Source organism: Carex rostrata, chromosome 11, assembly GCF_964058835.1.
Source record: "Carex rostrata chromosome 11, lpCarRost1.2, whole genome shotgun sequence".
NCBI classification, from domain to species: domain Eukaryota; kingdom Viridiplantae; phylum Streptophyta; class Magnoliopsida; order Poales; family Cyperaceae; genus Carex; species Carex rostrata.
The window spans coordinates 8162405-8234493 of NC_135928.1; the positions used below are offsets into that span (position 1 = coordinate 8162405).

At 34.4% G+C, this 72089-nt stretch overlaps 3 protein-coding genes across 3 annotated transcripts; 2 read left to right on the forward strand and 1 right to left on the reverse strand.

The window, feature by feature from the left end:
• Positions 1-23739: 23739 nt before the first annotated feature.
• Positions 23740-25629, reverse strand: LAP3 (Calcium-dependent phosphotriesterase superfamily protein). Its single transcript, XM_078311185.1, has 4 exons — positions 25166-25629; positions 24597-24881; positions 24345-24512; positions 23740-24231 (listed from the first exon to the last, which is right to left on the reverse strand). The coding sequence occupies exons 1-4, from the start codon at positions 25543-25545 to the stop codon at positions 23832-23834; spliced, it is 1233 nt and encodes a 410-aa protein (XP_078167311.1). The 5' UTR covers positions 25546-25629; the 3' UTR covers positions 23740-23831.
• A 14041-nt stretch (positions 25630-39670) lies between these two features.
• On the forward strand, positions 39671-51554 carry LOC144561552 (uncharacterized). The gene is made up of 18 exons (XM_078310527.1): positions 39671-40038; positions 41044-41410; positions 41564-41635; positions 41721-41783; positions 41894-42082; positions 42442-42882; positions 42974-43708; positions 43787-44074; positions 44575-44727; positions 45647-45843; positions 46222-46407; positions 47221-47416; positions 47828-48160; positions 48605-49352; positions 49677-49738; positions 49838-50251; positions 50568-50606; positions 51204-51554. Exons 1-18 carry the CDS (start codon positions 39671-39673, stop codon positions 51387-51389), a joined length of 5037 nt encoding a protein of 1678 aa, XP_078166653.1. The 3' UTR covers positions 51390-51554.
• Positions 51555-53798: 2244 nt separating this feature from the next.
• On the forward strand, positions 53799-56042 carry LOC144561553 (homeobox prospero protein). Its single transcript, XM_078310529.1, has 3 exons — positions 53799-53979; positions 54073-54217; positions 55617-56042. The coding sequence occupies exons 1-3, from the start codon at positions 53939-53941 to the stop codon at positions 55881-55883; spliced, it is 453 nt and encodes a 150-aa protein (XP_078166655.1). The 5' UTR covers positions 53799-53938; the 3' UTR covers positions 55884-56042.
• The last annotated feature ends 16047 nt before the right edge of the window (positions 56043-72089 follow it).

Consider the following 72089-nt stretch of genomic DNA (forward strand, 5'->3'; position numbering starts at 1 on the left):
GTTTTTAAATTTGAGTTTTTTTTATAAAATGTTGAGTATGTATTGTAGGCCAGCGTTTCAAATTCTACTCTATAGTAATTTGAGTTTAAATTCCACCCATCATATATTATGCATTTTATATTTGAATTTTTTTTATAAAATATTTTTCTTTCAAAAACTATAAAAAAAAAAAAAAAACATCTCCTCAATAATGTCATTGTGACTCCAATTTTCTCCTCTCCTCCTCCCTCCCAATTACTCTTTTCCCTATTATTTTTCCTCTACCATTGAGTTGTACATTGTTACATTGTTAGACATTATTATGGAAACTATAAATACATTTTTTTTATTAAATTGAACATGAATTTTATCAAGAAATATTCATATATTTCATTTAAAGCTTTAAAAATCAATTATTTCAAGAGTATGCAATGTGCAAAAAAATAAAATAATGAAGTCCAATTTTTTAAACAATGTAAACATTAGTTTTATCTTCAGAGGTGCGGAGAGGAAAAAATTGGAGCCTGTGCATTTTTTCAATAATTTTAGAGTAGATGTATTTTGTTTTATTGTTTTTGAGATAATGATATTTTATTTTCCCTTTTATATTTTATGTCTCCTAATCAAAATTTTGTAATTCTATCCTTTATAGACTGATTACCTTATTCAGTAATTGTTTTCTTTAAGAACAAGTTGGTTTAAAATAAATATGGCTACATTTTTCATTATCAAGATTGGCATCTTGTTAAGCTAGATATGTTTGAATAATTTGTAGTTATTAATTTGACATATTAGAATTGTTAGCTTTCACATTATTTTTTTATCAAAAAAGTAGGATTGCAAAGGTTTTTTCTCTCGGCGCCTACCAATCAGAAGTTGCCACATGTACATATTTCATTTTTTTAAAAAATAAAACAAAATACATCTATTTTAAACTATTGACAAAATGCACAAGCTCCAATAAGAAGTTGCCACATGTACATAATTCATTTTTGTAAAAACAATAAAACAAAATACATCTACTCTAAAATTATTGACAAAATGCACAAGTTCCAATCTTTTTTTTACATCTACTATAAAATTCAGAATCTTTTTTTAAAAATTTGTGTCCGCAAAACAAAATATTGAGGACACAAATATTTTTTTCTCAAATGACACAGAATTTGGTTTAAAAAGTTTGTTCTTTGGAAATGAAACAGAATTGATTGGTTGATCACCCGAAAAAATGACACAGACTTTCAAAACAGAATTTGGTCAAAGGACACAAAAATGTTGAGTATGTATTGTAAAATAATTTTTTTTTTTTTATAAAATGTTGATTATGTATTGTGAACCAGCGTTTAAAATTCTACTCTGTAATTGTAGTAATTTGAGTTTAAATCCACCCATCACATATTATGTATTTTATATTTGAAAAAAATTGTAAAATATTATTCTTTCAAAAACTATAAAAAAAAATACCCCTCCTCAATAATGTCATTGTGGACTCCAATTTTCTCCTCTCCTCCTCCCTCCCAATTATTCTTTTTCCTCTACTATTGAGTTGTACATTGTTACTTTGTTAGACATTATTATGGAAACTATAAATACATTTTTTTTTATTAAATTGAACATGGATTTGATCAAGAAATATTCATATATTTCATTTAAAGCTTTAAAAATCAATTATTTCAAGAGTATGCAATGTGAAAAAAATAAAATAATGAAGTCCAATTTTTGAAATATAAGAAGTTCAAAACTTTGGATGAAATATCAAATTATTTTTTTTAATAATGTAAAATATTAGTTTTATCTTCAGATTGGAGCTTGTGTATTTTGTCAATAAGTTTAGAGGAGATGTATTTTGTTTTATTGTTTTTGAGATAATGATATTTTATTTTCCCTTTTATATTTTATGCCTCCCAATAAAAATTTTGTAATTCTATCCCGAATAGAGTGATTACCTTATTTTAGTAATTGGTTTTTTCAAGAACAAGTTGGTTTAAAATAAATATGGCTACATTATTCATTATCAAGATTGGCATCTTGTTAAGCTAAATATGTTTGAATAATTTTTAGTTATTTGTTTTGTTTTGTTTTTTATAAAGTAGGGGAAAAAACCCACCTGTTTCCATTGAAACGAATAAAAGTTATGTTGGTACCAACTCCAAAAAGAAAACTAATAACAGCTTACAAAAAGGAATATACAAATATCATGAAAAACAACATGCAGGTACTAAAATAATAAGTATGTTCACAGAGCAAGAAATACCACATAAAAGTTCTAACAACAATGACATGCTCGCAGAGCATCAAAAGGAACAACACTTAGCTAAACAAAGAATACTAATCAACTCATGCCAGAGCCATTATTAGATCGATACCAAGCATTCCATCTTCCTATATGTCCTCCTCTGCCTCTGTAAGGTTGAAACCAACCCCTGTAGGGCTCAAATCTGTGCCTAAAATAATCAAAGCCTGCACCGTTTTTTCTCACCCTGACTCGCCTACCGATCAAAAGTTGCCACATGTACACATTTCATTTTTTTTTTAGAAAAAAGAAAATTATAAACCTCGACAAAACTTTCTGAATTTTCTTTTTTACGCGGAATCTGATGCGTGGTACTTCGCAATTGTTGAGGGAAATATTTTCGGTAGAAATTAATAAGAAAGAAGAGAGAGAAATAAAAATAGTATAAGAGATTTTTTATTGGTAAAAAGATCGGTATGAACTGTATCAATCTTAAATGTTTCAAAGTTTTGATCGGTAAGATTATCATTGATCTATTATCATTGATTTATTATGATCTTTGAATTTTAATTTTGACAAACATCCTCTTATCTTTCTAATTCACGGAAGCAAAACGCCCATAAATGATGTTAGTTTTCCTAGGCCTAATTAACTATTTATTACAGAATTCAATAATATCGTCACAACTTCACAAGTTTTATAATTTATCCTTTTTATTTTCTTACTGTGAGACAAAATATGATTATTTCATGCAATGAATAATTTGGTATATTTATCTAATTTTAGAGACATCTTTAATTTTATTTTGTATGTTTTTTTCTCTCCAGCATGAAGAATATTAATTTTAAATTTGGGAGAATCGGCAAAAAGCACTATTGTTGTAAAAAAAATTCACCTTTTAAAAAGGTAGAAATGGTAAGTATTTATTACTCTTTTCTGTATGGCTCTAATTTCAAAGTTGATTGCATCATTTTAAATAACAAAATAAAGATTCGAGGTTTTTTCTTATTTTATATTAAATGGCTCGAAAGTTAATGAATAATTTGTCTGCAGATCATATATCATGAAATTACATGCTTGGGTGGATATTTTTTCACCGAAATGTTTACTTTTATCCTTCAAAAATATATGATAAATTGAATAATTACAATTAAATCAAAATTTTCATTTTTAATACGGTCGTAATATGTACTTGCAGATACAATTTGTGTCCGCAAAATCACATATTGCGGACACATAAATATTTTTTTTTCTCAAATGAAACAGGATTTGGTTTAAAAAGTTTGTTCTTTGGAAATGAAACAGAATTGATTGGTTGATCACCCAAAAAAATTGACACAGAATTTCAAAACAGAATTTGGTCCAAGGACACATAAATGCTCAAGCTTTGATTGGTTAAAAATTATGGGGCCCACACAAAATTAAGGTAACAAATTGCTCACCAAAAGGAATTCGTATCCTCTGCGTTAACTAAAATAGAATCTTTTGTGTTAATGTATCTGCATCATCCGATCTGCTTTAAGATCTGTATAGATTAGATCTACATTGATATTAAAGAGTTCCTACATCATTCGATCTGCTTTAAGATCTGTATAGATTAGATCTACATTGATATTAAAGAATTCCTGAATTATAAGTTGTTATTAGAATTTCGTTTAAAATATGACTGAAATACGTTAACTAACTCAAAATATGCTCCTTTGAATTAATAATTTAATACAGACGATATGGACTCCACCAAAAGAACACAAATTGCAGCCATCTACGGTTGATCAGTGATCACCCAAAAAAAAAAAACTTTTTGTGTCCGCCATCTCTGACTGTACAGATTGCAGTCGCGCAAAAAATGAAATTCGGTTTTATCACAACTACAAGTTTGGGTGACTTTTTCACAAGTACAGAATTTCGGAGGGTATGAAAGCAATTTTTTTCTATTAAGTACATTAATTTCAAATTTAAATGTACTAGACCAGTGAATTCGTATCTGATCAGCTTTAAGATTCATACGAACTAAATCCGCACTAATATTAAAGAGCCCCTATGTTTTAAGCAGAAACCGGATGAACTTCGTTTACAATCGGACGGCCGATATGTATTAACTCAAAATATGCTCTTTTGAATTAATGCAGACGATGCAGACTCCTAGACCAGTGGCATTAATTAGTCAGTCTTAAAGTATGGGGAGTGCTAAATTAAGTGCATAAATTGAATTTTTGAGAGCTGGGAGAAAACTTTGTCATTGAATTCCAATTTTGTCCTTGCTCTCTCTTTCCAATTTAATTAGGAAACAGAGTGGGCCCCGAGGGAAATCTTCTTTCCGAATTTAACTAAGAGAAATTACTCTTTAGTTTTGTATGCAAAAATAGAAATGAGTTGATTAATTAGAAAGAAATTTTAAACAAAATAAATTTGTATTTTATTAATTCTAAGTCTTTTCTCGATCCGTAGCAGAAAATCAAATCTGAAAGCACTTTATGGCTATGGCAGATGCATATGACAAAAGGCCGCCTTGGTTCGCTTGTATTGTTTTGAAAGTTTTCTCCCAGCGCGTCAGTTCTTCGTCTCGCTGCACAAACAATACAAGCAAACCAACAAATCACCTTTAGCTGAAATATTAGTAAGATAAAGACAATATTTTATATAATTTCAGTGTACGTGTGAAATATTTCACAGGCACCATTGCAAATTAATCAGTATTGCTTGTAGATGAGTGACGGGTGATTGGTATTTTGATTTGTTAATTCTGTAAAATCTTGGAAGAAATCTGTTAGTGGGTTAAAGACAAATAAATGGTTAAATCAGGGTAAAATTGGGTTTCGACATTTCAGCTTGGGGTTATTTTGTGTCTCAAAACAAATGGGTTTCGATAAGGTATACTGAGGTTTTTTAATATTCTGGAGTCAGGTTCAAATTCAGGCTGGACAGGTGTAACTATATGGAGTTCAATTTTGTCAGCTCTATTAATAAATTTTATTTATCTGTTTTTCAAACTTGCAAGGTGACCAGCTAAGGCCAATCATTTTTTTAGAATATTATCATGTCAGGCGGAGTCTGTGTTGTTTGAATTTCAATAATCCCAACCAAATCAGAGTCCTATATACTCGTCCCTCAAGTTACTTTTTCCAGTTTCCAGCTATAAATTATGATTATTGCTTTAGTTTATAGTTCCTTCTGGTTGTCCCTGTACCACTTTCATTTTCTCTGTTGCAAGCCAGTCACGCCCTATAATGAAAATAAGCACAAGATCATTTACATGTACAGGTGCAGGATCAATATTTATCCAATACTTAACAATCTCCTATGGTCAAGTATTTTATAACCGCCCCTTTCCAGAATTTTCATATTTTGTATTATTTACCAGAAAATTTTACTTAATACAATAACATATTTGTATTAGAAGTATTAGTTAATGCGAAGGGCCCACTTGATTTCTTAATTTAGTCAGAACTGAAAATTTTAGTTAATTTCTCATAGGGCCCACTCCGTTTCTTAATTAAGTGGAAAGAGAGAGTGAGGACAAAACTGGAATTAATAACAAAGTTTTCTCTTAGCTCTCAAAAGTTTAATTTATGCGCTTAATTTAGCACTCCCCTTAAAGTATATATCATTGGTCTTTAGTTTTTTTTTTTTTTTTAGTGGAAACATCGGTCTTTAGTATATCTTTTTTTTTTTTGCAAGCTGGTTTTTAAATAATAATTTACTTTCTTTGTTATTAAATTTTTTCTTTAAAGTTGACTAAATAATATAATTTTTCACGTAATGCAAAAGGCTAACCAGGCGATACAAATCAAAGTTTCTTATTGTTCTAGATAAATTATATTACAATTTATGTTGCTTTCAAAGACAAGTTTCTTAATTCATTTTAGATCATGCTTCTGTACTTTTATAAAATTTCATAACGGGTGCATTTAAAAGATTATTATTTTAAAATAGCATTGTTTCTATCGTTTATGTTATATATTGAGACATAAATTAATGGAGAAATCTCAGAGCAATAGATTAATAATGATTCTAATATCTCATCTTTTTCATACTTTATTATGCCTCGTATTTTATATTTTTGTTTTTAAAGTCCAAATTGTTGATCCGAGCCGCTCAACATAATATTTATACTAAAATATGCATGTAGATGAAATTTTATATTTTTCAGAATTTTTTTACTATTTTTTAAGATAGATATAAAATCACTGTTTTTGGACTGTTCAAAAAACAATGATTTTCTATCCATCTTAAAAATTAATAAAAAAAATTTCAAAAATTATAAAATTTTATCTCTAACTATATTTTAGTATGGATAACATGTTGGATAGTTCGGATCGACAATTTAAATTTTAAAAACAAAAATATAAAATATGAAGTATGATGATGTATGAAAAGCAGGCATTCGAACCCTCTTATTTTTTATATTCAAATAATATATCTCTTTTCTTCGAAGTACATTGTTAATAAATAATATAAAAACATTAGTTTATGGCTGATAGTGTGGGGCTGTGGGCCCAGGAAGCGTAGACTTGGATAATAGATATATTTCTGACTTCTGACTGATGCTAATTAATTATATATTCAACACAATTTCTTAGAGTGGGGCTCTGATCATATGCATATTACGGATTCATCTATCTCTAGTCACAATGTTTAAATAATTGATTCAACTGTTAAATATGATTTTTATTTTAAAATGTATTTGAAAATCAAATTTTTATATTTTTAAATCAAGTGATTTTTTATTATATAAAAATAATAAAAAAAATTTAAAAATAATAATATGAATTTTAGTTTGCAAGTACAATTTATATAGAGATCACGAGGAGCAGTTTATATTTGACTTTTTGAACTTTAATAACATAGATATAAGTTCATAATACGAGTCGCTTTGTATTATGCATATTACAATAGTCTAACTTTATTTTCTATTAATGGCCAAAAAACAAAAATTGATAAGGGCACCAAAACATGGAATTGTGATTATCCACAGTTCTTCGATCATTTTACGGTGCGAATCAATCAAATGAAATACTGTTTTGGAATTTAGGTTGTGCTTCAGAAGCCGGTACGCAGAGGGAGGCGAGGAGAGAATTACTGTGCGGAAGTAGGATTTTACCGAACCGTATCTGACCAGTATTGTTCACTCGCTCCAGAAAAGGAGAAATCAGAGAGAAACAGGAGAAGAGCGATACTGTGCGGAGGGGAAGCTACGCGTTATTTTGGTGAAATCCTTCACCTTCCAAATTGGAGTGGAAACAAGATGAAATGGCCAGCTTTTCTTCCCTTTCCTTTTCTTTAACGGCGATTTCACTCCATTGATTGAAGCACAGCCTTAAGCTAGTCTGCACCCATACCTTATTCCTAAGAGAGCCTAGAAGATTCAAAAGCAAAATCTTTGAAAAGCCTAATAGATTCAATGGCAGAATCTATGGAAGATTCGAAATGTCTACAGTGAATTTGGTTAACGATTTCTAATATATGAAGAATCAGCCTTCCTAAGCAGGACCGGCAAAAAAGTTGATAGATTAATTGCTGCTTGTTCCAGATCGGCTTGAAAAAAATTACGTAATTAGTTTGCTTGATTTTGGTTTAGTTCGTTATTAGAAAGTTTAAACTTGATATAATTCGACTTACACTGAATTGGCTCGTTTCTCAACTCGTTGTAATAAGAAAATAAAATTAATTTTGGACTCTTTCACTATCTCTCTTTTTCTCCATTAGAAGAAAAAATGAAGCACGTCTTATTCTTAAGACGATGGAATTTTTTTACTTTCCGACTTATAGTCGCACGATTCACATGATCAAATTGATGATTTTTTTGTCTATACATAGCTCACGGCATGAACAAGTTGGGCTCAGATAAAATCAAACTTAGCTTGACTGACTCGGCTCGTTTACAGCTTAGACTCTAAGGCTGTGCTTTACAAAATTTACGCGAGAGGAACGGAAAGAAAGAAGGCGCTATTCTCGTTACAATAGCGCCTTTCCTCCTTTCCCTCTCCAATTTTGTTTTTCTGGAGTGGATAAATGGCGTGAACAGTCTGTGTTCCTCTTCTAGTCTCCTTTGTTCTCATTGCTTCCCTTTAATGAAGAGATTTCTATCCCTTATGAAACACATAATACCTGACAAAGGATTTCTACTGATTTTCCAATTCAATTTCAAAGATTCCTCAAATTGAATTCAATTAAAAACAGAGAAATTTTCAACGCTTTGCTGAAATATTAAAAAAATTGGATCAACTAGTGGAGCCTTTTTATATTAGATTGAGTGAAAATAATCTGTAAACTATTACAAACGTGATCTTTGATGCATTCGATGATGAAGGATTCCAAATTGACCTGTAAATTTTACAAATGCCAAAAAGAAAGGAAGAAAGAAGAAACCTGAAATTTTATTTATACCATATTTTAAAAAAAAAAAATCATGTTTTCTAGAAAATTTCATAAATACCAGGACCGCTAATTCAATCTGCGGCTCTATTCTTGAGGAACCACAGATTGAATTAGAGGCCCCTAAAAAACCTAAAAATGCACTGTAATATACAAACATTTAGGTTTTTGGAGAAGGCCTCCAATTCAATCTGCAATCCTCAAAGAACGGGGCCGCATATTAAATTAACAGCTCTAGTATTTTTGAAAATTTTCAATTTCAGAGGTGTTTTGTTTTTATTTATTTTTAATTGGTATTAATAAAAAATTCTGAGAGAAGAAACAGAAGAAAAGGGAAACTCACGTGGGAATGATTTGAAGAAAAAGTTGCTAGTTGCAAGTTGCAACTTGGAAGGAATTAATTATAAAAAATTGTCATATAACTCGAACAAATATTTTACAATAATCTAAATTTTCTGACGTATCAGGATTCAGGATAATGCTTCTAGAACAACATTACAAATTATTTTTTTTGATACGCATCAAGAGAACGCTTACAGGGCAACCTTACGAATTTATCAAAAAAAAAAAAAATGAGCGCAAAAAAAATTGATACTCTTTATTTTTTAAGAGAAGTCAATGTAAAAGAAATTATCATTTCTGTAATGTGTAATGGACTAATGGCCATCAATTTTTTGAACTTCTAATTATTTTCATGACGTGGTAATTGAATTCAACACAGCCTTTTGAGACTTCAAATGGTTTTTTTTTTTTTTGCATTCGTCATGTCTTTACTTTTTAAATTTCTAATAACAATAATTTTAAATTTATATGTCATAATAACACCATTAAATATAATCAATATATTTAAAAAATTATTGATTTTGTTTTTATATGAATTAAAAACTTAAAAAATTAATGTTTAAAATTTATTTATAAATACATTTTGCAAGCTCTTCATACTGATTAAAACAATATTAAAATATTATAATATTTTGTATGTGTACATAAAAAATAATATAGATCAAATTTAAGGGTTTTTTTATATATATGATTTTTAAATTATAAGTTATTAATGCTTTGAAAAAAAAAGACGAGATAGAGATAGGAGTGGCAAAAAATCTTGTAGCTCGTGGATCGATCCTGATTCGCATCTGATTCGTTCGCTAACAACTCGTTTGTTAGTGGACCAAGCTACTAACGCCAGTTTATCACTAGTTCGATCAAAAATTAACAAGTTTGAGCTGAGGCTAGCTCGCTCGTGAGCTAGCAAGCCAACTCAGTTCAAGTATGAATTTGTGAATTGTGTTTATGAATTTGAAGATTTAATATTTTAATATGTATCAATTTAGTTACAAACCTAATTTATGGTAGTTGATTTTACAATACATTATCTAATATATTTGAGCTTTCGGCCCACGAGCTGACTCGGCTTGCTCGTTGCTAAAAAATAAATGGCGGGCCACTTTTTCAGCTCAGATCTGAATATTAGCTCGCTCATTACTCGCTCGTTGCTAAAGTGAACCATGAACTTAGTTTAGCTCAGACCGAACCAGCCTGTTGTGGCCTAGATAAAGACCAAAAAAATAGGAAGTTAGCTTCGTCATTTTTTACGATGTAGTGTGATTAATAATTTGTAAGCAAAAAGAAGCTTTGGCAGCTTTGTCAGTTCTCTGCTAAGATTTATTTGAAAATTTAAAAAATCTCTCATCAATGAAGTAAGACACTGGGATTTCTCATTTAAATATTCCATTTAGAATTCGTGATGCACCACAGTACCACACAGCAGTACAGCACCAGCATTCACTGTATCACGAATCCCAAACGCTCTTTCTTTTAAGCTGACCAGAAATATATATAGATACAAAGGACAGTTGGCAAGCGGGATTCTCTGTAGGGGTGTCAATGACACCTGTTTACTCTACCCGTATCGTATTTGATAAGATGGATATGGGTAAGATTTTTTTTTCGTTAGTTTATTGGGTATGGGTATGGGTACGGATAAATGTTATTTCGTACCCGTTGGATAATGGATAATTATATGAAATATATTATATATAAATATATCAATATTATATCCAATTTATTTATTTTTCTTCTTTTCATATTGTTGTATGTCTGTATCAACGCTAGAGACATATATATTAACGAATTCATTTCCTTGTTTTCTTTCTTATTCATCGTTATTGCCTTTTTCTCAATTCTACAAATGGAAATATTTCATGTTTCAAAGAAAACATATCCTCACCTTATTTTCTGGCAATAATGTATTGTTTGGTCTAAATAAGTAATCCATTAATGTCAGCTCAGGTGTTAGCGTCTGAATTTTGCATTACATGTCAGCTTTCTCAAGGTTATACTATGAATATATATATTTAATAATTGAATGAGATGGAATGAAATGTTAGAAGAAATAATGTAACAAATGACAAAATTGACCATATGCTGTCCGAACCATTATATTGGTATTTTCGTTATTCGCCCACTACCGTTTCGTTACCCGTTAATCATAACGGGTATGGGTAGGGTAGGGTAAGACAAATTCTTAACGGGTATGGGTAGGGTACGGGTAAGGTCAATTCTTAGTGAAAATGGGTATGAAAATGGTTTCACCCTCCCCGTATCGTACCCATTGACACCCCTAATTCTCTGTTACATGCTTTCTCTAGTCCATTGTATTACGAGTCATGTTCTATCAATAATAAATATTATTCTATTTAAACATATATGATATGGAAACAAACAAATTTTCAAAAATATAATAATAATAATAATAATAATAATAGATACATATATTAATCTGTATTTGTTTTCAAAACTAAAATTACATTTGTTGTCAAATATGTACATACAAGTTATGAATTCGGATCAACTTAAAAGTTTGAATTTGAATCCGGACCATATGATCAAAATTCACACAGATATTAAAGGAGTTCCTTAAATTCCAACTTAAGCCAAATTCTAATTGAATGGTCTGGAACCAAACTCAAATTTTGAGCTATTTTAGGAGATCCGGACCCCAAACCGCATGTATATGAATAATATCCAATACGTAACTATGAATTTATAGAAGCATGAAAAATCATTGGATATGTTTCCTTTAAGCAGTAATAACTCACTACACGTTTTAATGTTTGTTATTTCCACACAGAGAAATTGAAATAATCACTAGGATGTCCATACTACCAATTTTTCAAAGTGGACAAGTCCAGGGGAGGATTCGTAAATGACTCTGACAGTTAGACTTGTTGAATACTTTTTTTTCGTTTTTTTTTTCTTTTGTGTGAATCCATTAAGCAGTCACGCCGAATTCGCCGAATTCATACAATGAGAGAAACCATTTTAAGAAAATGAATCTATTTATATATACTTTATTTTCAACAGAGACTTTTTAGATTTGCATACGAAAATCGTTCTTCAATTTAGTGAAAAAAAAAAAATTTATTTTAATAAAAAGTTATAGATATAAAATTAAAAGGATGAGTAGGATTAAAATGCGCTATGATTTTGTGCCACAATCATATCACACGTCTCTATTTTCATTTACAAAGTTCAAATAGTCGATCCGAATTGCTCAACATGATCTTCACATTAAAATATGCTTAGAGACCAAATTTTATATTTTTTGGAACATTTTTTTACTATAATTTTAGATAGGTACAAAAACCCGAAAAAAAAATTTTCGGTTCAAATTTTGTTTTCATTTTTCAGATTTTTTTATTTAAATAGTAATATTTATAATTTATTTATTTTTTGTATTGAAATATTAGAAATATTTAATATATTTCTTTGAAAATAGATGGAATACTATATAATTTGACTTATTAGAAAGACTGCTACAAATAATCCGGATCAATGTTTTTCAAGCTAGATTTTTTGCGGCTGTAAGAAAAATTAATATATTTCTTTATGAGTTATTAGAAAAAAATAAAAATCCTTTGATTATGAGTTATTGATCTCGGTTTAAAAGTCACTTCTAGGTAATACAGAAAATATTGTGATCTTTCTAGTATATTTAATTTATAAAAAATTGTATCTATTTTGATAATTCTTTTTAATAACAATCATTAAATAAATTAAATTTTTATTTTTTTTCAAAAATAGATAAATTTTTTTGAAATTAAATGTATTGGAAGCATAACAATATTTTATTTATTTACTTAGAAGTGACTTTTGAACCGAGATCAATAATTGAGAATCCAAACATTTTTATTTTTTTTCAATAACACATAAAGAAATATATTAATTTTTCTTACAGCCACAAAAAATATGGTATAAAAAATGTTGACCTAGGTTATTTGTAGCAGTCTTTCTAATAAATCAAATTATATAGTATTACATCTATTTTCAAAGAAATATATTAAATATTTCTAATATTTCAATACAAAAAATAAATAAATTATAAATATTTCTATTTAAATAAAAAATCTGAAAAATGAAAAAAAATTGGAACAGCAAAAAATTTTTGCGGGTTCTCTCTGTTTTTTTTTTTTTTTTTTCTAACCACTGGTTTTGGGAAAACCACAATTATTTTTTGGTGGTTTTAGACTGAATTACTGAAAAAAAAAATTTCGATTTGGGTAGATTTAAAAAACCGGTGCAAGTTTGGTTAGTTTTTTAAATTTAATTATTGTTTTTGAATATTTATAAAAAAAAAATCGGCGGTTAGTAACTTGACCTCCAATCTATTCTTCATGCAAAAATTTGCACTTGCATGTTTCAACTAAAATTTACAGAGTAGAAGTTCATGTTGTGAATGCTTATTTTGAAACTAATACTCATTTTAAATAAAAGGTGAACATAAATAAGTTCTTACACGTAAAGTATATCCGTTAAAAATAAGATACTAGAAATTGCTCGGTTTCTTGTGACATATTGATGTACTAATATCATCATTTGGATGAGAAAAATGAGATAGTACAGTTGGCTAGATAAAAAAAAATTAGAGTTCTGATTTTCACTCACAATTTTATAGTTTCTGCAAAAAAAAATTTCAAAATATAAATTATCATTTGGATAATTTTATTAGATTTTTGTGAAAACAATTCAGTACACATAATATTTCTTAACTGTTTTTTTTAAAAATTAAATACGCATCTCTCTCATTATTATTATTATTGGACTAAATTTGCGGTTCTAAAAATGAAATAGCAAAGTTAGCTAGAAAAAAAAAATAGAGTTTGATTTCCACTCACAATTTTACAGCTTTTGCAAAAAAAATTCAAAATAAAAATCATCATTTGAATAATTTTATTAGATTTTTGTTAAAACAATTCAGTACACATATATAATATTTCTTAACTGTTATTTCCGAATATTAAATACGTATTCCTCTCGTTATTATTATTATTATTATTATTGGACTAATCTGGCGGTTCAATTTCAGTAGATTTTAATTAATGCTCCCTAAAAAACTCGGCATTGACTCAATAATATGTGCATTAGCATTATAACTTTTCTAAGTTTACTAAGACATTAATGAGGTTTATTTTAGTGCAAGGTGCCAATGACGAAGATCAGCTTTCTTAACAAAGATAATTTTTGTTCGCATTCATGCTCCAAATGTTTTTATAAATTACAATTTTTACACTTTTTTGTTAACAAAATTTCGTGCTAGTGTTTTTTTTTTTGGGGACATTTTTCGAAGTAAATGTGTGACAAAAATTTACTAATGAGCTAGCTCAGGGCGAAATTATCCTGAATGAACTTTATCATTTTTTTTTGAGATAATTTTTTGGAGTACACTAATAATTATGTATTGTTTTCATATTTAAAATTAAGGTTTTAAATAGCGATTATAGCGGCACAGCGGGGGACAAAAAAAATGCTATTACGAATAGCATAGCTATAACAGAAATTATCATACATAGTGTTGTTTTCTTTTCAAATTTTATATTATATATTTCTACTAATTATCAACATGATCAATATTGGATAATTGAAGCTAAATGACAATTAATATAAGCCTATACTTTTTTATCAATTACGTATGCAAATAAGAAGGAAAAAAAGGGATCTAAAAAGTAACATTATTTAATAGTTCACACTTCATAGTATTACATATTATAATAGATGAAGAGCAATTAATTTTACAAGAAAAATGAAGTCAATATACCTATTTAAACATCTTATATATTATAATAATAATCAAAATCAGCTTTCAATTGAAATGAATGATAATAATTTTACAAGTGAATACTATACGAAGAGCAATCAAAAGGAAGAATTAATATGTGAATTTTTATCGGTATAGAATGAGATAATAAATCACAAATAAGAACAGAAGCACATAGTTCAGTTTAGCATACTAATCGTAGAAGACCATGTAGCATTAAAAATATGAATAAAAGCACAGAAGCCCATATAAATTGCAAAAAAAAACACATGTAGCATAGCGTGTCATGCATAGCGGTAATAGCGGTCATAGCTGAATTAGTGTACTTTTATCTCATAACTTAGCGTTTATGGTCTGGAAAAGCTATAGCTAACTAGAACACTGTTTAAAACCAATAATCAATTTATGAAAGAAGCTGATTGTAAATGACATTTTTTTTAATGTGAACGAAGAATTAAATAAATTGCAAAATTTAATTCAAATTTTTTCTGTTATGAGAATCATGTCTAGTACAGTTAAAGGTCACATGTTTTGAATCCAACGCTAGTCATTTTTATATAAAAAAATTGCAAAATTTACATGTACTGTGAATTATATTTTCATTTACAAAATTCAAACAATATATTTGAACCGTTCAATATAATCACCATATGAAAATGTACTCGCGAATCAAATTTTACTATTTTTTAGATAGATAAAAAAATAATTAATCTAAATATTCTAGACCATTCAAAAGTAGTGTTTTTCTACCTATAAAAAATATAAATTTTTATCCAAATACTTTCTATAATAGGGACCAATATATGCTGTGCATAATTGCATATTACCACAGCCTCACTCAAAAGTATATAATTATTAGAAGACCTATACTTCTGTTAAAAAAAAAAAAACTTTGTTCTCTCTTGGACGCCACAAGAAGCCAAGCATTTTGTATCTATCTGATTGATCAGAAAAAGCATTACAATCATCAATTGCAACGGTTATTTTATTAATTAGCAAAAGATTCCATCATTATTTTTAACAAAATCATTGTATACTTATATACTACACTATAGTCAACGATTTTGCTTTTATCAAATCAGGAAAAACCGTTATCGATCGGTCCAGGATGATCCCAGATATGTCACTATTTTAATCAAGAGATTCCGTCACAACGCATTATATAAGTCCAGGATAATCCCAGATATGCTGTTAATTTAATCAAAGATTCCGATACGACGATAACGATACTATTGTTAATTGTGCATACCGAGCAGATTCTTTGATTGACTTAGCGTTTGTCCCAAATCTCCATTTATGATATTATTAGAGTTTTTGATTTAACGTGGCAGTTTCTAATTCAGTTTTAGAGATACGAGAGAGTTTCTTATTTAAAAACTATATAATAAAGTTTTTTTTATTAAAAAATTATTTATAAATTCTATGCTGATTAGATGATTGACTCAAATTGTTTCGTCTTTTTAATTGTTGCTAACCTGGTTTAATAGAAATTGTAAAATTAATTTCAGAAATGTAAGAGTTAAAAACTTTTAGAAAACTTAATTTCTAAAAAGTAATTGACAGTTATTTAGAAACTCATTTAAGTTGCTGGGATGTAGATGCTCTAATGCCATCTAATTTAGTATTATTGTAATGTGTTTCGTCAATAGTGAGAAATTTAATATGCGAAATTTGTGTGCTGTCCCCCTAAATCTCAATAGTTCAACTACGTTCTGTATGAATCTCAAAGCTTAAATAATACTTGCCCCCTGTGCTATCCTCGAATAGGAACCGGACACGTCGGTCACGCAAAATATGAGATATCTCAGAGGATACGCACTCGATAAGGACAGACTCTCATGAGGCAATAGGTACCTGTTAGGCAACCAGGCTTCTTCCCTACACGATCTCTTTCTCTCCAGTCAAAATGCCGAAGAAACAGTGGGAATTGGGGACCCTTGGTTTAGACCGTTTGGTTGCCCAAAATTCTCAATTCTCAAACAACTCAGAATTTCTTGAAGCAATTCTGAACGTACAAGACCATGTGCTGAGTCTTTTAAATAGAACCATCCAAAATGATTGATTTAATTCAGAAAAATTAACAGGGATTAAGACGTCTGACAAATAGTGTGCGTTTATTGAGCTAAAGGGCAGAATCGGTCTCTCCAGTAACAGTCTAAATTGAAGTATTGAATGCTGTTGGGCCAGGCCGTGTGCATAGCTTTTAAAACTCCGTCCAGAGCATAGAAATCAAACGAAAATAACGGAAATTTACAGTGGACTGAATAGTCGGCAGCAGACCGAGACTTTTAATCAATGCATCACAAGTTATTTCCATTGTATTCACAAGTCAAAGCAGTGTTGTAAATAACGGTATATGCCCGTCAGACGGATATGGTACCATCAAGCGATTAATCGAGAATAATCGGAAATAATTGATCTGTTAGCTAAGAAAATTTATGACAGTTTGATAGTTGCCAACAACTAATCGGCCAATTAATCGGCCAGCCGTTTTTTGCAACACTGAGTCAAAGTCAAATTTTGAATTTTCAGGTTTTAGGGAACTGTATGTCTGGATCGCAAGTAGAGGTACCACAGGATAAAGTATTTATTAATCACTTCTATCGTGATTTATTCAAGCCATGTTGTACGAAATGAAAAAGCTAAAATGTGATTTTTAGGAAGACACTTAGATAACGCCATAGTTGTTCGAACACTGAACACTGATGATTCTTCATCCCAATTTATTGAGCTTTATTGAGCTGTATATCAAGAATGGAATACCTTTTAGACTCCACAACATTTTTCTTTGTAAGGCAGGCCAATCTTCTCAACATCTTCTGGTGCTCAGTTTTGCTGCTGTTCACATAACAATACAAATTTACTAATTTCATTTGTTTTCATCATGAGAAAGAATTATACCTACTTCGTTTACTGATTATGAGTTTCTCTAGTTTCTAAGCAAATAAAGTTAAAATCAACCAACTGAACATCAATTGCACAATATTTTGGTGCCATTATATGATCAACCTCCAGAGAAACATCAACAATTACTATCTCAGGGTTGTAAATACTGTTTTCCTTTCCAATTGTATGATTGAAACAAGCCCCAATGAAGAGAATCTGTCAAAGAAGAACAATGAACTGCCATCTTGGATATCATTCCAATAGGGGACCCAATCGACTCAGCATCAGTTGGAGAACATTTTAATCGAGCACCAGTCGGATAAGCATCAGTACAAGGCGACAAGGTGCTGAGCATTACCAAGACAAACAAGTAATCCACGTCTACAATCAACCACCCCCGAGATAAATCAGCTGCTTGACAAAATCAGAACCCACTGCTAGCTCCTTTTTTTTGTTCAAATATCATCTTAACTATTTATTAAGAAGTCTCCGTGATTTGAACAATTGTTAATCTCAAGTGTCAGCATTTTTTTTTCTCATTATTAACATTTTTCATCTACAGTGTGTCCTCAATATAATATAACAGTGAAACTAGTATTTTCTATAATTTACCATCAAATTACAACTCCCTTTGACAAAACACATACACTACCTCAAGATTTCAAACAGCAATATCTAATCTTACAACCAACCCAATCCACACTAAACCTGAAAGGCTAAAACTGCCCAACCTGAAATCAAACTAAGCACTGGTGAACTTGGTAACAGCCTTGATACCCTCAGAGACAACAGCTTGGCGAGGTCACCTGGTAGCACAAACCTGACAGATGTTTGGATCTCACGAGAAGTGATGGTGGGATTCTTGTTGTACCGGGCGAGGCAGGCTACCTCCATGGCCAATTTCTCAAAGATATCGTTGGTGGAGTTCATGATGGACATGGCCTTGCTAGAGATACCAATGTCCAGATGCACCTGCTTCAGCACTTTAAAGATGTAGATTTTGCAAGTCTCCGTGCTCTTTGCCTTCATCTTCTTCTTCTCCCTGCCTCCTTCCTTCAGCACCCTCTTCCACCCACACGGCTTCTTCACAGCAGGGGCCTTCTCCACCTCTGGCTTACAGAGGTAGGGTTTTGGAGGAAGTGTGGATTGGGTGAAGGGGTAACAGAGGAGATTTGGTTCAAATTGGAGCCGGATTGATATCCTGTCACTAGCTCCTTCTCTACCGTCATCAATTGCCTAGTCAAGATTACTTGAACCTTTTTGGGTACATTCTTTATGACCTCTTTAGCCGCCTCCACCTTCCCTTCCTTTGCCAACCCTTCTACAAGCTTCCTAAGTGCCCTGCAATGCGGTACCTTATTACTCCTCACAGCATCCCTAAACACTTCCATTCCTATCTCAAAATCCCCAAATCGACACAAAAAGCACAAAACATTTAGAAATGTGGTAGCATTAGGGGAACAACCCTTTTTCTTGGACACCATCATTTTATAAACCTCTTTCACATCTTCTACACGATCATTCTTACAAAGACAGCCTATCAAGTAATTGTATGTGATCGTATCTGGAGTAACTCTCTCAACTCCAGGTGCTTCCATCTCGCTAATTATTTTGTATATTCTTTCTGTTTCACCTCGAATGGCATGGTACCATACCTTAACATTATATGCTGTACAATCAAGCTGAACCCCATTGGAAACCATCTCATTCCAAAGCTGATTAGCTTCCTCAGTTTTTCCATGGTCGTATAGTGAAACTAAGAGCAATCTATAAATTTGATCAGTCATCACAATTCCCTGTTCATTATAAATTTGTTTTAATGTGGCAAAAGCATCAGTTGATCTATTAGAGAGGAAGAAAGCCCTAACAAGGAGTCCATAGGAGACTACATCTGGTGAGATTGAATGCTCCTCATGAATCAAGACGAAGAGATCTGGCACTTCTTGGTGGCGCTTGGATCTAATAAAGGCGGAGAGGAGAGCATTAAATGAGAGAGTGGATACTGAGAGCGGACCGCCGGTGGCGAGGCGGTGGCGGAAAGCAGAAAGCGCTTTCTTAGGGAGAATAGCGGAGCCGTAGGATATGAGGAGAGAAGCGAAGTCTTGCTCTGAGGAGGCGAGCGGGAGGAACGAGTCGAGGAGGTCGGAGCGACTGGTAAAGTTGAGGGATCGAGAGAGACGGAGCAATGCCTGATCAGCAGCATAGCGAGTACAGGTACGATCGGGAACGGAGAAGAGGGTGGAGATGAAACGAGTCGGATCGGATTCGTGGCAGAAAATGGAATCCGTTACGATCGGGAGGGGTGAAGGTGTTTCTGCGCCGGCAGTGGTAGTCGACGTCGAGAAAAGGTGGCGGAGGTGGTGGAGCGAGCTGCGGCGGCGGCAGGCGGAGCTTAGTATAAACGCCATCCTCTCTCTCTCTCTCTATCTGTCCGGGTTTTATTTGGGTTTAACGAACTTATATCTTGCAAGGTAACAGAATAATTATGTTTAAATCTGGACCGTCCGATCAAAATTTGCATGAATATTAAAGAGGTTACGACGCTACGTGCCTACGTGCATTTCAATTTGGACCAGATCGGCTCGGATTCTGATCAGACGCCCTATATCTAAACAGAAATATTCTGTTACCTCAGAGGTTTGTTCCGGTTTAACTGGATAACTGCAGAAGAGGTCAACTCAGGCGAGGCCCAAGTTTGACCTCAGAGGTTTCAATTGGGCCCAGAAATATTTCTATACAATTTGGCACAGAAGGTTCTTCAATGCATCAAACAGGCAAGTGTTTTTTTCGTGGGCGAAAAACTTTTTTTTTTTCTGAGGAAAAAACCGTAGGCACATTGATTGAATGAGTAAATATTACAATTTGAAGCAAATAAATCCTAATTAGCCAAAGTAAAAACATACTTGAAAAGAGGAAAATAAAAAACAGGGAAATAGTAAAGAAAAATCCTTACAAAACTACATGTGTATGCCTGGTTCCTGCCATCAGTCATGATAACGGTTCATGAATGAACAGTTATAATGTAACCTCTAGTGTTGAGTCTGCAAAACAAAGTAGCAGACCTCAATGTTGTGAGGAATTTGAAGCTGTGATGTGATGGTATGAATTCTTGAATTCTTGTTCATGTGCCCCTTTGGTTGTGCACTTGTCCCCGGTTTGCTAACTTATGGGGACCCGTTAGCGCGCTTCTCTTGCAATGTGTCTGATTGTCACCGTCTCCTTTAGTTCTGTGCTATTTGTATACTGTACACTATGCCACTGTGTGAGCTGCCTCCCAAGATGGTATTGATTGTTTGTCCATGTCTCTGACCACATTTACCAGTACTTGGCAGTCAGAGAAGAGTATCACCCGTTTTCTTCCCCCCTCTGTACCAGTACTTGCCCTTGGAATAACATCTGTAAAAAAAAACGTGGCCTCAGCATGAAACAGGTCTGAGGTAGTCATGAAATAAAACCCATATGCTTCTTTGAGAGTACCTGTTTTATCATATAACGTTGCCTCCCCCATCCTGCTTTTCCCCCAATTGTCCATGAAGCGTCCACAAGGAGGATTTCTGTACCAGTTCGTACCATAACCGGCTACCTTGCTGCATTTCTTATTTTGTGCCGGAAAACTTGGAGGGGAGGCGGTTGGAGAATTCAGATCCCCAACTTAGTTGCAATTATTAAATCTTTACTGTTCTTTTAACCTGACATGAATCTCAAAACGGTCCCCTTATAGTTTTCATATGCACCGGATTGAATTTGGTCCGGCTTGGATTATTTTGGGCCGTTGCCTTAGATACTTGGGTATATGGACTTGATAGACACCAGATTAAATTCAGTTTGATATCCAATCTGCGACGAGAGATAGCTGATTTGGGAGTAACCGTTGAAGTGAGGAATTTAAATGAAGAAGAGGGGAGTTTGGGCAGAAAGGGCAGAGGAATTGGTCAGTTAAGAGGAAAGGACGCAAAGGCTGAAGATGGGACCCACAAATCAAATGAAGTGGAGGGCTGTAATAAGGAGAGTGCCGCTGACAAAGTGGGGACAAGCATACAGAAGGGAAGGTTCCATTCAAGCACTACTGGAGACAATGGAGAAGCAAACTGTTGAGCAACAGTAACCAAGTCTGTTAGAGTTTGTTAGGCCATGTCATCGCTTTCCGCTGATGTGGTGCTCAGATAAATAAACCCTTTATTTCCTTTACCAATTTATCTACTTTCTTTTACAATTTACATCGCCTATATAAGGCTTGAGCTCCTGTGGAGTTGTATCTGGATTTTACTCAATGAAATAGGCGAATTGCTTTCTTAGCATTCGAGTTCTTATCCTTGTCAGACTTATCTCTTTTATAAAATTACCCAAATTTACTTGCTATTTGTGTGGGGGATCGATTGATCTTGCAACTGAGATTTAGGCTCGTTGCACAATCAAAGTCGTTTGATCAGCACATCAAGATTCATGCGTACTTGACTCGTACGAATCAAAGTTTTTGTGCGAATCTTGAGACAGACGATTTTGACCCGGCAACAGATTGCCTCCGCTTCCATTTTCATCAGCTGAAAATTGAAGTGTTCTGAATTTCTAATGCTCAAGTTCTTCTTATCACGATGTTGTGTTGGAGGTTTTTCTGTGCAGTGGATCTTCATGTTTTAACAATAAATTATGTGACATTAATTTATAATTCTGTGGACACAACTCCTTATGTTCTCTCTTTAATTAGCTCTTTGTTGTGTGGACACAACAAAACATTGAATTAACAACTATTTCCTACTCTTAAGGTAGCTGCCAATCTCGCTAACTCACGTTTCATTCAAACGCAATGTATTTCTCAATACAAAATCAAATTAAGGTCTATACAAAATATGATAAACCTAAATACTACTTACTATATATACCAGAATAGAATATTCTGATCAACAACCTATATATGTCAATTACCATTCACTTCCTCATCGATCATTGCTCTAATTAAACTTATTACCCAACTCAAAATAATATCTGTAATAAGTAATAACTAAAGGAGCTGCACTTATCTGGTTTTTTTATATGAAAGTTAGAGTTCAAGCCACCTAACTATTTAAAATTCATACGAAATTTTTTATTTAGAATTCAAATCTGTAAATCATTAGTTATATGAGGAGGGATCGGATGACACCCTTTTTTGGTGATATCGGATAACATCGTGCATTTTCAAAGTTTTTAAAGTCCAAACGGTCGATCCAAACCGTTCAACTTGATGGATATGTTAAAATGTGCTTGCAAATCAAATTTTATGTTTTTTGGAATTGTTTTACTATTTATTAAGTATTTAACAAAATAGCTATATTCAGACCGTTGAATTTTTGTACCCATCTTAATAAATAGTAAAAAAATTCAGAAAAATGTAAAACTTGATCTGCAAGCACATTTTAACATATTCATCAAGTTGAACGGTTTGGATCGACTGTTTGGACTTTGAAAATACACGGTGTCATTTGATATCACCAAAAAACGGTGTCATCCGATCCCTCATATATATATAACAAGATGTGATCTCCATATTAAAATTTGCCTCGATACAAAATTTTACATTTTTTGAAATTTGTTTACTATTTTTAACATAGCCCAACTCTCTCTCTCTTTTCTGTGTATAGTTCAAGATTTTATCCATATATTCAGGTGCTAGCAAGGATTCTGTTCATTTTTTTTTTCTGTCAGGTTTACTTATCACCCCATAGTAATAACGATACCTTCTTTGGCATTAAAAGATTAATATTTGTTATGAAATGGAGCTCCTTCTATTCTAACAATGTTGACCAGTATACCTTTAACTAGCATGTTAATAAAGCAAAAAAAAAAAAAGTGTCATCCGATGGACTTTGAAAATGCACAGTGTCATACAATGTCACAAAAAAAGAGTGTCATCCGATCCCTCCTCTAGTTATATATATTATATACATTATTTGCTTTGTGTCAAGCAAATCATTAGAAACTTTGGGAACATTTTTTACTTAGAAAAGTGATCCGAATAGCATAAATAGCATAAATATCATAACACATCTTTACATTTTGTTCTAGTTATTCATCTCTAATGAGAGGTATATTTTTGGATGTTGTCAAAACATATCACGGAGCTCACATACAATGGAGCATATATATATGCTATCAGCATCCATACAGTGCAAAAAACAAAATATATAAACTAGCCACTCAAAAGGAAACTACAAAGCCATTTAAAAACAAATAATATGCAATATCCAAGATACAAGCTCATGAATCCTTAATGAACTTTGCTATACCTAGCTAAGAGTATGAAAAGGTAGCTATATGGTTATGTGCAACCGTACCGATCCACAATTTTCCATCGACCTCTCTCACTTCACTCACCAACCTCATTACCTCACCTTGTCTATCCTCGAGCACGTCAATCGTGTTACCTTCGATGTCAAATAGTGCAATTACTGTGTACATCTTCATCCCGACCATTTTTCCGAGGATGTTAAGCTTGAGAGGCAGTCTGAAGTATAAGTTTCTCATCCACGGGTGATGAGAAAATACTTCTAACGTCCGTGTTCGACAGCAATCTATGGCCACCCAAAAGTTGCCTTTGTCGTTTATACGTACATTATCGGGGAATCCTGGCAGGTTTGCATAGAGCTCTAGTTGTGCTTCTCTTGGACCCTCTAGCCAATATCTCATTATCCTGAAAATTACATTAGCATATGAATTAGTTTTAGTCTAATTAATTTCGCATTGAGCGCCATGTTTTGGTTTGAAACAATTACTCTATTTCGGTATTGAATAATGTACTGGTACCTGCACTTTGTAGTCTCTGCGACGAGAAGAAAAGTCTCGTCCTTGGAAATTTGCACACCATTGGCGAAAGTCAGTCCGCTTACAACAACACTGGTAGATTTGGTCGTCGGATCGTACCTCATCAACCGTCCAGTAGCCTCTCCTTCCAATAATATAAAGACATGATTCCTGAATTAATGGAAAAAATCATCTTAAAACAGTGACAAAGAAACATGTTATTATTGCTTTAAGGTGAAAAAAAAAACTACTAACCTACGGTCATATCTTGCACTGGTATCTGTAAAGAAGATAGAGCCATTGCTATGAATATCCAAGTCGTTCGCAAAGAGAATTGGGGTCCCCTCAACCTCACTAGCTAGAGAAGTTGCAACACCGCCATCGGGTCCCACCACCATTAACCCATAGTATGCATCGGCAATGTACAGATCTCCTGTTCGTTTATCAAACCGCAATCCAAGCGGTCTTCCGCAAAAACTCTCCTTTGGGTGTTGCTTTCTTGTTGTTGAGTTTACTCCATTGGCACATTCTTTCTCTGACCTTCAATAATTAATGAATGCACCATGCATGCACATTGTTCACATGTCAAAAATAACACAATAGATTTACTAAAAAAATTGTAATGGTTAAGCAAATTGATACTTTAAATCTAAGTCAAAACTCAATAGGTTTACAAAGATTACAAATTTTATTTCTTTTAAATAATTTTTAAAAATTATGGAGACCCATGAACATGAAGTTTGACTTACTTCCAAATAAATATATAGTCGAAGTATTCTTCCTTAAAATAGCAAAAAAGAAGTACTTGCATTTAATAAACTCACCAATTAGGGTTAACAACTGCAAAGGTTTCCCATCCGACATTGTCACCCATCCAACGAACAACACGACCATCAGCCAAGCCAGTGTACGGCCCTCGGCCTTTTAGATCAAACTCGATCGACTCAGGCCCAAAGACTTCACCTTCAAACTGCAATTTTCCATTTCTTAGTCTGCTCTGGTTATCTTTGCGCCAACTCGCCATGATCTCCTTGTATGGTGCGATGCCGTCTAGTTTAACAGGCCGGTAGTTGCGACCAGCCACCGGGCTCCAGTGAAATGGATCCATGAAAATTAGTGATAGAACTATTGCTAGAATGAAGAGTCTTGGATGTGGCAAGCGGCCATCTTCTCTGGCCATGTGTAATAATTTCTTCTCAGCCATTAATTGAGCATACAGTTTTTGTTGTTGTTTAATTGAAAGACTTTGGTACTGAGAAGTATCTGTTGGGTTCAAAGTGTTCTTAGGATTTATTTATTGTATATGTTGTCAACACTTGCTGTAGATTTTCTATGGATCTTCACCCTGTTGCCGTTTATGCTGTCAGGTATATATCTACAGTTGCACAGTTTTGTACACAAGAAATTGCCACAATAGATACAGATTAATTAGCATGATGAGCGCGTGAGTGTATGACTGGTGTTGAGTAGGTTGATTTTTTGTTTGCATCTGTAAACTGGAGTTGGTTAGCTGCATTTTTAAACAACGCCACTTGCGTTCCAAAATCAGAGAATTAATTGATTCTGTTTCGGCCTGAATGGGCTTTTAACTGAGAAAGGATGAGGTTATTAAATACAATCAAAAGTGCATTTATGGCTTGACCCAAAAAGAGGCATTTTAGAGACGAGGAACAAATTATTTTACGTACTTTTCGAATTAAATATTCCTCCTTAACTCTTCAAGGAATGTTATGAACCAGTGTTGTAAAAAACAGTTTAGTCTTTAGCGGTGATCAAACAGTTATTGATTTTTTCGATTAATCGGCTGATTATTTCTGATTATGATTAATTATTCTCGATTGATCATTTAGCTGTACTCTGTTTGTCCGACGAACGCATATTGCTATTTAGTATTTACAACACTGATTAGAAATACATTGAACGTCAACACTGTAAAGCTCTAAATTAGCGGTTCACTGATCGGATCAAGAGATCAACCGATCCGAACGTTGGTTTCTTAAAATACTTAATATTGAGGTATAAGTGTTATTATAAAAATTATCATATTTTATATAGTGAAAATTTCCACATATAAAAAATGTACTTTAAACTAAATTTATAGCATACTAAAAATGTCAGAAATATATTTTTTAAGCTCAAAATATGTATAACTTATTCTTATAATTATTAAAATAAGACACCATATGAATGCTTTCTTTTACACCAAAAAGATTTTATAGTTCTATATATGCTTTATTTATTTAGAATTGAATAACTACATAAAAAATCTTTATTTTTTTTAGATCACACAAACCTTGACGACTCATATTAAAATTCCAGCATTTCAATTTTTTTTTAAATAAAATTAACGTTGTGACAACTATTTAATCATACATGAACACATAATTGTCCACAGAATAATATCTTCCACATATTACCTTTTCTCCTAATAAATGTTACATTTTCTCCCTCAAAGGAGGAATAACGGACAGCCAATATTTTGTGTTGGTTCACAAATTAAAAAAAAAAAAGCGACCTTTTTTTTTGTTTATATGTTTATTTGGACTTTTATTTGAACTGAACCGGATCTGGGTCCGATTGTTTCCGGTCTAGCTATCCTACGGTTCGGTTTTAATAACAGTGCTATGAAGTAAAGACAAGACAATTTTTACTATTAATTTGATTGGAGATAGAAAAATGGAAAGAAAAAAAAATAGAAAGCAAATTTTATAATTACTATTTCTTAATTGGATCTTCAATTAGAGAAAAGTTTATAAAAGTTTTTTTTTTTTTGAACTTTTTAGAGATTATACTTTATTCATTTTCAAATTCGAGTGAAATAGAGAGAAACAAGATGTACTAAAAATAAGAAAATAAAAATATAATATTTTTTATTCAGTTTCGTTTCCTTATCTTTTACTCCTCACTTTCATTTTCCTTCACCTCACGTATTACTCAATTTGAAAGCTTGCTTAAACTTGTAGCGATTATATACATGGAGCTTCTTAATCGTAATAATTGATACAAACTTCAACAAATTGTGCCGAAATTTTTATTTATACTATATTAAAAAAAAAATAAACCAAAACATCTATGGGGATTTCGAAAAATACCAGGACCTCCAAGCCAATTTGCATATCTATTTTTAGAGAGTCACAGATTGGTTTGGAAGCCCTAAAAAACCTAAATATATTTAATATTACAGTGCAGTTTTGTATTTTTTCGGGATCGCCAAGCCAATATGCAGCCTTTTAAGAATGAGATCGCAGATTGGCTTGAAAGCACTGGTATTTTTCAAAATCCCTCCAATTTTTTTTTTAATATGGTATAATAAAAGTTTCGGCAAATTGTGTAGCTACTAAATAAAGAAAATGATTGCGAATATTTTTGGCCCATACAAATTATCAATGCTAGTAGTTTCTAATATAAAACAAATTGCGTAGGTAAGGCTATTAGCAAAGGAATGCTATTGTGCAAAGCACCTCCTCCTATGAATTTTTATTTTTTATTTTTTAACTTTTACAAAAAATAATACAATTAGCTCATTCATAAAATAAAATTGCATGATACTTATTTATTCAGACTTTTTAATTTTAATATTCTAGTTTCGTCCCTAAAAAATTGAATTATTATATATTCTTGTGTTGTTTCAATGAGGTTGATCATCCGAGATCAGATAGACGGAGAATTGTATCTTCTCAACTTATTTTTACGAATTACAGTTTGTGAGAGAAATAAATGATCAAGATTTCTCATACCTAACAAATATTCGGTTGCTGAAATTGTGAACATATATAGACCAAAGTCCAAACTTGCGCTGCTATATTAATAGCAACCGAATTTTTTTTTATATACCATAATAAAAAAAATAAAAAAAACACCTCCATTTTGAGAGAATTTCACATTTACTCAGGCTGTAGAGCCAATATGCAGGCCCATTTGGAGGAAGCGCAGAGCCAATCTACGGCCCCACTTAGTGGACCGCAAATGATGTTTTGGGTTGTTGTAACATGCACAGTGGTCAGTGGGGTTGTAGATTGGCTCTGCAGTCCCCTAAAATGGAGCCGTAGAGCCACTCTGCGGCTTGGATAAATGTGAAATTCTCCCAAAACAAAGGTGTTTTGGTTTATTTTTTTATTATGGTATTTAAAAAAAATCCGGTAATAACAATTAAAGTATATATTATAAATGTTGGGTGTGCAAAGCATATCAGATATTGTTCAAATTCAAACTTAAAAGTTTTGAGTATATATATGAATTCTTTTAAATACAGAAACAATTTTAAGTGAATGAGAATATGATATTATGAATAGAGGAGGGATCCACTTACTATATTCTATAGTCACAACATTTTACTATATTGATTTTTTTAAATTTAAATAGTTAATTCAAACTGTTTACATGATCTCTATATTAAAATGTGCTTGGAAAGCAAATTTTACATTTTTATGAATTATTGTACTATTTATTTAAGTATTTTACAAAGCATTCTCATGTCATTGAATTTTGTATCTATCTTAATAAATCATAAAAAATATAATAAATAAAGTTCTAGATGCCTCCTTTCTCTCTAAGCTAGCTGAAGATGTCATCGGTGTTGGTTTGTCCAACCTGCTTTCAAGAGAGTGCGTTTGTTATGTTATTTTGGATATTAATTTTGTCTTGTTAGATATTGATGTTATGTTGTTTAATGTTGATGTTGTGGATGTAAAATGATGCATGTAATTTTACGTTATTTTAATGAAATTATATTTGATAATTTCAAAGAAAGAGATTAATTCACAATGTATTTTATTCTAAATACTTTTTATTAAAATCTTAATGTTAAATTATTTTAAAAGAAAACAATGAAGTTTTCATGAGTAAATTCCTAGTTTGCAAAATTTATAATTTAGATGAGTACATGTCCAATTTTTCCTTCATTTTGTGTGTGTGTGTGTGTTTTGTGGCCGATGCGGGCTTTCTATCTCTCTGGCTTAGCCTGTTTTATTCCTCTGTTGTTTCCCCTGTTGGGCATTTCTGTGCTGTGGTAATGTTTCAATTTGTGTGGCGGGTTGTTTTGGTGTCTGAAATCTGAATGGCTTGGCCACCTCGGTTTGTCTTGATTTTCATTGGTGACTCAAAATAAAAATGAATTTAGATTTTTTTTTTCTGTTGTGCGAATATCTCGATTATCCAGTTTATATACAAACTAGTATTTACTTTTTAATATTAATTATATATTTATAATTATATCTTTCTAAATTGTAAATTCTATCTTGATGCACATCAGGTTGATTATGGTATTACAATAGTCAAATTATTTCAAATTTTTTGGCCAAAGCTCTTCACAGTTTAAGCAAATATGCATGGCTTGATTTAATTCTGCCGTATTAAGTTTCAGATTGAAAAAAGTATAACTAATTGGCTCAATCAATGATCACATTATATGACAACCAATAATATTAAACGTGACTTTGTTTAATTACATTTTTTCACATTTGTTAACATTTTTTCTAATTTTTTCTGTTTTTTTTTCTGATTTTTTTTAAACAAACTTAAAGTTCAAAAAAATATTTTAACATGATCAAACATGACTAATATGACCAATCACAGTGTGATAATTTTCCGTGATTTTATCCATAGCACTTAACGGCACAGTACAAATTTATATCTCTAAGAACCATATAAATAGTAACATGACACTTCTTAACTCGTATTATTACATATATTTTGTTCACAATTATCCAACAATTTGAATCATTTTAGTTGTCGAATATGAACTCTTCAGCGTAGAATAAATTTTTTATTCGCATTGTTGAATGGGTCCAGAAAAATGTCAGCACCTTATTTGGGGTCAAGATTTTAACAGTGCAATTTTGGTTTCATACAGCGTTTGGACTACATACATTATACATAATCAAAATAGCATTGCATATAATTTATGTGATGTATGAAGCCAAAACTGCTCTGTTAATATCTTTACCCATTACTTGGAGTGTCCCAATAGGCTGCAAAAATTGAACTATAACTCTATTAATAACCAGATATATCCTCTTTATTTTTACAACATTTATTAGATGATACTAAATAAATTTAGACTGCTCATTTCTTATAAGATACATGAAAATCAGTATGACCTATTACTGGTCAATTACTCAATCATGCACTAAATTTTGATCATCAGAGTAAATCTATTGTACGGTCGAATTTATTTTATAAGAGATAACCTTAACAACAGTTGCGTGTCATCATTCAAGGAACAAAACATTAAAACCGTTCAGAAGTCTTATACAACAGTTTATGAAGTTAGAAGAGATCCGTTGGCACTTGACAACAATGAAAAAGACAGTGGTTGGAATTGTCCAACCAGCATGTGCCATTTGTTTATTTATTAGAAGTTTGGAGGCTAATAAATTATGTTCTGGATAAAAGAGAACAAGGATGGCAAAAAGGAATTCGTATCCTCGGCATTAACTCAAAAAAGAATTTGAATTTTTTGAGTTAATGCATCTTGACCGTTCAATTAGTTTCAAAATTTGTAAAATTTAATTAGCACTAATATTAAAGATCTTTATATTTTAAGGACAGATTAAATATACTTCATTTATAATATGTATTAACTCAAAATACGCAGACGATGCGGAATCAGCAAAAAGTCGGCTGTTTTCTTCTCTCCCATGGTTTCTCGGTTTCTCCCATAGTTTTGACCGTTGTTTTCTGGGATTCAGCTGACACGGAAAAACGTGCACATGATAACCTTCGGATAGGCTTTGACTGTACTCAACTACCAATTTCCCATACTACCCCTATCGCCAAATTTTTTTTCCGCGGTACTACAGTGCTAAAATCGTCTTTTCATTGACCTCTTCTTGACTGCGGTACCCTACCGTGTAAAATGAAATCTGTATCGTTTATTTTAACCTGACACGAATCTTAAAGTGTAATCCTATAAATATACAGGCACCGCTCCTGCCTCTCCTTACAATCTAACACCATGTCTACGATGAAGAGGTACACCGACGACCATTCCAACCCTTCTAAACTCAATTTCTCAAGCATCCTTTCTCCACCACCAAATTCCCTCTCTCACTTCTCTGATTCGATATACCGCCTCGCCACCACCATATCCAGCACCTCCACACCAACAAGTTCTTCCCGTGATGAATACCTTGACTCGACAATTTCTCTTCTCAACATGTGCAATACCATCTCGGCTCGAATCGAACATCTTAGACTCCGCTATCTGAGACTCAAATTCGCTCACCGCCTCCTCTCATCTCTGAGCTCCGATCATCTCAGCTGTGCCAGAAAGGCGCTTTCTGAGTGGGAGATGTGGTCAAGTGATAATGATTCGGATCTCGATCTTGCGTCAGTAGAAGAGGTAGAGAAAACAAATTTGGCTGTTAGGAGGTTGAGAGAGGCAATTGACTCAGGTGAAATTGCTAATGAGGAATTTCGAGTTGTGATTATAGAGACGGAGAAGGTGGCTGAGGAGGTAACGATGGGTCTTGACCGTTTGGCTACTGCGGTAAATAAACTTTTTACTGTGGTTATGGGTTCAAGAAATGCAGTGTTAGATAGCTACAAAGTAGGTCCCAAAAAATGTAAATGGATAGAGTAGATTAATTAATAGATGAATGGAAATGATAGGTGTTTTTAAAAAAATATTTATTTTGTATATATTTTCGTCCTTTTTTCTTGTGAATAAAAAAAAAGTGAAATCGCTTTATACAATGGTGGTGTTATTTATTAGGACGGTTTAATATATAGATTAATCTTTGTTAGAATGTTACTGAGAGTTTGGGACTAGATTGGGAAAAATGGCACGGTGGCGGGTTTCGTCATGAAATGGTACGGTTATGGCACGGCATGCGTGTAAGTTACGTATCGTAACTCGCGTGTTCCGTGCATGGTTGTGTGTTGTGATCATCTTTTAAAACTTAAGCACGTCACGTGAAAAATTTAGTCATGGCACGTGATTACGCGAATCACGTGTAATTAGGACCATTAGATATTGATCAAATGGTAAATCTTTAATAAACTAACTTAAATTATGATCAAATGATTACGCGGAGACACGTTTGGGCACGACATGACTCACGTGGCGTGACTATTCGCATGTCGTGACCATCCCTTGATATTTTAATCACGGCATGGCACAATACGTGAAAAAATAACTTAGTCACGGCACGACACGAGACCAAAATTACAACGTATTAATCACGGTACGGCACGGTAAGACATGATTTTTTCCACTCTATCTGAGACCTTCATTTTCTATGAGCAATAATGAACATTTATCTATTGCTGTCTAAAGTTTAATGAGTGAGTATTTCGTGAAGCATCCGATTGTGTTGCCGGATCAAAATTACTTTGATTCTATTTGGATAGAGAAGTCTGCTTTGAGAGTCGTATCAGATTAAATAAAACGACTCAGATCTCATTCTACATGGCCAGGTATTTGGACTGGCTTTGAATCCAAAGTTCAATAAATATAGTGTAAATATGCTACGTTAGTGGAATGCTTCGCTTTGTTTCGGCGAGAATAATCGAGGTAAGTTGTAGAGTTTTTGATGATATTGTAATTAGGTTCGGTCTAATAGACATCGGATGTCTGATCGGAATCGTTGGATTCGCATTAAGATTTACATAAATAATTATAAAATTTATGTGGATCAAGTGTGTATTTATCTTAATGACTCCATCGGACCAGCTCCCATTCTCTATAAAAGAGGTATACACTTTCTTAATTTTAATTGTACAATGGATTCAAATATAGGGGCAAACCCACATAGAATCAAAGTAGAACAACTGTTCTACCTTAGATTCTGAAAATTAATTATCGGATATAGGTTATTGGTTCTTGCCCTACTCTGAAAATTAAATTGCCCTGCTATGTTGAGCCTCTCAGCACAGCCAATATAAATCATGGTTCAAAAAATCGTCCAAATCGGACTGGAATCGGTCAGAAGCGATTCAATTTCTACTTAATTTACACAGCTTGGCAATTTTGGTCCCAAAACTTGACATAATCGGTCTAAAATCAGAAGAATTGACGCTAATTTGCGCAATTTTAGACTGATCCATTTCAATTGTTGCTGATTTTCGAAAAATATGGGAGAGAATTTAATCTGCGATGAAACAAGAGGAAATGCTTTGAATTTTGAAGGAAAAAAAAAGATTGATCTGACAAACCGATTATTTTAATTTGTACCATTCTCATGTCTCAACGGACAATAAATATGTTAAGAGTTTGAATACGTGCTGTCCAATGCAAAATTTTAATAGACCAAAGATTGATTCAATCTTAATTTAATTTATGTTAAACTAATAACTGTAAGTTTCATTAAAAAAAAACTGTCATTGATTTGCAATAACCATTCTTCATTGAAAGGGATTTTTAGTTGTTGAAAATCCTAATATTTCGGCAGCTACTGCTGATATATCGCAGCTATTAGTTTAACATAAATTAAAGTAATTTAGTTGTTGAAAAACTGTCACTGTAATGACTCTTTACATATGCTATATCGCAGCTACTGCTGATATTTTCAAAAAAAGAAGAGAAGAAAATTCTAATATTTCGGCAGCTCAGGTTTTGAAAAAGAGGTATTATTAATTTAGACTTTAGAAGACAATTGGTGGGAATACATGAGTCCGTATCGTTTGCATTAACTCAAAAGAGCATCTTTTAAGTTAATGCGTCTCGATCGTTTGATTTTAAACGGAGCCAATTCGGTCACAACCTATAATTCAAAGACTCTTTAATATTAGTGTGGATCTAGTCTGCACGGATCTTAAAACGGATCGAACAGTTCAGATGCATTAACTCAAAAGATTCTTTTTTGAGTTAATGCATAGGATACAAATTCGGGAATATATAGGGAAGAGTGGCACAAATTACAAAATGTGTCACAGAAGGTTAGATTGAATACATATCAGTTGGATGTTTTGAAGTAGAGATGGACTTCAAGTTGTATTTTTACTGTTAATTCTTTTTTTATAAATAGTTGAATTAAGATGGTATTAAAGATGAGGAGTATTGTACAATATGGAAGTGTAGAATACCATTTAAAATTAAGATATTTTTGTTGTTGCTTAAGCAAAAAAAAATTATTAACAAGGGTAAATTTGAGTAAAAAAGGTTGGCAAGGGAATGTTAATTGCTTATTTTGTGAAAGATGCATTATTGGTAGAATTAGTAAGTGGAGCTGTGTTATGGACAATATGGTTAGCTAGAAACAAACTTTGTTTTCAAGTGGTTAGAACTACATGAAGTGTGGGGGTTCAAATTATGTCATTGGCAAATTATTGAATTATAACAAAGAATGATAGTTCTAAACTTAAACTTTATTTAATATTACTTAGTGATGTTTCATCTCTTCCAGTTAGCTTTGATGGATTGATGATACAGGAGGGTTTAGAGGTGATTATTCAGGAGGAAGAGGCCCTGCCTCTTTTAGGTGGAAGAAGTCAAGAGAAGATAGACCAAAATTGACAAATATCTTAGAAGATAAAGGACTTTTTGTTAAATTTCTCATCTTGTCAGTAGTTGATTTATGCTATGTTAGTTGATTTGAGCTATGTTAATTGTATTTTGTTGAGTTCTTTCTTATGTGTGTTTGTTAAGTAATTGGCAAAGTTTTTTGTATATGTTGTAATAACTTTGATTGATTTTTGTAAGGAGAGTGGTAGCAGTAATTTGGTACCAGTTCCCAAATACTAGTAATTTTTAATAATTTTCAATAGAAAATCGATGAAATATCCACTCTTATATATATATATATATATATATATATATATATATATATATATATAGAGGAATATGCTAGCATGCAACGCGTTGCATAGCTCCCCTCCGTGCAACGGCTCAATATTCGACCTTTCAAAATCCTAACGATCGATCTGAACCGTTTATCTTGTTCTCCATATTAATATGTGTTTGGAGACCAAATTTTACATTTTTTGAAATTTTTTTACTATTTTTTTAGATTTATTGAAAATCGCTGTTTTCAGCAAATCTGGACCATAAAAAACAGCGATTTTCAATAAATCTAAAAAAATAGTAAAATTTTTTTCAAAAAATGTAAAATTTGGTCTCCAAACACATATTAATATGGAGAACAAGATGAACGGTTCGGATCGACCATTAGGATTTTGAAAAATCAAATATTGAGCCGTTGCACGGATGAGAGCTATGCTACGCGTAGCATGCTAGCAAGTTCCTATATATATATAGAGAGAGAGAGAGAGAGAGACAGAGAGAGATGGGCTACGGTGAGTTGCAAAGTAAAGCGACTATTTTACTTCACACTCATATTTTACGATTTAAAAATCCAAACGACCGATCCGAACCGCTCAACATGATCTCCATATTGAAATGTGGTTGGAGACCAAATTTTACATTTTTTGGAAATTTTTTACTATTTATTATGCAATTTTGAAAATCGCTGATCCGGTCATCCAGAAATTTTTACTTTTTTTACTGTTCACAGCAAAACAACAGTTTTCAAAATTGCTTAATAAATAGTAAAAAAATTCCAAAAAATGTAAAATTTGGTCTCCAACCACATTTCAATATGGAGATCACATCTAACAATTCGGATCGGTCGTTTGGACTTTCAAAATGAAAATACGGCATGAAGTAGAAACGCGTTTTACTTCGCAACTCACCGTAGCTCATATATATATATATATATATATATATATATATATATATATATATATATATATATATATATATATAGGGTCTGTCTAAATTGCTGCTGGCAGCATTTCAGCAGAGGTGCTGCCGGGGCTATATTTAGCCATGTGATGTCCAAACAACAAATCCAAACCATTAGATGTTTAATCTATATTATAATCTACTTGGATACCAAATTTTACATTTTTTGGAATTTTTTTACTATATATTAAGCTGGTTTGAAAACCGCTGATTTCAGTAAATTTCTGCAGCATTGAAATCAGCGGTTTTCAAACTAGCTTAATATATAGTAAAAAAATTCCAAAAAATGTAAAATTTGGTCTCCAAGTAGATTATAATATAAATTAAACATCTAACGGTTTGGATTTGTTGTTTGGACATCACAAAACAAAAAAATGGGCGGCAGCACCGCCGGCAGAAATGCTGCCGGCAGCAAATTAGCCACAGCATATATATATATATATATATATATAGGAATATGCTATGCGTAGCATAGAGGGCCTCCGTGCAACGACTCAATATTCGATTTTTCAAAATCCTAACGGTCGATCCGAACCGTTCATCTTGTTCTCCATATTAATATGTGTTTGGAGATCAATTTTTACATTTTTTGGAATTTGTTTACTACTTTTTTAGATTTATTGAAAATTGCTGTTTTAAGCAAATATGGACCATAAAAAAACAGCGATTTTCAATAAATCTAAAAAAATAGTAAACAAATTCCAAAAAATATAAAATTTGGTCTCCAAACACATATTAATATGGAGAACAAGATGAATGGTTCAGATTGACCGTTAGAAATTTGAAAAGTCAAATATTGAGCCGTTGCACTGAGGCTCTCTATGTAAAATTCGGATTGACCTGTTAGCATCTCTATTGAATTCTAATTTGTTTCTTTGAAGCATATTTTATTATGAAGAACATGTTGGAAGGTTCGAATCGGCTATTTAAACTTTGACAATGAAGATATTACGTGAAGTATAAACGTATTTTACTTCGCAACTCACCGTAACCCATCTCTTATAATTGTTATTATCTTTTTCCCTGAATGCACTTTGTGGTGAAGCATGATTACACTTTTTATAATTTGATATTTGATATTGTCGATTGTATAAACTGTGTAAAGCTTGTGTTTTGATTGATGGGTTGAATCGAGGGCTCCCAAAATAGAGAATTGGAACAAACAAACAAAAAATGCACTGAAGAGTTGTGAAAGAGAGATGACAGGGAGCAAATGAAGCGCTTATGAAATTAAAATGGATTTAATTTATATTTATTTTCTTGATAATTATCTAACATTTCTAATTAATTTTATGGATGGAAATGTTTTAAGGGTACAAGTGTCATTTTGTATGCAAATGAAATATTTTATCTTCTATTATGTATATTTTACAATCAATAACTAAAGAAGAATTCAATTCCTTTTCATTTTGTTCTGATCAACAAAATTCAATTGGAATTTATTTCTATTGAACTCTATTGAATTGAAATCAACTGAATTCTTACCAGTGATGTGTTCCGAAGTTCCGATCAACTGAATTCTAACCAGTGATGTGTTTCGTTAACACATCATGTTTCCGAATTTTTTATTAATAGAAATAAAATAAAAAAAATATCGAAAAACGGGATTACTTTTGATTATTTTCGAAATATAGGTATAACGGGCTGTGTAAACCCGTCCCACCGGACGGGTCTAAATATCCCGTCCGGGTTACATCCCTGCTTAATCCGTTAATCCACTTCGCCGTAAAAAAAAAAAAAAAAAAAAAAAGAGAAACCCGGACGGGTTTAGAGGGCCCGTCGAAAAGAAAAAAGGCGGACGGGTTTAGGCGTCCCGTCCAGACGCAAAAAAATAAAAATAAAAAAAAACCTGGACGGGTTAAGACATCCCGTCCAGCCACTAATGGGAACTTTCCTTTTAAATCACTCCCTTGCGGTAATTTCTTTTATTTATAATTTTCTGTTGTTATTTCTGTTATCATCACTTGGTATTACGATTTATGTCTGGTTGTTTTTTTTTTTTTGTGGCTGCCTTTTATAGGTGCTTATGAGTTATTGCCATACTACAAAGGAGAGAACACAATTTTTGATGTCTCACCTTCTTATTTAGTTGTTTCTGTCGTGCATCAGCACCTGACAATTCTTCAAAAGTTTGAGGTGCTGGCTCCTCTCGCTCTCATCTCCTTCCTCAATCTTACACTCCTTGCATTTATTCAAAGGACTATATTGAAGAATTAATTAGTTAACAACATAGTATGATTTACGTAACTATTATCTGTTTTTACTTTTTATAAATATCTTTAGCATTGTTGTATGCATGTATTTTACAGAGATGAGCTTACTATACAAATAACCTTGTTGATTTAACTCATGTTCTTGATTGCAGGTGACAGGCTTCTCTGTTTCGGGACGTGTTGTCGACAGTAGTGGTGCTGGTATTGAGAATGCTAAAGTGATATTGGATGGCCAACTAAAAGCTGTAACTGATAGTCGTGGATACTACAAGCTTGATCAGGTATGTTCTGGGCAATGACTAAGAAATTCAAGGAATTGGTTGGCTGGAAACAATAAAACAGAATTAATGGTTAAATTGTTGCTTTCATGTTCTTTTTTGTTTAGCTTGGAATAACCATATAATGACAAGTCATTTTCTACGAACCATAACTTCAAACCATTTTAATAATATGAAGTTCTTATTTCTCGTGAATTTTTGTAAGTTCTCTTTGTCAACTTTATGCAATACATTACATTTATGGACTGGCACCATTTAATTTGCCTTGTTAGAATTTCATGGTACCGCATTACATTAGTACTTCAAGCTCAGTTAAGGCTTAGCAGTCATGTATATAAATCCGGACGGGTTTTATTTTCCCGTCCGGCCTTTGCTTTCCAAGTGATGATAACAGAAATAACAACAGAAAATTATAAATAAAAGAAATTACCGCAAGGGAGTGATTTAAAAGCAAAGTTTCCATTAGTGGCTGGACGGGATGTCTTAACCCGTCCAGGTTATTTTGTTTTTTTGCGTCTGGACGGGATACCTAAACCCGTCCGCCTTTTTTTTTTTTTTTTTCCGGAACGGGCCCTCTAAACCCGTCCGGGTTTCTCTTTTTTTTTTTTTTTTTTTTTTTTTTTTTTACGGCGAAATGGATTAACGGATTAAGCAGGGATGTAACCCGGACGTGATATTTAGACCCGTCCGGTGGAACGGGTTTACACAGCCCGTTATACCTATATTTCGAAAATAATCAAAAGTAATCCCGTTTTTCGATATTTTTTTATTTTATTTCTATTAATAAAAAATTCGGCATCATGTTTCTTCTTGTTTTCCTTTTACGTGCGATCCGCCCCTCCTGGCCCGTCTCGGCCCAAACCCCCCGTTTCCCGCCCCAAGCGGCCAACCCCCTCTCCTCTCAACCTCCGTCTCCTCCATCCGCTGCCCCCGCCACAGTTTTCACGTCCGCGACCCCAACCCACGTCTCCTCTCAACCTTGGTCAGATTTATTTTTCTCTCTTTCTTTGCTAATATATATATTTTTTTTATTTTGTGTCGGGGTTAATCTGGAATATTCTGGGTACTCAAATTATTAAAGAAATGCAAATTTATTATTGAAATTTAATCACTGACCATCACCCTCTTTTTCGTCCTTGTACCAGAATCTCTACCATGGATTCCCTCGTCTCAGTAGCTTTAGAAGAAATCTGTGCAGGCGCTGCTGCAGGGATACTTTTACCAGAACTATGGCCATCCCTTGTCCAACATGCATCTGTCACAGGCCTGCCTCTGGGCCCCACTGTCAAACAAGCTCTGTGGACCCGCCTTCGTGCTCTTCCTGTGCTAAAGTTTGAATTAAATGGATCTCCAGTTGATCCTTCTGACCCTTCCATACACGCAGTTGACGAGGCAGACAGGTATATGCTGAGGGTTTTTGCTGATGATAGTACCAGAAAGAGTTTTCTAGGGCTTTATGATCTAAAGCATTGTGAGATTTCTAAGACGCAGATGTCGACACTTGAGGAACTTGGCGCCGCCAGGTAATTTTCTCTGAATTGATAGCCTAAGATGTCAGATACCATTCATTTGAGGTCTAGTACAAACTTCATTGGAATTTTATCTTTCTTTATTTTTTATTACAAGCATCATACCCGTGCAATGCAGTGGACCATTTATTTTTTTATTATATCTTTATCATTTTCTTTGATAACTGAATAATTTATGATAGCACAAAATCAATATGATGATAACATTTTTTTGACCAAATTTATACAAGTTTATGTATATAATGATTTAACAACATAATGAATAGAGATAGCCTCATAAAAGTAATGACATCGCATAATATAGAGGAAAGAGAAGATTGAACTGTTTAAAAAAAATTGTTATTGACTCTTTGAATTTAAATACCTATCATGTTGAAGGCAGATATTCAACTTATCTATCGACAAATTAATAAAAAAGGAGCCTTCAAATTTGGTCTGATACAAATACTGTGGAAACGCAAATCTGTCAAGCACATATTTGACATAAATCAGAAAGCTAATAGATATTTTCCAAAATAAATGCCCTTTTTAATAAGAAAATCTTCCAAAATAAATTGGTGAATTGTTAAATAAGCCCAAATAAAAGAAAAAGCAGATTCACGTGAGATTGGAGGGAAGGGGTGTGAGGGGTGGGAAGTGGGGGCCTGGATAACTGGAGAGAGAAAACAGATTCTCCGGCCAAATCCGGCCAAATCCAGTCAATCAACACCGTCGGTGTTTGAAAAATTAGTTGGCAACATGCATTTTAGGGATATTTTGTACAATAACCATCGGAATACCATATTATGTCTTGACAATGGAAAGGTCCTTGCATGCTTTATATAATGGTAAAGATTTATTTTTCCATTAGATTGGGGGTCCTAATTGTTGAACAATAAATATTTGCCAGAAGTGATATCAAACAGCAACATATTACCATACATATACAATTTGATTAGTGATGACAGAGATCTTAAATTATGTCTGTAATTCTCTTAATTGATTTTTCTTTTACATTAGGTATAAAGGGGTCACACAAAGAGACCTATGTGACAAACTTGGCAAAAAGGGTAACAATTTCCATTATGTAGTGCGATTCCTCGAGTCACAAAGGCTTATAATGCGGCAATCAACTCTAGTAAGGGAGAAAAAACAAGGGGAATATGTAGAATACTCTGGAGAGCCAACTTCTGTAGTAAGCACAAAGTCATTATACCTATCTCGGTATGGGATGAGATTGAACCTGAATTCTCAGCAGAGGATTGAGATTGTTAAACCCAATTGGAATGGGGAAGAAGGAGATAATGGCAATGAAGAAGTGTCCATTGGGGATCCCCGACCAGCCATGAAGGCCATTTGTGATAAACTCGAAGAATCCAAAGGAAAGGTCAACATTTTATTGTTACTGTCACCACCACCCCAGTCATCATTATTTTCTAAATTATGGTGCTAACATTGTTATTCTTTTTGCATATCTACAATTATCAGGAATGAAGTGCTGCACTTTTGTTCTGATCAGATGCTATTTCCTTTCTAATAGGTACTTGTTGTGTCAGATGTGAAGTTAGCTTTTGGCTATAGGCTTACACGTGGACACAAAGAATGGACTTCTGTGAGTTCATCTGTGAAAGAGTATATACTTGCTTATTTGTCTTGTACCACTCATCAGGATTTACTAAGAATATTTGGAAATGCAGATCTTGAACAAGCTTAAAGCTGCCTCACTGGTGGAAGAGTTTCGAGCCAAAGTCGAAGGCAAGGTGATAATACCATATCCTCTCTAACAAAATTACTATACCTGTGCATTTCACAAAAGTTGCATTTCATTTCATTTGTGTTTTTTTTTTTTTACAATGTTATTCTTTTATAGGATGTCTCGTGTTTGCGGCTATTGAGGCCATACAATGAAGATGAAATCCAGTCAAAAGTTGACATGAGTAGCTCCAAAGGAAAAGGGAAAAGAGGTGAGGTGACTGACCAATTTGTGGAACTTCCCTTAGAGCAACGCATTTATGACTTGATAGAGTCAGAAGGGTCCAAAGGAATAACCATTAGTGAGGTATCTAAATCTTTATCATTACCCAATACAGCAGTGCAAAAATGTTATTCATTTTATTTTGTGGAAACATCAAATTATGATGTTATACCCTCTAGAAAGAGCAACATTTTGTATTCACCTTTAAAGTGGGAACTATCATGTACTCCTTATATTCCCCAAGGAGACAAATAATGGAGAGGTACTTCAGGGATCTTCTCAAGTGTGGAAAAGGGAGGGGCATAGACAATTATTTTATATGTTTTTTGTTTTTGAGGCATATGTTTCATGTCTTTTCTTCATGTATTATAGTTTTGTGTTATTTCACTTGGCTGGAATTTATGTCAATATACCTCATAACTTATGTTTTTTATGTGAACAAGATAGCTAGTCGTCTTGGCTTACGTGGAAAGAAATTAGAAACCCCCATGGCCATCTTGCGTACAAGGTTCAATATGGTGTGGGAAAGTGAGACAGTTGACAAGGTTAAACAGAATCGGATTTGGACCCGTAAAAACTACAGGCTACACAAATCTGCAAGCACATCCAGAAAAACTGAAATGGTTCCATCTACTGAGAAAACAAGTTCAGTTCAGCAGACAGGCTTGCCTCAAAGCAATCCTGACAACTCTCTCGCAGTTGTGGTACATGATGTAGAGGATGCTAAACTTGATAGTGGTGGGGCTGAACAAGCTATTGAATTAAGAGAAACTATCACTCCATCTAGTAGTGGTGCTAAGCGAAAAAAGGACTGGAGGTACATGTGCACACCAACAAACCCATCTATTGCCATGAGGGAACACAGGATTCTTCAAAAACTGACGGTTTGTTTAAATTAAAATGTTTCTAATTAAAGAAAGATTGATAAGAATGATATTTATATTTCAATTCCTAATAGTTCTCTTTTTCTTGCAGGAAGAAGAATTCCTTCTTGTAGTTGAGCTGCATAAATGGTTGCAAAGCCTTGATAAGGAGAAGAGTAGCTCGATGGACAAAAAAACCCTGATGCGATCCTTGAACAAACTGCAGCTAGAAGGGAAGTGCAAGTGCATAAAAGTAAGCATGCCTAGCGTAAGTAACTGCTACCGTAACCGTTTGACTGATGTCATACTTCAACCCTCGGCCAATTCTTCATCTGCTGAGCTGCTTGATCAGGTTCACAAAAGATTTAGAAAATTTGAGGTCGACAACCGCAGGAGTGGACTGGCAAAAATGAGGCAAAATGATAATTCTGATAATGCTGTGGTGATGCCTACCAGGAATCTTTTAGTAAGGCCCAAGGAGGAGAATGTATTTATACAGGCCATGCGAGCTAATGGTTTTCTGATAGCAAAAATGATCCGAGCAAAACTCCTGCACAAGTTTTTATGGGGGTATGTTATTGGAATACCAGGCCACGGTGACACATCTGGTTCTGACGAAGCGGGGTCCTCCCGCCAGATGTTTGATAGGGACAAGGCTATAAAAGAAATGCCGCTAGAGCTGTTTCTACAAGTGGTGGGATCTGCCAAAAAGATAGATAACATGGTTTCCAAATGTAGGCTTGGCTTGAAGCTCTCTGAGATACCGTTAAAAGACTACAAGTCTTTGATGAACTATAATGCAACTGCTCGACTCTCTCGCGTTATTGACATTCTTCTTCGTCTAAAGGTTCTGGTCCTACACTGTGATTGTATTTCTTTATTTCATCTCCTCTGTTGACCAACTAATGTCCCACTTTTTTTCTAGCTGATCCGCCTAGTCAGAGTCTCTGACCTCAAGGGTGATTTAGGTGACACATCTGCAGAAGCAGTCCTTAAGCATGCACTGGAGCTCAGGCCGCATATAGAGGAGTCATTTCTGAAAACTATTCCTTCAAAACGTGCCAGATCTGGTTCCCGTCCAATAATTCGGCATGATTTTATACTCTCAAAGGAGGCAGCTGTTGATGCTTATTGGCAGACCCTTGAGTATTGTTATGCAACGGCTAACTACAGCAGCGTGTCACATGCATTTCCGGCTTCTGCTGTTCCTGAGGTACCAAGATTAAAGGGATAGTCTGTGTAGGCTTCTCATTGGGTTGGGTCAGGAATGGTTTGCATCAACGTTATTTTAGTAGTAAGTTGTGAAGGGGCCTGACATAACCTGACCTGACCTAAGCTGACCCATGTCAGATAATCAATTATTTTACCTGTATAAATTAAAGTGTTGGCATGCAATTTGAAGGGTGTGTGCTAAATCACACCCCAGAACTTCTTTTATTCCTGTACGTTTATTTATTTATTTAAATAACCCAACAACACAGAAAACAGGTTGCTTAACTCTCACACAGGTCTTGACCTGACCTGAGAAATTCTTCACCTATACCTGATTAATTACCTATCGGGTAAATCTTAGACATGTTGGCAGGTTGATGGCTTTCTTTGTGAATAATGTTATGTGGGATGTTGCAATTGTCTCTATCAAGTTGTGCACAATCTCTTGATTTGGTTCTATATGCTTTTGAGCATAACTGTATGTTGCAAACAAAATTATAGGTGTCTTTGAAGCGTTCGTGGGCATCATTGTGGGTCATGACTGCTGATCAACGTACCGAACTTCTGAAAAGATTGGAAAATGCTGGGGTTGAAAAGATTCCACTTGAAAAATGTGTGCAGATTGCGAGGGAGTTGGATCTCACTGTTGAACAGGTTAATCTTCTTATTAAATTTAGATCTAACTACTGCAATGCGATTGGTAATCCAGAACCTCCTATCATTGAATATGATTTGTAGTGTATTGGCATATATTCAAAATTCCATATAGCTTTTGTATCATCTTTCTTAGTTTCTCTATGGTGCCTTCACAGCATGGTGATGTTAAAGAAAGGACTGATTTCATCTGCCTGTGTTTTTTAATTCTCTATCTTTGTACTACTTACTAAACTCAAGCAAGGTGGAATGTGCCTCTAGTAAAATTATCACGGTAAAGCCGTTAAGCTCCTCAAATCAAATGTTTTGATAATCTTTTATGAATGAAGAATAGATGATGACTGTCTTAATTTAAATGACCAACCCAATATTTTAATCTATTCTCGGATACATCATAATCTTATTTTCAATTATATCAACTTAATGGGGGATACTTACTATGTACGTTGGACAGTAAGTCTTTTTCTTCTTGTTTTTTCAATGGAAAAACCTTTGGTTAGCATGGTGGGAAGGTTCGTTCCATTAAATTAAAATATTTACAATTTGTGCCTCTTCAAATGATCCTATCCTTTTTTTTTTGAACTTGCTAGTCCAAGTCAAAGTATACAATGTAAGCTGGTTTACCTAGGGGATTTAAGTTTGAATGACCCAATGAGTAACTTGGTTGAGTTTACATGTAAATGTTTGGAACAGCTTGTAGTTTATTATACAAGTTGACCTTGATTTGACTATCTTGCGTCTTTTCCTCTTTTTTCTTCTTTAATAGACCCTTCAATGTAATTTGCAATTAACCTAGCAAGTATTACAAAGAAAATGAATGTCTGTTTTTATCCACCTGAACAATGAAATTTGTGATGCAACTTTTTAGATTTTCATGTTGGCACTTCTTATATTGATTGGTTGAATTCTGATCGTTAAGGTTTTACGTGCTTCGCGTGAGAGATGGTTTCCTTGTCAGAATTTAAAGCCTAATGAGTCAGGGGAGCGTGATCTGGTTTCTTCTGGAGTAATCGCTAGAAAGAGGAAAAGATCAGTTTCACAATTTAGAACTGCTCATGGTCTTTTTAGGAGGTCTGTTAGGAGTCAAAGGTTCAGTTGGACTGACGAGTCTGACAGGTATCTCTGTAATTTTGAAATTACCTATTTTTGGATGGTTTTCTATACATTAACTGAGAAGTAATAAACAGGAGTTCCCGTGATGGTGTTATTAGTCTTAGCTTTCCGCAAAACCTTTTTTTTTTTTTTTTTTCTGGCGCAGCAAGACTAACTGTTTAATAAAATGCCATTAAGCATTAATTTCAGAAAGCATAAGTAAACAAAATTCTTGAATTGGTATCGACTTGTGTTGACAAATTTCTTACCAATGTTGACCTAAGCAGCACGAAGATCTAATGTTCCGATTTATAAATCACCATAGATAGGCATCTTTGATTAGAATGATTGTGTATGTCCCTTGTTTGCTTATAACCTAACTAGTTAAAAACTTGATTTTAGGCAATTAATAATGCGGTACACTAGAAATCGTGTGGTTATGGGAGCACGGATTCATCGGGTGGATTGGAGCTCCCTTCCAGACCTTCCAGCACCACCATCTACCTGCAGGAGGCGCATGGCTTGGTTAAGATCACATGAGAATATCAGACGAGTGTTGATGCGTCTCTGTAATCACCTCAGTAAAAGGTACGTTTTAGCAAGAAATTGAGTGAGATGAATAAGTTCTTAAATATTTTTTCTTGATAATGTCATATGTTTGTAATTTAATATGCATGAATAAAGCCACGAGTATCACATCTGATGCAATATGGTAAGGATCTGGATACATAAATTTCAAAATTCTAAGATTTGGGACTTTTATATGCATATATTTTTACGAAATGTACATGAAAAACAGTTCTTTAAAAAAAATCAATGGAAACTTTTTGTTTAAATATAAGAGTGCTCAAATTTAAAAAAACTGGATATGATATTTTGTGTTTGTCATATTATGATTTAAAGTAAATGAGTGAAATTAATATCGTAAATAACAGAGTATAATTTGGGAGAAACTGTGTAAATACTCACCGAAATTCGCAAGGGTTGAATTGTGTGAAGTCTGGATTGATGGAATCCAGAGCTTTAAGTGGGTATTTTTTTTAGCCAACAAGCCTTCTATTTGTGGCGACAGGAGTCCAGATGCCTATTAAAGGTCCTCCCAAGGCCTTGTGAATTACAACATTGATATATGAATTTTAATATAATATATGAATTTTAATATAATATATGAAATATTTGGTTCACCAGCTGTTATGTCATATACATATGTACACTTATCATACATGAATCCATATCGGATACAATCTGATACAGGTATTTAACTTTTCTGGTGTATCTGGGTAGCAAACCTTGTAATGGTTAACCTTCACTGGCCATCCCAAAATACTCAGGCTCAAACTTGATTTGAATACATGATTGTCAACTCGTCATAAATAAAATGTCTATATGGGGGTGACATAGGTATGCCAAATATTTGGAAATGGCAAGGACAAAGAGGAAGGAAATATCTGAAGAGGATCCAGAAGGTCAGATTGATCCAGGTCAGATCGACTTTTGCTGGGATGATTTTGGGGACCCTGAGGTGAAAAAGGTCGTGGATGAGGTACTTGAGTACAGAAAATTAGCTAAGCTGGCAAGCATATCCAAAGAAAGACCTGTAAGCACTTCTCTCTAGCTATCATTGAAACATTTGTCGTAATCGATGTCTTGTTTCTTCTTTTCTTTTCATGTTTTCTTGACTACTAACCGTAGGAATATGAAGTAATTTGAAGCAGAAGAGTCACTAGTAGATTTAACATTGTGTTGTAATGATATTTACTGAAATGACAGGTTTTATGTATATAAATTTAATTTTGATTTTAGGGCTTGAGAATTATTAGAAACACAACTACAGGGTTATCCTATAAGCTAGATGAAGTTCCATTACATCGAAATATTTATTAAATTTTTTGTAGGTTTGGAAAGCCAGGCAGGGTTATTTTACAGTAATAACATCTGATAGGTAAAGGTTTCGTTTTAAAAGATCTTTTTCTTTCTATATATTACCTTTTCACCTTCAAATTGGTAGGTCTCCCAAGATGCAAAAAAAGGAGGCCCGCCGGGAAGTACATCAGAGAAAGACAAGAAAAATGGAGATGCTGATGCAGCGTGCACCAGAGATCGCAAAAAGGAGAATTTCGAGAGAAGGTTCGGTGATATCTTAAACAGCAGGGGTGAAGTTATAAGAAAGACAGTTCAGGAGTCTTTGGCGGTTGCCAATGCAGTGGAACTATTGAAATTGGTTTTTCTGAGCACGGCTGCATCGGAAAATGTGCAGGCCTCTGTGGCTGCAACCCTTCAGCTGTATTCTGAAAGTGATATCTTCACAGCTTTAACCTATCTCAGGGACAAGAATTACATGGTTGGTGGTTTTACTGCCTAATTTTTGTATTAGCTCGTTACTTGTCAGTTCATCTTATAATACATATTTTTTTCTGAACAATTTCATCTTGATTATGATAATGTACTGTCAGTTCAGGTCAGATCAAGATCTGCACGAGGGTAGATTTCCTAAATTTTATTTTTGGTTTCCTTTCTCTTATTGGTGCTTTATGGTTGTTAGAATCTAAAATAAACCCATCTTTAGTGGAAGAACTCAGCAGGTACAATCTAAGATGGTATCATATTACTCTATTTTGAACTGTCTTGATCAAGTACAAAGAGATGGTAATGAAATGGACAAATTTCTGTCCCAGATAGCAGCTATATATTTATGCACAATGCAATTTCGACATCCAAATATAAAATTTCCGATTTGTCTTTGAAATTATTGTTTTTCACTTTATTTACTTTTTCTGTTCGGCAGGCTGTTGGTCAAGGGAACCAACCATTTGTCTTTTCTCGCAAGTTCTTTTATAGTGCATCCAGTTCCCCATTTCCTGTTGGTACGGGGAAGAGGGCACGCGAACTCTCCTCCTGGTTAAACCAGCAAGAAGAAAATCTTATGGGCGAAGGTGTTTCTCTTTTTTCAGACCCTCAATGCGGTGATGCCATACACCTTCTATCTCTGGTCTCCTCTGGGGAGCTAAATATTACCCCATGTGTCCCCGAGGAAGGAGTTGGTGAACTTGATGAGCTTGAAATGCCAAAGAGGTCATCGTTGGGCCCCACCAACAAGACTGAAAATATCACTAACTACAAGCGCAAGTCTGATGAGGCTGATTTGGGGGATGGCGGTGAAGGATCTAAGAAAGTGAAAAAAGCAGATGGCCGGTTTTTAACCCGCAAGGTAAAAGGATTTCCTGGACTCTGCGTTAGGGTCACTCGTGAGGTGGCACCGCTAGACTATCATGCAATGTCTGTAGTGTCCGAAGAAAGGTTTGATTCATCTTCTGCTACACTGGCTTGTGTCACTGAGAATCAAAATGAGTTATGTGCATCACCGGTTCTGAAAACTGCTGGATCCTGTTGGGATGATATGAAAGCATATTTTTCAGCTATATCAGCGACAGATATTTCATCTGACGTGTTCAGACCAGTGTTGTCCCTTATCCACCAAGCTGGTGAGAGAGGAGTTGGCATGGAGGAGATATCTAATGCCTTAGGCCTGCAAGGTACTGCCTTTTTTTCTATTTTGCTTTCTGTTTTTGGGTGTTTTGGTCCGCATGTCGTCCTTTGTCTTACCATATTTATTTTTATTTTTATTTTTATGGGCAGGCAGCATTTTTTTTTCTTTGTGTTTTCCTTGGTTGATGTTGTTGGGTATGGTTGAGGATATGTATGTGGTACATTGTGCAATTCACCAAAACCGAGAAAGTAAAATGCACAAATCAAGCTCATATAATAAAGTTTAGTATTTTCCTTAATTTTGTATTGCCATCCTTATCCTTCTTTTTGTTCTCTCTCTCTCCCTATTTATTCTCTGTACTTTCATGAAGGACCTGGACATGTGGCTGAGTTTATTGTGGAGACAATTGAGGCATTTGGGTTTGCTATCAAGGTCAGGATCAAATTTACATTATGGGACTTATCCTTTTTTTTTTTTTAAATAATTTTCACTTCCATTCTCAACTGATAAACTTATTTGAATTTCATTCAGGTTAATGGATATGATAGAATGCAGGTCGTTCACTCTTCTTTCAGATCTAAGTATCACATAAATTCACATACAAACCTGAAAGACAATACAGAAGCGCTCGTCAAATCTCAACCACCTAATTTTGGTGCATCCACAAATCCTGATTTGGGAGCACCAACGATAAGCCTTGGTGAATGTCACAAGGCTACCATAATTGATGGTCCAAACACCCAGACTGAAGGGGTAAGAGAAGATGAGAGCAATAGAAAAGAGGAGAATGAAGAGGAAAGAGAACTGGAGTCTGCATGTCCAAGTCACGTGTCATGGCCTATATTGCCATGGTTAAATGGTGATGGCAGTGTGAATGACACAGTTTACGAGGCGCTCACACGTAGGATTCTTGGCACCATTATGCAGAAACCCGGGATTCTGGAGGTATAATACTTAATCTGAGGGCTTTCTTTTCCTCTCTTTGTTCAGAAAATATTGGTTTCAAACTAAAATGGTGGCTTGGATCAGCTTATGTTCTAAGTGATATGGTGGTGTCTTGTAACACCTATTACTTTGATTAAGAAGATTTAAATTTCCCTTTAGTAAAAATGTTTCTTTGCACACTTTAATAGGTGATACTTCTACGTATTACTTAATTCAGGCTCAGTCCTTTTTGTTGAACTTAGAATGAACTAAAATGAAGCTAATCAGATTTGTTGGAAATGCTTGTTTAATTATGTACTGTTTGTTCTGATTTCAGGAGGAAATTATTCGCACAATGGATGTTTTGAATCCTCAGGTAACTTCTTCTTTTCTTCACGGTGTCTGAATTTTTCTTATTTAAAATGGTTTCTCTACATGGTCCCCAAAGAAGTATGGCCGCGGGAGATACTGTTAAATTTGTGGTAATCTTCCATCAGGGGATAAAATATGTAATTAAATTGCAAATAATGCCTTGGCTAATTGCAAGCCTAATAATACTCCAAATGCTTTGTCAGAATCTTTCTCGCATAAAGTTTTGAGAAAATATTACATATTATGTCTGAATTGGAAATCCTATATTTCCAAATACTGGTACTAGATTTGTTGTTACACAATACCCAATATATAGTCTATTGTGGGGAAATACCATAACTGTGACTATTACCAGAATTTGAATTAGAATTTCTGCGGACAAGCCAGGGAAACTGTTTTTGACATCTGATTTATAGGCAGAGCAATTTTGGTATTGAACACCTTTATCCATCTCTGGAAAAAAAGCCTGAATCCATCTTTATCCATCTCTGGAAAAAAAGCCTGAATCCTATGACATTTATGTCCCCCTCTTAATTTATTATCACATCTTAGTCTCTTACCTGAAATTGATAAATCTATATGCATGCTAACTGTTATGTAGAGCTGCAAAAGGTTGTTGAAGAATCTGGTTCTTGAAAAGCACCTTTCTGTGAGAACGCTTTATCAAGCGACATCTGGCCCACCAAACATTTTGCAAGACCTTTTCGCCTCCAGTAGACCTACCAAGCGATTTTCTGTTTGTCGAAAACATTTTTTTGCTAATCCATCAAGCACTTCATTGCTGTAACAGTTGTAGTTTGAAGGTTTGTATATACTTAGCCAGTGTTTATGTTAGTTTTTTTTTTGTTAGGCGTTTGGGTCTTTGGCTTATGACTGGTTGTGTATGCCTTAGAAAAACTTGTGCATGCTAACGGTTATATTATCTCAATTGCACCATTATTTAATCCAAAAATAGCTGAAAAATAGTATAGTTAGAGAAAAAGAAAATTCTTTTTGCAAGGGAGAAATTGCTTGGATTTCGTCCATACATGGAACTTGTATAAAGAGGAGGGTTCAAATGCACCCTATCTTTTATCTCTGTTTTCAAAATCAAAACAGTCAATCCAAACCGTTAGATGTGATCTATATATTAAGATGTGCTTGGAGACCAAATTTTACATTTTTTGAAATTTTTTTACTATTTATTAAGCCACTTTGAAAATCGCTGATCCAATGGTTCAGAAAATGTAAAATCAGCAATTTTCAATGTGGCTTAATAAATACTAAAAAAATTTCAAAAAATGTAAAATTTGGTCTCCAAGCACATCTTAATATATAGATCGCATCTAACGGTTCGGATTGACTATTCGGACTTTGAAAATGAAGAAAAACGATTTGAAATATAGGGTGCATTTGAACCCTCGTATAAAATATTCAGGTAAGTATGAATCTTGTACGCCAGGGAGAATTTTTTTTTTTTTAATTCCAATAATATAAAGTAGGCGAAATATATTGAATTTAAATATGTCACTAATAATTATAGTGAAAATCTCGAGTTGTGTTTATTCATTGTGTATATTCTCAATACAACTAATAATTGTTGGGTTTGTACTTTGTACCAATAATCAGTGTTTTTCCATTGTTCGGATTAATTGTATGGTTTGCAGTAGATATGCTGATATGCATCGTTGATTTTTTGTATGATCTACAAACTTTATATTACTGAATTTCGATCAATCCATTCGATTTAATTTAAAACAAAATTGATCTAAATTATCCGATGTAAAACGGATGGTATAAATCTATCAGAAATCATAAACCGTACAATGCTTTGCCTAACAAGGGCAAAAAAATTATATAAATGATCGGACCCACAAAAAAATTATATAAATGATCTATGATCTTATTGTTACTACTGATCTAACAAGGGCAAAAAAAAGTAATAAAAGGGTTTCTTTGCAGAATTTCTAGTGTATATATATTTAAATGACATATGCTTTGCCTAAAAAAATGACATGCTTTCAAGGGCAGAAATATTAGTCCTGGTCTGTAAAAAAGCATTTTCATAAAATGTTTGAGCGATTTTTTTAATTTTTAGCTAGCATGTAATTGGTGAAATCTCGAATCTTAGCACGAACCCTACCTATGCTAAGGGATAAACACTGGCGCATGAAATGTTTCTCTCAGAAATGCCGTCCCAGCGATTCTCATGTTGAAAAATATCGAAATGTTTCATTCCATGAAACACATCTACTTCATAATAAAATGCTCTTTAAATGTACTATTTTTAAGAAAAACAGACTTTTTCTTTTTTGAAGTGGCACGTTAAAAAACGCAAATAATATTTGCACTTTTTTAGATATATATTCTCGAGTATGGCTAATATAACATCAGTGTCATTTCAGTCTATATAACACAAACTCTAAAACCTATCAAATCGAGTTCAAATAGTGAATCCAAACTGTTCAAACTAATTTACTTTATAAGTGATGTGTTTTTATGCAAACTTTTTATATTTTCGAGTTATTTTAGTATCAAATCAAGCGACAAAAAAATTAAAAAATGAATGTATGTAAACACACAACTAATGAAGTAGATCGGTTTGAACGGTTTAGATTCACCATTTGAACTCGATTTGATAAGTTTTGGAGTTGGTGTTATATAGACTGAAATAACACTGATGTTATATTAGCCATACTCTATATTCTCTTCTCACAGTAATTTTACTAAAAAAAATTTGAAGGACGAAACGATATTTTTCCTTTTTAAACTATTCGCAAATAATATTTGGTGCTGTCTACTAGTCCAAATGTCCAATGCCTTCCCTGATTCAATGATCACGTGAATTTTGTCCGAATCTCAACAACACGCAGAATCCGTATCCTTTACTCTAGCACGAATCATAAAACGAACTCCTAACACGGAATTTTTTTGGTCCAATTATTGGGATTAAATCAGGACCGTTCTTTCTCTATTGCAACCCTCTGGTACCAAAAGGGAATACGGACCCAACAATGCCGTGTCCCCTCAGGCACCGGAGGTGCAATTGAAAAAAATGGACGGCTCAGATCAATTTCATCCATATCAAACTCAATCCGGTGCTTATTGAGGTTGTGGGGGTATGATTTGAGATTCGTGCCAAGTAAAATGAACGGTCCAGATTCACCACTTGCACCTCAGGTACATGGGGTGATAGGGATTCACAAGTCACAACGCAACCCGTCGATCCGCGCTGAGTCTGACCATTTGGCTGGAAGAACCGAAGAACTCAAGGAAGGTAGCAGCAACGCAACATCAAGCAGGTGTTTGACGAAATTCCTCACTGAAACTTCCCCTCATCCTGCACTCCATTCTAAAATGATGTTCGCCAACTACCCGAAAGCACGACGATTTCTAAGGTGAGATTCAAAGAAAACAATCAGCTTCTACTTCTTCCTTCCAGGTTTCATCTAATATCGTTTTAATTCGTACTGAGTGTTTTTCTTTTTCAGGAAAATTGGGATGGGAAAAGAGGATTTGTACTTCTGGAAGCAGATGGGAAAGGCTGTGCTGTGCACATACACTCTGCTTGGTGCTGCTTGGCTCTGGAACGAAACCTCCCCACTTGGCTGGTGGACCCTCAAGCCTCGACCTAAGGTAATTTCATCTTTTGCATTGTGCAAAGCTGTTACATACCTGATGTAGCAATATTGAACGAATTTGGATTGAGCAATTTGGATGATTTGCAGTGGAGATGGAATGGTGAAATGAGAAGGTACAAGAGTAAAATTACTCAAAATTGATTTCGTTCATAATCGAATTGGTTATTGAGGTTGCCTTTTTATAGGCAATATTGCTCAGAAAGAGTTACAAAGAATTATTCTTTAGATTTCTCAAATTAATTATGAGCGACACCTAAGTTACAAAGGCTGATACGCCTTAACAGTTTGTGATTAAGTAAGTTTTCTTCATCTCCAGTTGCTCAGACACTCTGTATCTCCATTTCTGATTGGACGGGCCCCATCTTCCAGTGACTATTCCTAAATTATTGAAATTGCAATTGGATCATACACAATGAGCCAAGCCTGAGAAACTAGGTTTTCTGTAAGCTTACTGTCTAGTAAAATCAATGAACAGAGTTGCACAGATCAATGTTCTTTGGAAATCTTAGCCATAACTCAGAACAACAAAGTTGAATTACTATATTATAGACTATTAAGCCAAAAACAATACTCTTAGAGTGTTAACAGTACAATTTAGGATGAACATGCCAGTATGAGAAGAGCGACTTGGTTTAATTTGTTCGCTTTTACTGTAGATGGCCTTGGTTAAATACATTGCATAAATGTATTATTAAATCTGTCATATTTAATTGATTGTTCACAGGTTTTTTTGTTGTTGTATCATACTCGATGAGAAAAGCTTAACTCTTAATTTCAACACAAGCACCCATACAACTGTGATTGCTCTAAGATAGAATACTTCATGATATGATTGCAAATAAGGATATTGAATTGGTTTGAGATTTCTGTTTGAGTACCATAAAAAAAATATATATATGTTATGCAACCCATAAGTCTCACCAAAAAGATCCCTACAATTTCCTTTCTTATAAAGCATATTATTATAAAGATGGATTGAAAAAGGCCCCTTTCCAGTGTTTGCAAATATACCCCCATTTTGTTGAAGAATTGAAAATAGGTCTCTGACAATAGTTTAATTCAACACCAGTTTGTGCTTTAACAATTTTATTGTCATTGGTGTCAAACAGGTGTCAATTTTAAGTATAGATAGCATATAATTTTAAATATGGTTTAATTCTGTTACTCATCAGTACAAATCATGGTGTTTGAGGGTAAATAATGCTAGGGACCACTTATATTATAAAATTTTCCAACAATGTGCTGGGTCTGCAAATGCTGAGAAGGGATTTTGCTGATACTGAAAAGTGTGCGCATCTTTGTAATTCAGGATAAAGTAGGTTTCTTTATGCAAATATCTCTCTATTTTAGCTCTTAACTTGAGAAATTTAACATATCGTTCGATCTTTTGACAGGAAGAGAAGGAGATGGCTCACCTATACGAGAGGAGAAATTTCCCATACCCGGGTGATAAAGAGGCTATTGAAGAGTTCGTAAAAAGTGGAGGCACTCTTGGCACAACTATTGGTCCCAAGGGCTTTGTAGAATCCAATATGGATTCTGATAACATGCAGAAGCAGCTTCAGAACAAAAAATTTGAGCAAGAGGCACATAAACTCTGGTTTCGCATGAGAAATGAAGTCATTCAAGAACTCCAGGAGAAGGGGTTTGATGTTGAGTGAAACCAGTTTCTTTTGGTCTTTTTGCTGTTTGGCCCTGAACTCTCTTTTTGTTAGTTTTTTGGATGAGCTGTTTCGGTTCTGACTTGGAAAGGATTTAAGATCTGGATGGTTGTTTTGTAAATCTGCCAAGTGAGGTTGGGACTTGTAAAATAACTCTTAAGCTTAATGCCTTTTCTCCTTTTTTTTTTTTTTTTTCTAATAGACCAAAAAATGATGTTTCTACGCCCCCGTGTTTTGCTGTCATGATGCACTTGTCATAAAATAGAAAGACTGGTATCTGATTGATACCAGTCTTGTAGGTAACTTGGTACGTACTGATATGAAAATAGGTACAAGTAACAAAATGTTACTGGTACATTGACGACAATAGGTTCTAGTGTAGGTTTCAGTGATTTAGCATTTGTTTTTCTTTCCTTTTTGGAATATTGTATGTGGTTTGTTTCATTAATAAAACAGGTAGCTGTGCTACTTCCTTAAAAAGTAATAACAAATAAATAAATAAAAAATTTTGGTATGATTTATGGCTGTGTTCCCTTTTCAAATATGTTCATAGAATTCATTGGTTTTGGTGGGTCTCTGTAGTTGGTAAATATATTTTGTTGTTTTTGGGTACTATGCAAAGTGCAGATTAGTCCATACTATGGAGAATTCTACCATGTATCAATTGATCTCCGTATTTTTTAAAATGTACTTACGAATCAAATTTTACATTTTTTTTACAATTTTTTTACAATTTTTTCGATAGGTAGAAAATCACTTCTAAAAATTTTAGACCATTCAAAAATAGTGATTTTCTACTAATTAGAAATAGTAAAAAAATTAATAAAAAAGTAAAATTTAGCGAACATAGTATATTTTCATATGATGAACATATTGAGAGCGGTTCACATCGACTATTAAAATTTTGAAAAATAAAATATTGATTCTTAGTACGGTAAAAAGTTATTGCAACTGCTAAACAGTACTTGCTTTGCTCAAAGCCAAGCTGAGCTAACACAAAATATTGGTGAAGAAAACCAAGCTATAACGCAAAAGAATGAAGTCTTATATTTTACTAAATTCGTATTTTATGAATTTATGACTGATGCAGATCATCATTTAGTGCACATCCACCTCACAAATCATACAATGGCCAAAATATATATATCCTCTCTAGCTTTTATGGGTATACGAAAGCATGCATGAACATGGTCCAACCAAGTAAGATTCAATTGAATTGGATTAATTTTGTTTTCTTTGACTACATTGCGATAAGGTCCTCAAGGCTCAAGCTGCTGGATAGTAATTGACTTGCGTGTGGAGACCATCGTCAACGATTTAACCACGTGTTTTATTTTCTTCCATTTTTAAATTTTTAAATCTAACAAAAGTTTCCCTCTTTTTCGCATAATTTACCTCAATTTTTTTTTACTTGACATACCATTAAATTAAATCTGAATTAAATAATTACCACCCAATCAGTCATATTTAAAATCATATCACTCACGCATACCTAGTCGGTGTACCAAATTGAGATGGTGCGCAGACCGGAGATGCGCATTAGTTTTTTTTTTTTTTTTTTTTTAAAATTTTTTTTTTATCTTTTTCTGTTTTGCAATAAATTCCATATACAACTCATTTATTTGGAAGTATGTATTTATCGAGGTCAGATGTTCACACTAATTAATTGTATATGATTCATTTATTTGGCAGATACTACGTGCACAATTACCAATCAGTGCACCAATTTGGTGCGCGTCCTCAATCTGCGGACCAATCTAATTTGGTGTGCCGACTGGATATGCGTGAGTGGTAACAATTAAAATTTTGTTAATTGGATAGTGATTGTTTAATTCTAATTTCTTAGGGTGCTAACTAAAAAAATTACGGCAATTTACCGTGCTTCTAGAAGCCAAGCAAAATAGAATAGCTAAATTAATAATAGAAAAAGAAAACACTGTTTTAGTCTTTTAGAGCTCCCCACCACTAAACCACCACACATATATAAACCTAGCTAAATTAATAATAGAAAAAGAAAACACTGTTTTAGTCTTTTAGAGCTCCTCACCACTAAACCATCACATATATATAAACCTCCCCCCCTCTGCTTAGCCCATCAGTCCATCATTCTTTCCTTGTTTTGAAAATCAAATTCAGTAAGTGTTCAAATTTCTTTTATTAATTCCATGCATCACCTTCTTTCTCACTATTTATAGTAGTCTGCTTATTTAAATAGAAATAGAACAACCCTTTGTTTCTGCTTGTCTCGCTTGGGTTGTGCTTCTTTGCGTTCAGACATGGAAGAAAACGGTCCATCAGTGTACTCCCAATACCTAAGTTATCCCTCAATGGATGTTGTTTCAGGCAGAGCAAGGCGGTTCCAAGTGCTATGACGATGATGGCCGCCTCAAAAGGACTGTTAATTAATGTGACTTATTTAGTGCGAATAAGGTAATAATATTAAAATTACGAGAAATTTTGGTTTTTAGGTTGTGTGACTTCAAGTGCACACATAAGAACTGAAGTTATTGGGTCTGATGTGTTGTAATTGGTATGGGCCATTGGCTAGTTGGGCTGGGTTGAAGGCCCAGCTATCATCCTTCTCTTCTCTTTTGTGACATATTATATTTCTGTATTTTTGTCTCGGCGATTCTTGTACGGACAAGCGCAACTGTACCTGTATCGATGTTATCCAGGCTAACCTACATGGAGAACATTTATGTAGGTATAGTTGCGCTTGCTGGTACAGGGATCGTGTAGAAGAGAAGTATGACGGTTGGGCCTACAATCCAGCCCAGCTGGTTAATGGCCCATGCCAATGACAACGCACCAGACCGATCGAATAACTGTAATTATTATGTGTGCACTTGAAGTCCACTAGCTAAGAGCCTAGGAGTGTCAATAGATGCGATTTAAGTAGGGTGGAAATATGTTTATATTTGTACTCATTAAGAATTGATTTTATTTTACTCTATTTTTACTTGATAAAATTATCGAATAACAAAACTGTGAATAACGAATAATACTAATATAATAATTAGTTTCATTATATTTTACAAATAGATTATGAAAACTCATTCATTTCACACATATGCATCTATTATAACTAAAAAAAAATGTCCAATCAACTTCAACAAATTTTTTTATAAAGCAAAAGAATTTAAAAATATGAATATATTTTCAGATGAACTCAAATATTTAACTAAATAACTAGACATGCGAATAAAAGTAACATGTCTAATATTTTTCTTATAACAAAAAATATACAATAAATAACAAAAATACATCTCAAATTATTTTTCAAATATTATCATATGAAATATCACACAAATAAATTTCACTATCACTAATTATTGTTCAAATATTATAATATAATTTTATTTTATATAATTAACCTATAGTGCGACAGATACGGAATAGCTTTTACCTATATGCTTACACATTTAGCTAACGAAAAAAATCCCTACCAATATTCATATTTGATAAGCTAAAAAAAAAATTATCCATACACACCTTATCAAATACGGTACGGATCAGAATAAACAGTTAAAAAGATATCGACAGCTCTAAAGTTAGCTTGAAAACCAAAATTGCTCATAATTTCAATACTATTACGGTATTACCTTATAAGCACTAAATAAATCACATTAATTAACAGTTCAAAAACGGGCATCATCGTCATAGCACTTGAAACCGTCCTGCTCTGCCGAGACAACATCCATTGAGGGATAACTTGAGCTATTGGTAGTACACTGATGTACCTTTTTCTCCCATGCCTGACAGCAAAGAAGCACAACCCAAGCGAGACAAGAGGGTCGTTCTATTCCTATTTAAATAAGCAGACTACTAGAAATAGTGAGAAAGAAGGTCATGCACGGAATTAATAAAAAAAAAAATCGAGAACTTAATGAATTTGATTTTCAAAACAATGAAAATTGTCCCATTAAGTTTCTTTGCCTTGGAATGGGAAAGAAAATATATTAAGTGCTGATGGTACGTTAAACGAAACTTCGAGTAGACAGCGAGTCAAGGGAGCAGCCCTGGCAAACACTAACAACTGACGAGGATGATCTTGTAGCCCTCTACGATCTTCTCAAAACAGATCCAGAAGGATGGGGCTCCAGCCAACTGTCGCACCTCCTGGAGCGGTCATAGCTTACACTGACCATTGGGGCCCACCAACAACTGACGTGGAGGAATGAGGATCATGCACCCCTCTAGGAAGGTCTTCTCACAACCAATGTAGAAGGATGGGGCCCGACCCACTGCCAAAACTCCTGGACTTGAACAAGGAATCCGAAGATGATCTCTTTGATTAGGCAGGCCCACTGTCGAAACTCCTGGACTTGAACAAGGAACCAAAGGATTTCTTTGAACTATATACCTGTTGCTACTTTGATGTTTGTTTATTGAAAAATGAAAACCTCCGCAACAATTAGCTAGCCTCGTGATTTGAATTTTCTTTTGGTTAAGTAGCTTTGCTACTTGTATAGTTCAAATGTATATAAAATTAAGACTAAGTTACCTACGCTTTTGTAATTTATGCATCAATATCTTTTTTTGAAATCCTGGCAGAGGCTGACCAAGAGTTACATTCATTACAACCTATACAACATCAGCGAATAAAAAGAAAATGGACTTTTCCTAACAATATTTACACCACATCAAGAACTCTCCCCAAATTCTACTCGATAAAATATTGGGAGTTACATCCGTGCCCCTGAAAATCTTAGAATTCCTGGCCTTCCATACATGCCAGCAAGCACAGAGCATCAGTTCAGTCAGTCTGCTGCATTGACCCCCTGTTCCTGATAGAAATGAATTCCATGCATCTTCTATCCTCATGTCATCCTGGTCAATACTTGGGAAATTCATCCGAGCCACTTGCCCTAATCTCAACCAAACTTCTTTTGCAAATTTGCATTGAAACATCAAGTGCATTGTTGATTCCAAAGTACAATCTTCACACATCATGCATCTAGGATCACAGTTGAAGTTCCTGGTAATCATATTAGCATGTGTCAGCAATCTTTCGTTTAGCATCAGGTATCCAAAGATTCTGACTGATGGTGTGAGTTTGCATCGCCATAAATGAACAAAACACCATCTTGTCCTTCCTCCTCCCTTAAAGACTCTATATAAGGATTTTGAAGAGTAGATACCCGTGCTGGTCCAATTCCACACAATAGCATCCTGTTGTGTGTTAAAGGACAAAGCAGAGATCTCCCCTTCAACTGCCTGACGAAGTGAGATTCGAAAATGAACAGGTCTCCTTTCAGAAGGCCCTTTGATTGGCTGACCACACCAAGCATCAAACCAGAACGAGATTTGCATCCCATCACCAATCTGCCACCTCGTTGACCATAAGAACGTATCCTTGATACCGTGCAGTTGCTTCCAAAAGAAAGAACCCTCCTTGGTGAACAGTTGAGGTCCTTGAATGTGATTTGCAACTGCATGCAGATCATGTACCGTCATTGCCCAAAGCGAATTTGGTTCGTGGTAGATTCTCCACCACCACCTGCATAGGAGAGCTTTGTTCTGAATTTTCAAATCCGGGATGCCCATTCCTCCCCATTCTATTGGTAGACACACCGTAGGCCAATTCATTAAGGAAACGCCTCTCCCATCGTTCTTACCCCATAAGAAATCTCTACGGAGTTTGTCTATTTGTTTGATTACCCAATCCGGTAGGAAGAAACAACACATGAAATACACCGGTACCGCCGACATGACCGATATGACCAATTGTCTTCTTCCTCCCCTGGAAATTAATTTCCTTTTCCATCCCTCCAACCTTCGCTCCAGTTTCTCAATTAACGGAATGAAAACAGCTTGGGAAGGTTTATTTAATGTTAGGGGCATCCCAAGATAATTAATAGGAAATGCAGACTGCTGACATCCCATGATTGATTTCGCCACGGAACACTGTTCACTGCTCAGATTCAGCGGCACCAGACAGCTCTTCTTGAAATTAATGTGCAATCCTGAAATCAAGCTGAATAACCTGAGTATTATTCTGAGAGTGATTATCGAATTGTAATCATGCCCTGCATTTGCTATAATAACGGTGTCATCCGCGTATTGTAATGCTTTGATTGATTCATGGATTCTATGGGAGATGGGCTGTAGCAGAGTAGAGTTTGCTATCCGAAACATCCTCTGTAGTGCATCAACGGCCACTATGAAGAGCATAGGCGATATCGGGTCGCCTTGACGAAGGCCTCTCTTATGACATAACCCATCCGATTGCTCCCCATTAATGAGAACTGATGAAGTGGATGTAGTGAGTATGTTTCGGATCCATTCAATCCATCTGTTGGGGAATCCCCTTGCCTCCATAATAGCGAAAAGAAACTTCCAATTGACAGAATCAAACGCTTTGGAAAAGTCAATTTTGAGAAAAATCGCCTGCCGTCCATGTTTGTGTATGTGCTGCAACATTTCTCGCGTTGCCAGAAATGACTCCACGATGTGCCTGTTCTTGATGAACGCTGTCTGTTCATTAGAGATGATGTCAGGTAGGAAGTGTCTCAGGCGGTTAGATAACACCTTGGATATTAGTTTCGGCAATAGGTTTACAACACTAATGGGCCTGTACCCGTTAACATCAGTGGGACTGTCAGTTTTTGGGATCATGATAATATTGGCACAATTGATCGTCCGCAGATCCAATTGTCCATGGTAAAACTGATTAAAAGCCCCGAGCACATCCTCCTTCAGAGTATCCCAAAATTGTTGTATGAATTCGTTCGGCAAGCCATCCGGGCCTGAAGCCCGATTTTTGGCCAGTTGCCTAACTGCCTTCGCAATCTCTCTTTCAGTGAAAGGCACCTGTAGAGAATTTAGGTCTTCTTGCTGAGGGTAGAGCTTTTTAGGATCGAAGTGAAGCACCTCTTCCTCCCTTCCTAGCAAATTACGCATCTGATTACGAAAGATCTCCCTGATTTCAGATTGATTAGTCACCGTAGTGCCCTCATGTTCAATTGAAAGGATTGCCTTCCCTCTTGCCCGTGCTGATGCATACGCATGGAAAAAATGGGTATTTCTATCCCCACTCGCAAGCCACCGGCATCGAGCCCGTTGTGGCCACCGCATCTCGATATTGTGTGCCAACTCATAGGCCCTTTCCTTGATTCTTAAGCGCAGCTGGAATTCCCTTTGATCGAGGTTGCGCCTCTCTTCTATTCTATCAAAAAAGAGTATAGCCTCTCTACATCCTTTAAGTTGCACCTCTATCTTTGAGAAATTGTTTTGATGCCATTTCCTTAGAGCTTGTTGTACCGCCATGGTTTTATTTTGAAAAACATGATCTATCCCATCCTGCTTTTGCGTTCCAGTCATCCATAACCTCACAATCATTTCTTGTGCCTCCCTGTATTTGAGCCAGAAAGATTCAATCCTCATCGGGGCCTTCTTAGTTTGCAGCTTGGCACATGTTAGAACCAGTGGAACATGGTCTGAAACCAGCATGTCCATTGCCCGCATCCTAACAACCGGGTATGAGGTAGTCCACTCCGTTGTCACTAGGATCCGATCCAATTTTGAGAAAGAAGGGTGCGGTCGTTTGCTACTCCAGGTGTAGTTTCTGTTCTCCAATGGTATATCCTGTAATGCTAGATCACTAATCAGAGAATTAAATGCTGTCATGAGAGCAAAACCCCTTAACTCAGAGGACCTGTCAATATACCATCTGACAAGGTTGAAATCCCCGAGTAAGATCCATCTATGATAAACCATTGTTTGGAGGGATCTTAATTCATTAAGGAAATCCCATTTTAGCCCCTCCACTGTAGGCCCATACACATTAGATATCACAAAAACCATACCCATCCCAGTATGTTTAAGCGTAACAGAGACACAAAGGTACCTACTATCATTTAGCATAAAAGGTACCTACTATCTTATAATTTTGATTCATGACTTCTATTATTAATTGTACGCATGCATATTAGACGACACAAAGGGTTAAAACAGTTAACCATGCATGTCAAATGAAGAATATAAGTGTAAGTATAATTCTTAACAGAAGTTAGTTAGGTGGTTAGATTTGTAAACGTTGCCTATAAATATAAATACATGTGCTTGTACTAAATATTTATTCATACAGAGGTACATTATTAGCTCTATACATGTTTGAAAATGATCTCTAAATAGGATGTCCTTAGAACTATGAACCAAAAAGAGGAAAAGTATGCCCTGTTGTAAACATTTGATCAATGAAAATAAAATAAAATTCAGTCTTTCAGTTTCCTGTATTATTTCTCTAGATACAGTGCATATGCAGTAGTGCACATGAAGCTTGCTTGACATAAATATTCTGTGACAAAAGAAGTGTACTCATCATGTGTAGAGTGGAATTGGGCTCATTTTTTGCTTCTTAGTCATTTAAATTTGATTTATTTTGAGTCATTAATTTTTTTTAATCTTTTTTTAATAAAGTGACTAGTACATCTTTCTGCTGTTCCAAGTAGAAAACAGCACGAGACCAACTTCTATTATGTTTGAAACATTTATTTTATATTCCTTCTGTCCCAGTTCAAATGAAAAGGTCCTTTGGAATTTTTTTTTTAGGTAGCGTATTCATCTGTCTAGGACGCCATAATGAATTTGTCATTTTATTTGAACACTACTAGTGTGTTGTAAATATCTTCAATTGAAGTATTGTATTATAATTATAACTACCTTCTTATCTTATCATATGAAGACACTACTAAAGTGATGCAAAGACATTCAAATAGAGTATTGTATTAGAGTTGCAACTATCATCTTTTCTTGCCATTTGGAAACACTAGTAGAGTGCTGCATATACTTTCAATTGGAGTGTTGTATTAAGGTTGCTGGTTGCAACCATCCTCTTCTCTTGCCATCTGGGGACACTACTAGTGTCCTGCAAAGACCTTCAATTGAATTGTTGTAGTACAACTACCCTCTTTTCTTGCCATCTGGAGACACTACTAGAGTGCTGCAAAGACCTTTAAATGAAGTGTTGTATTAGGGTTGCAACTACCATCTTCACTTGCCATTTGGAGATACTACTAGAGTGCTGCAAAGAACTTCAATTGGAGTGTTGTATTAGTGTTGCGACCACTCACTTCTCTTGCCACCTCGAGACACTATTAGTGTGCTGGAAAGGCATTCAATTGGATTGTTATATTAGGGATGCAACCACCCTCTTCTATTGTCATACAGAGACACCACTAAGGTGCGGCAAACACCTTTAATTGGAGTGTTGTATTAGGGTTGCAACTACCCTCTTTGATTGCCTTCTAGGGACACTACTAGTGTGCTGCAAAGATCTTCAATTAGAGTGTTGTACTAGGGTTGCAACTGTGGTCCCTAATAGCACTTAGATGGATGTTTTTAAGGGAGCTTCAGAAACTCTTTTGATGTTTTTCGGTTAACCTCTTTAAATTAACAAGTCAAATAGTCGTGTACAAATAAACTAAATAGAGTAGAGTTTAGAGATAATTGACACGCATATTGACAACAGAGTTCGGTGTAAAATGCCTACGTATCAGGGATAGAGCCACCTTGTCGGCGTCCCTTTCTTATTACCCAAAAATAAAGGCTGCAGCTAGTGACACGTGATCCCAAATTGTGTGGGCAGTCACAACTAACTTCATGTACAGGTTGGGCCTAAAAGCCACAGCTAACGAGTCCCTACGTAGAAGCTCAAGCTAGTGTACTTCTTTGCATCCAACAAGCAGACCACACTAGCAAGGAAGTAAAAGACTCTAGAACTAAATTCTAGACACTAAAATATATCCCAAAAGATAAATCGAGTGGATTACACTTCTAGAGTACTCCAAACACCTTCAATTAGAGTATTGTTTTAGGGTTGTAAATGCCCTATTATCTTGAATTTTGGAGACAATACTAGAGTGCTCCAAACACCTTCAATTAGAGTATTGTATTAGGCTCATAAATGCCATATTATCTGGCCATCTGGAAATACTACTAGAGTTCTTCAAACACCTTCAATTGGAGTGTTGTACAAGAGTTGTAAATGCTCTATTATTTGGCCATATAGAGACACTACAAGAGTGCTCCAAACCCCTGCAATTGGAGTGTTATATTAGAGTTGTAGATGCCCTATTATCTTGCCATATAGGGACACTACTAGAGTACTACGAAGACATTCAATTGGAGTGTTGTATTACTGTTGCAATAACCCTCTTGTCTTGCCATATAGATATTTAACTAGAGGGCTCCAAACACCTTCAATTGGAGTATTGTATTTGGGTCATAAATGCCATATTATCTTGTCATATAAAGACACTACTAGAGTGCTCCAAACACATTCAATTGGAGAGTTGTATTAGGGTTGTAAATGCCCTATTATCTTGCAATCTGGAGACACTACTAGAGTGCTCTAAACACCTTCAATTGCAGTGTTGTATTAGGGTTGTAAATGCCTTATTATATTGCAATCTGGAGACACTACTAGAGTGCTCCAAACACCTTCAATTGGAGTGTTGTATTAGGGTTATAAATGCTCTATTATCTTGTCATATAGAGACACTACTAGAGTTCTCCAAATACCTTCAATTGGAGTGTTGTATTAAGGTTATAAATGCCCTATTATCTTGCCAACTAGAGACACTACTAGGGTGCTCCAAACGCCTTCAATTGGAGTGTTATATTTGGGTTGTAAATGCCCTATTATTTTGCCGTATCAGACTCTTGTAAATGCCCTACTAAGGTTTTTAGAGCACTCTTGTAGTGTCCCCAGATGGCAAGATAATAGGGCATTTACAACAATAATAATACAATACTCCAATTGAAGGTGTTTGGAGCATTTTAGTAGTGTCTCTAGATAGGAAGATAATAGGACATTTACGACCCTAATACAATACAACAATTGAAGGTGTTTGGGGGCACTCTAGTAGTGTCTCCAGATGGCAAGATTATAGGGCATTTACAACCCTAATACAACACTCCAATTGAAGTTGTTTGGAGCACTGTAGTAGTGTCGCTATATGGCAAGATAATAGGGCATTTACAACCCTAATACAACACTAATTGAAAGTGTTTGGAGCACTTTAGTACTGTCCTTATATGGCAAGATAATGATGTTGGGTTTTAGCTGCTGATACAACCAAAACCCTCGTATTGGCTTAAGTGCAGAAAAGTTCGTAAAACAAAATATTTACGTCTATCTTAAGCTGAGGATCTATCTCCCCGATTGATTTTTAAAACTAAATTTATTTAATAATTAAATAAATTATCATAACATTATACCTTGGTTCCAATTTTGAATTGGAACTGCTGCTGGACTTGCCTTGCTGCTACTGCTGGTGGTGGTGGTTGGACAAGAGCACTAGACGTCTAGTGCCTCTATCAGTAATCCACCAGGAACAACCAGAGATCGAGTATTTCTTCTGCCAGAAATACTATACTCGAGGCACTTAGCAAAAACAGTTGTCTCACGATTTGCAGATACTCCTACTTTCACAACCTCATGCAAAAGCGGAGTTACCGCAGACTTCGCGAGATTACAACTACTCACAACACTCAGAAATATATACGTCTATACATATATATTTCTTTCCTAACTCAAACACTATTTGAGAGGAAAAACCGAGAAAAAAATGAACCTGACTTCGTCAGACGATCAGTCAGACTTTCCAATCTTTACAATGGAATGAGTATGCCTTCTCTCCAACCCTCCACCCCTATTTATAGGCATCATGAACAGTAGGTTCGTGAACAGTAAATTATCAAAATGCCCGGCCCAAAAAAGCCCATAATGAATAGTATAAGGCTCGGAAAGGCCCAGATTGAATAGCAATAGACTTGGGCTTTTGGGTTTTCTTAATTATATTCTAAATATAATTAAGGCCTAAATATACTAATCCATTTATATAATTGTTCTGAACAATTATATTTCTTTGCGAGTAGTTGTGATAACTTTTACACAACGTGTCATACACGCTTGTAATTTTAATATGTTTAAACTTGTCATCTATATGACATTTATAATTAATTATAATATTTATACCTAATTATAAAACCATCTTATTGATTCATTATAACATTTATAATTAATAATAAGATTCTCTGATTACTTTCTATGCGGTGTGACCCGATAGGATCTGTGTTATGTTGGCAATAAAGTTAAAAATGTTTTAACTTGTATAGATCATAGGTGGAACCTGGCAGTACATTATGACCCCCAATTACACAAATGATGTTGTCAAGTACAATATCACGATCCTTAAGTAAACAATTTACTCGTGTTAATTCCATCGTCTCCTAGTAACTGATTAAGTCCAAGGTAGGTATGTGTCATCCTTGCAAACTTAATCGAGTAGATTATCATATATGACTAATCTCCATTAATTATACCGTATACGGATAATCCTACTCTATCAAGTGGGCCTAGTGTTACTATTACTCGTATAATAATACGAGAGACGATAGTAGTCTTGGTGAACATCTCTTCCTCCGCACAAGTCATGTGTACTGAAATGTTACTCTTATTACTCCCTTTTACAGATAGCGTTAGATAACACTTACGAATACACATTTCTCATGTAGGAAAGAGCACACCTCATACTTTAGAACTTAACACAAATAAAACCGTTAATGACACAAGCACAAGTCCATATGACGTTTCATTTAGGGTCAGTCAAATACCATGTTCACAACATGTATCTATGTGATTAAATGACAGCTCTTTGTCTATGGTCTGCAAAACTTAACCATAATTTAATTCACATACTAATCTTATAATGGATAATTAGTGTTCCCCGCTAATTACCACGGTTAGTGACTATTAAGAGTTGTATATCATCTATATTATGAAGTTTTGCAATTCCAGTCATGAACTTGAAATGATTCATAAATGCAATAACACTCAAAAAATAAAATGATTTAATCATCCAATTCATGAACAAAAAATGATTGACTTCTAGATTACTACTCTAGCAAATGAGGCATTTTCAACCCTAATACAACACTCCAATTGAAGTTGTTTAGAGCAATCTAGTAGTGTCTCTATATTGCAAGATAATAAGGTATTTACAACCCTAATACAATACTCCAATTGAAGGTGTTTGGAGCACTCTAATAGTGTCTCCAAATGACAAGATAATAGGGCATTTACGAACCTCATACAATACTCTAATTGAAGGTGTTTGGAGCACTCTAGTAGTGTCTCCAGATAACAAGACAATACGACATTTACAATGCTAATACAACACTCCAATTGAATATGTTTGGAGCACTCTAGTAGTGTCCCTATATGGCAAGAAAATACGACATTTACAAACTTAATACAACACTCCAATTGAAGGGGTTTGTAGCACTCTAGTAGTGTCTTTATATGGAAAGATAATGAAGTATTTCAAACCCTAATACAACAATCCAATTGAAATTGTTTGGAGCACTCTAGTAGTGTCTCTTTATAGCAAGACAATAAGGCATTTACAACCCTAATATAACACTCCAATTGAAGGTGTTTGAAGTACTCTAGTAGTGTTTCTATATGGTAAGATAATAAAGTATTTATAACCCTAATATAGAACTCCATTTGAAGGTGTTTGGAGAACTCCAGTTGTGTCCCTATATGGTAAGAAAATAGGGCATTTACAACCTTATTACGACACTCCAATTGAAGGTGTTTGGCGAACTCAAATAGTTTCTCTATATGGCAAGATAATAGAGTCTTCATAACCCTAATACAACACTCCTATTGAAATTGATTGGAAAACTCTAGTAGTATCTCTATATGGCAAGATAATAAGGCATTTACAACCTTAATACAACACACCAATTGAAGGTGTTTGGAGCACTCTAGTATTGTCTCTATATGGAAAGATAATGAGGCATTTTCAACCCTAATACAGCACTCCAATTGAAGTTGTTTGCAGCACTCTAGTACTGTCTCAATATGGCAAGATAATGGGGCACTTACAACCCTTATACAACACTCCAATTGAAGGTGTTTGGATCACTATAGTAACGTCCCTATATAGCAACATAATAAGACATTTAGAACCCTAAAACAACAATCTAATTGAAGGTGTTTGGAGCACAGTGTCCCTATATGGTAAGATGATTGGGCATTTACAACCTTAATACAACACTCCAATTGATGGTGTTTGGAGCACTCTAGAAGTGTCTTGATATGACAAGATAATAGTGCATTTACAATCTTAATACGACACTCCAATTGAAAGTGTTTGGAGCACTCTAGTTGTGTCTATATATGGCAAGATTATTGGGCATTTACAACCTTAATACAACACTTCGATTGATGGTGTTTGGGGCACTCTAGTAGTGTCCCAATATGGCAAGATAATAAGGCATTCACAACCCTGAAACAAGACTCCAATTGAAGGTGTATGAAGCACTGTAGTAGTGTCCCGATATGGCAAGATAATAGGGCATTTAGAACCTTAATACCACACTCCAATTGCAGGTGTTTGGAGCAGCTTAGGAGTGTCTTTATATGGCAATATAATAAAGCATTTACATACTTAATACAACACTCCAATTGAAGGTGTTTGCAGCACTCTAGTAGTGTCTCTATATGGCAAGATAATAGGTATTTACAACCTTAATACGACACTCCAAATGAAAGTGTTTGGAGCACTGTAGTAGTGTCTCTATATAGCAAGATAATTGAGCATTTGCAACCCTAATATAACATTCCAATTGATGGTGTTTAGAGCACTCTAGTAGTGTCCCGATATGGCAAGATAATAGGGCATTTACAACCTTAATACCACACTCCAATCGAAGGTGCTTGGAGCAGTATAGTAGTGTCTTTATATGGCAAGATAAGAAGGCATTTACATACTTAATAAAACACTCATATTGAAGGTGTTTCTAGCACTCTAGTAGTGCCTCCATATGGCAAGAAAATTGGGCATTTACAAACATAATACAACACTCCAATTGAATGTGTTTCGAGCACTCTAGTAGTGCCTCTATATGTCAAGATAATTGGGCATTTACAACCCTAATACAACACTCCAATTGATGGCGTTCGGAGCACTCTTGTAGTGTCTCTATATGGCAAGATAATAATGTATTTACAAGCCAAAAACAACACTCCTATTGATGGTGTTTGGAGCACTCTAGTAGTGTCTCTATATGGAAAGATAATAATGCATTTACGACCTTAATACAACACTCCAATTAAAAGTGTTTAGAGCACCCCAGTAGTGTCTCTATATAGAAAGATAATAGGGTATTTACATCCTTAATACGACACTCCTATTGATGGCGTTTGGAGACACTCTAGTAGTGTCGATATATGGCAAGATAATAGGGCATTTACAACCTTAATACAACACTCCAATTGAAGGTGTTTGGAGCAACCTAGTAGTGTCTCTATATAGCAAGATAATAGGCCATTTAAAACCCTAATACAACAATCCAATTGATGGTGTTTGGAGAACTAAAGTAGTGTCCATATATGGCATGATAATAATGCATTTACAACCCTAATAGAACACTCCAATTGAAGGTGTTTGGAGCACCCTAGTAGTGTCTCTATATAGCAAGATAATAGGACATTTACAACCCTAATACAACATTCCAATTGAAGGTGTTTGGGGCACCCTAGTAGTGTCTCTATATAGAAGGCAAATAGGGCATTTACAACCTTAATACGACACTCCAATTGAAAGTGTTTGGAGCACTCTACAAGTCTTTCTATATGGCAAAATAATTGGGCATTTACAACCCTAATACAAAACTCCAATTGAAGGTGTTTGGAGAACCCTAATTGTGTCCATATATGACAAGGTAATAGGGCATTTACAAGCCAAATAGAACGTTCCAATTGGCAGTGTTTCGAGCACTTTACTAGTGCTTCTATATGTGAAGGTAATTGGGCATTTACAACCCGAATACAACACTCCGATTGAAGGTGTTCGGAGCACTCTAGTAGTGTCTCTATATGGCAAAATAATAATGCGTTTACAAGCCAAAAACAACAGTCCTATTGATGGCGTTTGGAGCACTCTACTAGTGTCTCTATATGGCAAGATAATAATGCATTTACAACCTTAATACAACACTCCAATTGAAAGTGTTTAGAGCACCCTAGTAAAGATAATAGGGTATTTACAACCTTAATATGACACTCCAATTGAAAGTGTTTGGAGCTCTCTAGTAGTGTCTCTATATGGCAAGATAATTGGGCATTTACAACCCTAATACAACACTCCAATTGAAGGTGCTTGGAGCACCCTGGTAGTGTTTCTATAT

What these genes read in the sequence shown, in the direction of transcription:
- LAP3 (XM_078311185.1), bottom strand. Translation starts at nt 25,545, where the DNA reads ATGGCTGAGAAGAAATTATTACACATGGCCAGAGAAGATGGCCGCTTG. An exon ending in GCAGTTGTTAACCCTAATTG is followed by an intron (nt 24,882 to 25,165) that starts GTGAGTTTATTA and finishes TAATTATTGAAG; the next exon opens with GTCAGAGAAAGAATGTGCCA. An exon ending in AGTGCAAGATATGACCGTAG is followed by an intron (nt 24,513 to 24,596) that starts GTTAGTAGTTTT and finishes CCATTAATTCAG; the next exon opens with GAATCATGTCTTTATATTAT.
- LOC144561552 (XM_078310527.1), top strand. Translation starts at nt 39,671, where the DNA reads ATGGATTCCCTCGTCTCAGTAGCTTTAGAAGAAATCTGTGCAGGCGCT. An exon ending in GAGCCAAAGTCGAAGGCAAG is followed by an intron (nt 41,784 to 41,893) that starts GTGATAATACCA and finishes ATTCTTTTATAG; the next exon opens with GATGTCTCGTGTTTGCGGCT. An exon ending in AAGGAATAACCATTAGTGAG is followed by an intron (nt 42,083 to 42,441) that starts GTATCTAAATCT and finishes TATGTGAACAAG; the next exon opens with ATAGCTAGTCGTCTTGGCTT.
- LOC144561553 (XM_078310529.1), top strand. Translation starts at nt 53,939, where the DNA reads ATGATGTTCGCCAACTACCCGAAAGCACGACGATTTCTAAG. An exon ending in AAAGCACGACGATTTCTAAG is followed by an intron (nt 53,980 to 54,072) that starts GTGAGATTCAAA and finishes TTTCTTTTTCAG; the next exon opens with GAAAATTGGGATGGGAAAAG. An exon ending in CCCTCAAGCCTCGACCTAAG is followed by an intron (nt 54,218 to 55,616) that starts GTAATTTCATCT and finishes ATCTTTTGACAG; the next exon opens with GAAGAGAAGGAGATGGCTCA.